Raw genomic sequence first — 72089 nt, forward strand, 5'->3', positions numbered from 1 at the left:
TGGCCTTCCTCCCCTGCAGGATAAATGTTCCCTGATATCCCAGTCCCCAGTGGATTTTCTTTGCTCTCTAGTGGCTTTGGTTTTCTCTCCGGACGGTTGATTCCCGGACCTGCGTGTTGAGCATGTCTGTTTGTCAGCATTCATCATACATTCATCATGCATAATGCATACATGCATAATCATAGCATTTGGATACTCATGTTGCAGCTGTCGCCGGGTATCTGTTGATTGTTACCTCCTGCTATTTGTTGATACAGATCTCTCCAGTAGATTTTCCCCTAGCAGATGTGGGTGTGTCTGATCTCTCCATGTAGAGCCAACCCCTTAAGCAGAAAGTGTCTATCCTTTCCTGCCATTTCCCCACTGAGATACATCCTCGTGGATGACGGTTATTTCCGTTCCCTCCCTACACGGGATGGGTTCTCCCTATTGAGTTCTTTCCTCATTAGGATGAGTCTTGTTTCAGTCTGCCTTTTTGGATCGATCCTAAATTGGCTACCCGTTGACTGTCTCTTGTGCTTCCCTGGGGCATAAATGAATAGTCGCTCACTAACCGGCACTCGTTCATTTCATCCTCAGCGGAATTTGTGGCCTCTACCTACAAACCGGTAGCTGTAAGTCCTATCTTTGTGGTTTTCTACCCACTAGCTGGTAGTTGTAAAATCCCACTTTCATCCCCTTGTTGGAGTTAACCCTTTGTGCTCATCCCGATGATGACTGGTTACTTTTCTGTGGTTTTCTGCCTACAAACCGGTAGATGTAATCCCCTATTTGTGGTATTAATGGTCTTGTCCCCTTTGGATACTTGCCTTGATCAAGCAGTATTGTCCCCATTGGGCCTTCCCTTTCCTTTTGGATATTTGCTCCGAGTTGGCAACTTCATCCTCTTTTGATTGGTCATCTTTGCATACCTAGTCCTGGTACCGATGCCTTTCTTTTCGGTCGTTTATCCATTTAACAACCTATAACCCGGTTATGGATAATCTTCCATGCGAGGTTATTATCTACGTTTTGACGGCTATAGATAATATATCTCATGCACTCTTTGGTCAATCTTTCGATTGTTATCTCCAGCAGAGTAAGATTCGTATTTCTTGTGGAATCTAATGTCCATCCTTTAACAAGACTGCTTTTCTAGCCCTCTTCAGGATGTTGAGTGTTTTGGAACACGAACCAATTCACGCTTTGGCACTCAAGCCATTTTTCCGGTTTTCAGACCGAAGAAGTTTCCGACGATCAGGTCGATGTACTTATGTTTTTTCCGGTATTCAGACCGAAGGAGTTTCCGACGATCAGGTCGATGCACTCATGGCACTCAGGCTAATTTTCCGGTATTCAGACCGAAGGAGTTTCCGACGATCAGGTCGATGCACTCATGGCACTCAGGCCAATTTTCCGGTATTCAGACCGAAGGAGTTTCCGACGATCAGGTCGATGTACTCATGGCACTCAGGCCAATTTTCCGGTGTTCAGACCGAAGTGGCATCCAGGCCAATTTCCGATGTTTCAGATCGACATCAAATCTCTCATATTCCGATGCTCAGTATTCAGACTGACGAGCGGCGCTCGGGCCGTGGTTATCCCTGTGTTACCATTTATTTTGGTATCCAGGTCGACGTTTCTGTTTCGGTATTCAGGCCGATTTCTTTTTTTCGTTCCAGACGGATTCTTTTTTCAAGACTGTTTCTTTGCCGATCCTAGTAGGCGTTGTTAATTATTTCCCCAGCTGAGTTGTTTCTACTTGTGAATTATGCGGGTCGTCCTCAGCAGAGTAACATTTATATCCCAAAGCAGAGCTTATCATATCTGAGGTCTGTATGAGACTTATCCCCAGAGAGTTATCTGGTTTATCTTCCCCAGCGGAGCATTTATTTCCCCAAGCGGAATTGTTGTGGATTGATTGGGCTATCCCCAGCAAGGTACTTTTGTCTGTAGCAAGTGGTTTCCTTACTCCCCAGCGAGTTGCTTTGTCTTCCCCTAGCGGAGTTGTATTGTTGGTTCCCCAGCAGTTGCCTTGTTTTCCCCCAGCGGATTTATCTTGAAGATTTCTCAGCACAGTCGTCCTGTGTCTTCCCCAGCGGAGTTTTCATCATTTTGCATTTTGCATATAGTAATCATTGCATCCTCAAAACTGCGTAGCATTTCCATTCCATATGGAGCATTACGCCATAAAAAATTCAAACATATGCATTCATGTGTTAACCCCATCAGACCGTATCCCCGGCAGAGGCGGATCATTTCTTATTCAACATCAGCACAGCACGTCCGCTACAGTTGCTTCGACAGCATTCAGAATTGATATCCCCACAGAGGTTTATTTCCTCACCCGATGGTGACAGAAAGTTCGTTTCTCCCCAGTGAGACCCCCAGCAAGTGATCAGCCTTGCTTTGACATATCTCAGATGTCGTTCTTGTGATACCAGTAGGTGTCATGTCAGCACCCGCGTGTGTTCATTTTTTGGTGTCGGTAAACACCATTGCTTCGGTGTCGGTAAACATCGAGTCTCACCCAGTCATCGGTAAATGTCTGGTCATTTTTGGTGTCGGTAAACACCATTGCTTCGGTGTCGGTAAACATCGAGTCTCACCCAGTCATCGGTAAATGTCTGGTCATTTTTGGTGTCGGTAAACACCATTGCTTCGGTGTCGGTAAACATCGAGTCTCACCCAGTCATCGATAAATGTCTGGTCATTTTTGGTGTCGGTAAACACCATTGCTTCGGTGTCGGTAAACATCGAGTCTCACCCAGTCATCGGTAAATGTCTGGTCTTGCTTTTGATGTCGGTAAACATCATCTTTCGATGTCGGTAAACATCGAGTCTTTCCCTCAGTCATCGGTAAATGTCTGATAATTCTCCAGCTAGAAATCCCCAGTTGAGTCATCTGTAAATGTCCTATCTGGTTCCCAGTTGTGAATATTTGTTTGTTTCTCCCCAATAAATTTCTCATCCCCAGTCATCGGTAAATGTCTGGTCATTTCTTTTTGATGTCGGTAAACATCATCTTTCGATGTCGGTAAACATCGAGTCTCATCCCAGTCATTGGTAAATGTCTGGTCATTCTTTGTTCTCTTGTTAATAAAATCAAGACCCCCAGAAGTCGTCGGTAAACGTCTCGTCTGGTTCAATCACAAAGTTTTTTTTTTTCCTCTCCAAGCAGAGATGCCATCGGTAAATGGCCCAGTTTTCTTCGATATCGGTAAATATCGAATTCCCAGTTGCAGCAGCCATCGGTAAATGGCCTTGATATCGGTAAATATCAGGTTTGCTTTGAAGCCACCATCGGTAAATGGTCTTGCCTCCTTTTCTACACCAAGTTGTTTCCCAGCAACCATCGGTAAATGGTCTTGCTGAAGTTGATATCGGTAAATATCAAGTTTCCAGTTGTTAACCATCGGTAAATGGTTTTGCTTTTCTGAAATTGTCATGCGTTTGTCATCGGTAAATGACGTGGTTCTTTTGTATTATATCCAGTCGGTGCAAATTTCTACGGTTCTTTGGTATTCAATCCCTGTTTACCCTGAAAGTCTGACAGCCATTGCTATCATCCGTTCGGGTTCCCAGCTGATTGAATAGGGGCAGCTGTAGCACCTCAAATTTGCACCTATCATTGTACATACAATTTCATATTAGGTCATAGCATATCATGGTCCACTGCATAGCATTGCATTGTCCCAGGTGCCTCAAGTGCAAGCCAATCAAGAGAATTAGGTCAAATTGATCAGGAGATCAGTCAACCAAGCAAGCAAGCACAATTCTCAAGGAGCCAAGGCCCTAGGGTTGGTCCAACATGTTCACATGACTTGGGGATCCTTTTGAAGTGTTTAGGTCACAGGTTGGGTGTTCAGAGGTCATCATTCAATGCACAATCAGTCAGAAACCCTAGAAAAGTCAAACTTGGTCAACTGTGGATTTAATCAGTGGTTTTGATGGATGGATCTGGTTTGAGAGAGCTTATTCATGTCCCAATAGGCCTCATATATCATGGCAAGCAATATCATTGAAGAATTTGAAGCCAAACAGAAAATTTCCAAAAATAGAAACTGGACCTGTAATTTCAACTGCCAAAAATGGAAACTTCTTGAGCCTAAACTTACATCTTGATACAAGCTTCAAATGAATTTTTTCCCAACATGAAAGTTGAAGATCTTGTTCTCCCATTTCCAAAAAGTCCAAGAACTCTCAATTCCCATGCATGGTTGGCAAGATATGATCAAATCATTTTCACAAAATCTTAAACTTCAAAAGGCCATATCTCTCAAACCATTTGGCCAAAATTGGTGAGGTTTTTTCCAACAAACCACATTTAACCTCCTCTTTCCAAAAATGTAAATTTCATGCACCAAAACATCACCATGCAAAATGGCCTTTTTGAACTTGCCTTAATTAATTTCAAGTGAGTTGAATTTTGACTTTTCAAAGTAATCATTTTTAAACCATTTGGCCATTTGGAATAGGTCTGAAATGTCACTTGAAATATGTTTGCAAGCCCAAATTCGTGCATAGTACCATACACCCCACCACTCAAACCAAAATTGGACAATTAGCAAAATGGTTCATTTGTGATAATCATGGTTAACACTCACTTAGCAGACTTAAAACAACAAATATATAGTGAATTTTCTGTCATTCTAAACCCTAGCTGCAGCCTCTAATACACAGAAAACTCTCATTCTCTCTCAATCAACATTTTGGCATCTTTGCGATTTCTGCTCAGATCTCCAAAGGACTCAAGCTACCCTTCGCTGTTTCATCATCCATCATCAATATTGAGCTCATTTCAAGCATAAAGCACTAGCTGGAACAACATTTTCGTGTTCTGTTTTTCCAAGTTTCAACAATGGCAAATCACGATTTGGACTATTTCAAGGAGAGCTGAACTTTAAACCTTCCTTCATTCACCTCCTGGACACCTCTTGAACATCTGTTTGAGCTTACAACATCCAAACAACACTGTTTCATTGAGTTCTTCAAATCAAGTGAGTTTTTCGATTTCTTTATTTTTCCAAATCTTGCTATACATCATGTAGGTCTTACTTAGCTGGTTATTTTAAGCTTTGAATCATGTCAAATGGTTGGCTATTTAGGAAGATATGCTGTTTGTAAGTTTGGTGTATGAACTTGTTCTTGTTCGATTTGCCTTGCTTGAAATGATTTAGTGAAAATGAATGCCATGATCTTGATGTATGTTGCTTGCTGACCATGAGTGTATGTTCAATTTGTGTTTCTGGAAAAAATCTGGAATCGAGCTTGTTATTAGAGATGATGAACACTGATGCTACAGTAAAACCCTAAAAACATTTCCCAGATTTTCATTTTCAAATGTGTTTGGCTGTTGTTTGTATCGTGTGTGCATGAGTGTTACTGTTCCGTTAGCATGCTGCCTATCGTTGCTGGCCACGTCCCAAATTGATGCGCTGCGTTTTGTTTAATGAGGCCCCGAATTACCATTGTGCCACTGGTCAACTTGTTGACTTATTAAACCATGTTATTTTGTTCCTTTTATTCCAAATTGATTACTCAACTTACAAAAATCATAACTCGTGCATTTCAAATCCAAATTTCATGAAATTTTTTGCATCATGTCCTGTTTGATCTCTATTATTTTATCATGATTTTTTCTGATTTTTTGGATGGCTGGATTTTTAATGGCATTAGGGTTTGTAGAATGTGACCAAATATTGTACATTTTGCCAAATCTCTTGTGAAATTGTGATGCATTATCCATTTGATCTGAAAATTTTTGTGCTTAATCTACACTCATCCATGTTTATTTTGATGTAAAGATCATGACTTTATCTTATGTGTTTTGAGAGTTGTGAATTTTTGAAGCAGGGTGTGACAACTTGTGTCACACCATTGATATGCAACTTCCTGATTTTTGTATCCATGCCTATTGACCTCCAATTGACCTCAATTTTTGCATGAACCTTCTATTATGTGTCTAGTTAACATGTGAATTTTATTAGAATTAATTGTGCCATTTCCTATTTGTTTAAGATTTTTCTCCCCTGTCTAGTCAAATGTTGACTTTGTGTGATACATGTTGCCATTCCATTTGGGAAATTCTCATACTTTATTGGATGATCATGAATTTTTACATGTGCATACTAGACATCTTAAGCTTTGCCATGGTGTTGATCCCATTCATTTCTCATCTGTTGTCAATGAGTTATGATTTTTTGAAGTTGATACATGTTTGTTTGACTTCTTTGAGCATGATTGAAATTGTTTTGACTTTCTGATTTTAATTGACCACCTTCCCATGATCCAATTGAGCTGAAATTTTATATGCATGTCATGTTATGTATTTTGATTGAGCATGAATTATTTGGTGATTTTTGGAATTGATTATGTTTGGTTTTGAGCTAAGTCTTGCTGTTGACTTCTTTGAGTTCTCCCTTGCCATGCTTTGACTTCTTTTGCTTGTGAATTGATGATGATGCATGATATGAACATGAACCCAATTGAGCTTGCTTCTTAAATGTTTGAACATGATTTTGAATGCTTGCCCTTTGCTGTTTTGACTTTTTCATTCTCTTTTGACCCTAGGTTTGCCCTAGTGGTCCAGTTACTCACTGTTGAGCTTATGTTTTCAGGTTGAACACCAAATGACCATTGAGACCATTTCTTTTTGATTAAGCTTGATTGTTTATCATGAGCTAACCTTTGTTTTGTAGGTGGCTTGACTCATATGGTTTGAGTCTTGTGCTTTGCACATTGGTCCCTCTGTGTTGACTGTTGTTTCCCAATTCCTTTTGCTTTGACTGTTGAACTGTGTACTGATCTGTTTGACTATTTCAGGTACCATTAGTTGCTTAGAACTTGCTTTGCTTTGCTATTTAGCAATTTGCTTTGAGGTAATCCCTTTTTCTTCATGTAGTCTGGAAGACCTGGCCTGTTACTTGGCCAGGCAACTGTCTGAAGTCCTCCTTAAGAGGCAATGTTTGTGTATGTTTAAATCTTGTCCTTGTACATAGTCAAAGACCTCCTAAGTGAAGAGGCAATTGGCAGAACCCAAGGGATAAGCAACCTATCCCCTGCTAGTCTGTGTGTCACTCACATTGCTCACACTACCTGTGTTGATGCATAGTGGGTAAAAGCCCAAGATCCATAGAGTCACTTGTGGATAGAGTTCCCCCATTCTGAACTCCCACACATTCTTGTCAGATGCTCTCCCTGGCCAGGGATAAGAGCAATGAGGCACACCCCTCATCTCCTTTCATCTGCTTCACCTTGGCTCTCAATGTCAAGGTTAAGAGCACCATCACCCATTTCCAGAGGTTTGTTTGTTGAGGTTGATATGACCCCTCGACTAAAACCTAACCCTTGTGTGAGCCCCTTGTGTGTATATAGTGTGTGCTACCTGTGCTTGTATGTTTGTTTGACTTGCTTCCTGTGCAAGTTAGGTTTAGTTTAGACTAATCCTTGTTTGCTTTTGCCCTCGTTGCGATCCTTTCTCTCGCCCTCGTTGCGATCGAGCCTTTTCCTTTCTCTCGCCCTCGTTGCGATCGAGACTTTCCCTTTCTCTTGCCCTAGTTGCAATCGAGACCTTTGTTCCAATAGTTTGGCCGAACTACGGCAACTCTGATTCTCATGTTCAGATGAGATACGTAGGCACGAGATGCGATGTCTTGTCGAGTTTGACTGACAACTAACACTAATTCTTTTCTCTCGCCCTCGCTGCGATTGAGACCTCCCCTTTCTCTTGCCCTAGTTGCAATCGAGACCCTTGCTTCCTGTGCAAGTTAGGTTAGGTGTGGCTTGCTTCCTGTGCAAGTCATGACTAGGATAGGTTGGCCCTTGTGCCAGTTAGCTAGAAACCTTAACTTAGGGACGACTTTGCATGACAACATCTAGGCTCGAGTCGTAGTCTCCCTAGTGTTGTGTCTCCCTCTGTTATCTGGTTAGGCTAGTCCTTTTTCCCTGCGTAGGGGAACTACATCGCCCTGATCTTCACACCAGATGAAGTATGTAGGCAGGAGATTGAGCTGATCTCTCCGGGCGCCTTTTTTTGTTCTTTTCGCCCTTTTTTCTTTTTGTGTGTGTTTGACAGTTATAGGCTTGAGTCCCCGACTCCCTATTAACTTGTTGTGTTGTTGTGTGCTTGGAAGCTGATGTAAGACCATCGAGTGGCATTCAGGTTCCAGTGTGGGTGTGTTTTGGTTCGGATGCTGATGTAAGCCCAGTGATTGGCATTCAGGCTCCACGTTTGCCTTCTTGTGTGTGTTTTGGTTCGGATGCTGATGTAAGTCCAGTGATTGGCATTCGGGCTCCACGTTTGCCTGTGTGTGTCTTGTTTGTTTGTGTGCGTGTCAGCCGAGCTACGAATGCTCTGATTCTTCTCTCGTCCGAGAAGATACGTATGCATAGGATGCGACATCCTAGCGAGCATGTGTCGTTTCCCCAGTCCGAACTACTTCGACTCTGATGTCTATGCCTGATAGACTAAGTAGGCCCAGGATGCGACATCCTGCCGAGTCAGTTTCAGTCAGTTTCTTTTGTCTCTTTCAGCCAGTGTGTGTGAGTTTGAGCAGTGTTTAGCAACCAATATTCTTTCCTTTTGTGCGTGGATCCCGTCGAGTACGACGGATGCGTAGGGGTGCTAATACCTTCCCTTCGCATAACCGACTCCCGAACCCATCCTCTTTGGTCGCGAGACCAGGTTCTTTCCAGGTTTACTCTGAGCGTTTCCTTTCCCTCTTTTGGGATAAATAACGCACGGTGGCGGCTCTGTTGTTTCTTCTTTTCCCGCCGGTTTTTCGCGTAATGCGACACCGTGCCTTGTGAATACCATGTGTGCAACGTGTTTGACTAAGGAACACGTGTTTTGGATCATCAGATCTGCCACCTCAATTAATGAGGGAGATCTGATGGTCCACGTATTTTTGGAGTTTTTGAATTTCATTTTAATTCCTTTTTCTTTAATAATTCATAATAAATTTAATATTGATCCAAAAAATATGGGACTTTCACCAAAAAAATTCTAATATTTTTCTCTTTCATATTCTGAATTAAAATTATTTTTTGGATCATTGTTAATATTTTTTATGAATTAATTGATTTTGCATTTGTTTTTAATTTTTTAAAAATATTTTTAAGTGTCCAAAAATTATGAATTTTTTTACCAAGGTCCTTTGACCTTGTTTGACCTATGATAAATCTCATAGCCATTTATTTGGTGTTTGGATGAGATTTTAGGATTTGGACAAAACATTTTTGATTTTAATGCATTATTTTATTATTCTTAATTGAATAAATATCATTTTAATTGTGTTGACCATTTGTATTGACTTAATTGAGTTTCTTATTTGTTGATGGGCCCTGGTCAAGGTTGATTTGACTTTGTCAAGTTAATATTATTGGATTTAGGGGATTGATGGAATGTACATTCCATCTCCCAAAATGAATGAATAATATTAATTTGGTAAAAGTTCTCCTTTGACCAATTTGTGATCTCATTCATCCCTTTCCCTTTTTATCTAATTCCCCTTCTTCATCCATTCATTTCCATTTGGCCAATGACATCTCAAAGTCCTAATGCTAGTTGATTGAAAGATTAACATGAGTATGGATGAGATTAGGTCACATCTTTTGCATATTTTTTTGTGTGGTATGTTTAATGAGCATAGTTCATAATACTATGTCTCTAACATGCATTAACACCAAAAGTCTATTGCCCGACCTCAAATAGTTGTGACTTCTACATAAGTCCAATTATGATTGCTTAACATAGTGCTAAATTTGTGACATAAAAGGCATAAGCATTCTAGTTAGTGAGATTGTAAGTCTCCCCTCTTGCATGGTATTGTGTGGAAACTTGACCTTCTTTCCTTCCTTTGGAAGATGTTTTAGTTCAAGGATCCATGCTTGTGGCAAGTGGGTTGAGTGTTCTCCAAAGAATGTCTTGAAATCAAAAGCAAAACAAAACTAACTACTAACTTACTAACTATTAACTTTTAACTTCAAGTCTTTACTTTTAATGCAATTTACTTTTAGCACTTTATATCATTTGCCATTATACATATCATTCTAATTGTTTATGTTAATGTAATTTTCCCTTTGTCCATTTGGACCATATTGTGTGATATTATTTTGTTTGTATATACTTTGCTTGATTGTTTGGTCTTTGACCACTAATGTACATAATAACAACAAAAAACCCTAAAAGACTTTTGAGTGGACTGTTGGTTTGATCTTTCCCAATTGGACTTAGAATTTAGGCAACATTCCTTTGCTAATGGACTTGGCCAATGTCAATTTGTTGAAGAACCAAGTACTTGCAAATTTGAAATTCATCTGATACATCTTTGAAGATATCTCCAGTTTATCTATAACATTGATCAATGTTAAGTTGTTATGTTAAACCTGTGACTTGTGAAATTCATCTGCTACATGGGCTATTTTGAAGAAGGTCTTTGAAGTGGATAAGCTTGGATGAGGCCATCTTTATTTGATGCCTTTGCTCTTCAAGATTGATATAATTGTGCATTTGTGTGTTGCTTGATTCTAAAAAGTCCAAGGGAATTGGGTTTCTATTGACATACTTGTCTATTGGATTGCTCCCATTTGGTCAGATCTTTTCACCTATAAACTTTTAAATTCTTGTATATAGGGTAGTCTCTTCATATTCTCCCAATTTCTTTAATTTCAAAAATCTCTCCCTCCATTTTCAAAACCTTCTTTGTGTGAACTACTTTTTTTCTAAACTTTGACCACTTTTGCAAAAGATAGAAACTTTGGCCTTATGCCATTGCATTTTCAAACTTATTTTCTTAAATCAAACATGTAAATGAACTTAACAATACTTGACCTAAACTTTCAAAAAAAGCCAAAAAGAACTAACTCATTCAAATCATTTTTAGGCCTTTGTGCCTTTCAAACTTAAAATTTGATAAAAACCAACACACTCATTTTGAAATTTATAGCACGAACAACGAGGTTTTGATCCCTCATTTATATGTTGGTATGTAGGCACAAGACCGAAGGTCTTGTCAAACACAAAAATATAATTAATGAATTCTTTTCTCATCCCCCCATTCTATTTTTTTGTAAACATCACTTTGTACAAAAATACATATGCCCACAAAAGGGCTCCCTAGGAGTACCTAGGACACTTTGGGTGCTAACACCCTCCCTCTATGTAACCAACCCCCTTACCTGTGATCTATGACTTTTTATTAGTTTTTATTTGAAAACTTCTTACTAATTGGGTTTTGTTCATACTTTTTCCCTTTTCCCTTGGAAATAATAAAAGCGTGGTGGCGACTCTTGTTAATTGATCTCTAGCTTGTCAATAGCTTGATGATCATGAATTTCTCGCTACACAATGTACCACCTGAAAAGGCTCTCTTAACAACATATGGGCCTTCATAATTAGGAGTCCATTTTCCCCTAGAATCTGGGTTAAACGATAAAATCTTCTTGAGCACAAGGTTACCTTCCCTGAATACCCTAGGTCTGACCTTCTTATCAAAATCTTTCTTCATCCTTTGCTGATATAACTGACCATGACACATGGCAGTCGATCTCTTCTCTTCAATTAAATTCAACTGATCAAACCTGGTTTGACATCATTCAGCCTAAGTCAACTTGGCTTCCATGAGCACACACAATGAAGGAATCTCAACCTCTACGGGGAGCACTGCTTCCATACCATAAACAAGAGAGAAAGGGGTTGCCCCTGTGAAGTGTGGATGGATGTACGATACCCATGCAAAGCAAACGGGAGCATCTCATGCCAATCCTTATATGTCACAACCATCTTCTGAATAATCTTCTTGATGTTCTTATTTGCAGCTCCAACAGTCCCATTCATCTTGGGTCTGTAGGGAGAAGAATTATGATGTGCAATTTTGAAGTCTTTACAAAGAGCTTCCACCATATTATTATTAAAGTTTGATCCATTATCAGTAATGATCTTACTTAGCACACCATAACGACATTTAATCTGATTCTTGATAAACCTTACAACAATTTGCTTGGTTACATTCACATACGATGCCGCTTTAACCCATTTTGTGAAGTAGTCTATTTCCACCAAAATGAAACGATGTCCATTCGAAGCTTTGGGCTCAATCATGCCAATCATATCAATTCCCCACATGGATAAGGGCCATGAGGAGGAAATAACATTCAACAGTTTTGGAGGAACATGAATCTTATCTGCATAAATTTGACACTTGTGGCATTTCTTCACAAACTTACAACAATCAGATTCCATTGTCAGCCAATAGTAACATGCTCGCAACATCTTCTTCTCCATGGCATGTCCATTGGAATGAGTACCAAAGGAACCTTCATGAACTTCAGTTATCAACAAGTCTGCTTCGTGTCTATCCACGCATCTGAGCAGAACCATGTCAAAATTTCTCTTATACAACACATCACCGTTCAGGTAGAAGTTGCCGGCTAATCTTCTCAAAGTCTTCTTATCTTTCAAAGATGCCCCGGATGGGTAAATCTGACTTTGGGGAAACATTTGATGTCGTAATACCATGACTTTTCATCTTTGACTTCTTCCACAACAAACACATGAGCTAGCCTATCAAGACGCATCATGGTCAAATTGGGAACCTCATTCCAATATATCACTACTATCATTGATGCCAACATTGTAAGAGCATCTGCCATCCGATTTTTATCTCGAGGGATATGATGAAATTCAACCTTGGTAAAGAAAGTTGAAATCCTCCTCGTATAATCTCTATATGGTATCAAACCGAGTTGATTCGTCTCCCATTCACCTTTGATCTGATTCACAACCAAAGCTGAATCTCCAAAGAAATCTAAAAATTTGATTCTGAGATCAATGGCCTCTTCAAGCCCCATAATGCAAGCTTCGTATTCTTCCATATTGTTTGTACATTTGAAAGTCAATCTAGCTGTAAAGGGAAAATGTGTGCCTTGAGGAGTAATAATCACCGCCCCAATGCCATTACCATACTGGTTAACGGCTCTATCAAATACCATGCCCCAACGGGAACCTGGCTCTGGCCCTTCTTCAAGCAATGGTTCATCACAACCTTTCATTATCAGGTACAAGATCTCTTCATCAGGAAAGTCATACTGTACTGACTGATAATCTTCAATCGGTTGGTGAGCCAAATGGTCAGCCAAGATACTACCTTTGATTGCTTTATGAGATCCGTATTCAATATCATACTCTGATAACAACATCTTCCAACGGGAAATCCTCCCAGTTAAAGCAGGCTTCTCAAATATATACTTGATTGGATCCATTTTGGATATCAACCAAGTGGTATGATTCAACATATACTGACGCAGACGCTTAGCAACCCAAGCCAATGCGCAACAAGTCTTCTCTAGCAAAGAATACCGAGTCTCACAGTCGGTGAACTTCTTACTGAGGTAGTAGATCACAATTTCTTTCTTTCCTGTCTCATCTTGCTGACCAAGAACACAACCCGTACTGTCTTCAAGCACAGTCAAATACATGATCAACGGTCTTTCTTCAACAGGTGGAGTTAAAATCAGAGGCTCAAGCAAATATTCCTTAATATTGTCAAAAGCTTTCTGGCTATCTTCGGTCCAATCACAAGACTGGTCTTTCCAAAGAAGCTTGAATATAGGCGCACATGTGGCAATTGTAGCAGGGTATTTGTTACCTTTAGATTTATTGACTATATCAAAAGTAAATCATACAATTCGAGTCGCCACCGCACCTCTATTTATCCAAAGGAATCTTTAGAAAGCGAACAAAAATCGATAACTTTTATCAAATCAAAAACTAATAAAAATGTCAGAGATCGGGGTAATGGGGTTGGTTATATAATGGAAAGGTTTTAAGCACCCAAAACATCCTAGGTACTCCTAGGGAGCCCTTTTCACAATTGTTGTAAGGTAGGTTGGTATTTGGAAAATTATTTATGCAAACATGATTGGGGAGATGAGAGAAGAATGTACAAATTATTTACAATTTTGTGTTTGAATGGATAAACCCATTACCTACGTACCATCTTAAAAAAGATTAGGATCAAAACCTCGTAGTTCGGGATAAAAATCTCAAAACAAGTTGGTGAATTAATTGGTTCAAAAGCCTTAAGGTCTTTTGTTATCAAAGGGAGAAAACTCGACCTAAAACCACAAATCCACCATGTGAGGAGAGCTTCAACATGCTAGTGAGGGGTTAACCCTATAATAAGCATGGAAGACTTATTGTCCATCATTAAGGACATAGGTGAGTATTATATCAACCTCAAGGATAACTCAAACTTAATAGCTAATGTTTATGAAAAGCTTTGGTAAGAAGTGGCCATTGAAACCACAAAAACAATTGAATGAGTTGTATTTACCAATGAAAAGTCTTTACAAAGTAAGGTCAAAGTTGACTTAGAATTCAATTCAAAATAAGTGTTATGAAAAGAAGTTTGGAAAATCAAAAGCATAATGCTTAGGTTTCTAATTTTGAAAACAAATGTTAATGTTTGCACAAAAGTTTTGGCTTGGGTTAGAGTGGAGGGAAGAAGAAGAATGGCTAAATCCTAAACATACAAAGGTGAAGGAAGAGAAATAAAACCACAATGGAGTTCCCTTCTTGAGATCATAGTGATGATCCAAGTTGTTCCCTTTCCTTTGGAATATAGCAAGCAATAGCAAATAACTCAAGCAATCAAACACATAACAATCAAGCTCCTAGGAAATCTTCCAATGGCTTTTGTATCTCTCACTTTGGATGCTCATGACAATGGTTCTTCTACTTGGTAAGTTTGGGATCCCTAGCACAAGAACACACACATCAAAAAGTTCCATAATGCAAACAAAGAATGGACAAGAATGAGTTTAGAAATTAGGTCCTTTTCAAGTCTTCTTCAAGATTAAGCATTCTAAATGCATGAGGCCTAATTGCTCTTTGACTCCATTTTTGCATAGGTATAGGTCCTAAAGTCTAAGTCCAAGTCCTTTTGTCCATTTTGCATTTGGTTCACACAAATAGAAAAACAACACAAGCATAATAGTATATACACAATAATGTGCTTAAGTGAGCAAAAGGAAAATTGCATTAACATAAACATGAGCTCAAGTGAGCAAAGGGAAAAAGAAAATGAATTAATGAACAAGATATAAAGTTGCATAAAAGTAAATTGGAAGAATTAAATGACTTGAATTAAAAGTTAATGGTCAATAGTTAGTGTTAGTGTGCCATAAGGCAATTTAGCGCTATGTTAAGCAATCGTAAGTGGACTAATGTAGTAGTCACACCTATCTGAGGTCGGTCAATAAAAATATAGGCAACAAACACAAGTTAGAGACCTTGACTAGTAAGCCAAGCTCCTACAACTTGCCATGCCAAAAGAAAAGAAGGATGATCTTGTATTGATTTAGGTTTTTTGCCTGATTAAAGAAGCAACCTATCCTTAATGCAAAGCCATTCACTTGATCTTTGATCAAGATGAATTAGATTTGAATCAAGGAAGGTTAAACCTCCTATGTATCAAGGCTAACCACCAATTTTTAACTCATTGATCAAAAAAGAAAAAGATGAAGAAGAAGATGAATAAGAATGTACATGAATTGAAATTCAAATGAAATAAGCAAAGTACATTGACCAAAGATGAATGAGATCAAGGTCAAACCATAGTAAACAGAAGCAAAATGAAACTTAGAAGTCAAGAAACAAATAAAATATTTTTGGTATTTTTTTGAAAATTAAAATAATACTTGAGTTAAAATAAACAAACAAAGGTCAAACTTCAAATCCATTTCAAATCAATTTTGAAAAGTCCAAATGGATCATCCTAAGTTCAACAAGGTCAAACAAAGTTTGACAAAAAATTTCAGCATTTTTAGAAACCAGAAACTATTTTTAATCAATTAAAAATGAATAAAAAATAACCTAATTGGACTAAAATCTCAAATAAATCTCAAATTAACTAATAAATTGATGAGAATATTTTTCATAGATTCATCATCATTTAAAGAGATTAAGAAAATATTTTTGTATTTTTTGAATATTGGAAACTATTTAAAATGAATTAAAAATAACCAGAATAGAGAAAATTCACAAAAAATATCAAATGACAAAATAAAAAATATTAAAAATCATTTTCAGAAACTAGAATTAAAAAGGGAAATAATGCAATTGGTCCCATATTTTTTGGAATTAAAATGAAAGAGTTATGATTTTTTGAAATAAAAGGAAATTAAGAAAATAAAATAGAAAAATCAGAAAATAGGAAAAAGCATGGCACGTTGGATTCATTTCATTAAATGACTTGGCACATCAAGTGGCTCACAGGCGCGCGCGCGCATTATAGGCTTCGGTCAAACGAGACACACAGTGTATTTAAAAAAGTCATAAGAATGGAGAGCTGAGATTAGATCTGGAGATGCAATCCAATGGTCCATATCACATCTGGAAAAGGGACGGTTTGTACACCACCGTCTTCTCCGGTGAACATGGAGATTCCGACCAAAGTTGCAGGTATGGAAAACTCAACCAAAACAAGCGATCCTTATATCATTGGAAAGCTGGGGTGATGTACATCACCCCTGTACCATTGGTTTTCACTCTAGATCCTCATAGGAAGAGAAATCAGAGATGGAAAATAATGGAGTTAAATCTGAACTTGATGGATTTACAAAATTGAATTCACAATTCAAATGCCTCTTATGAGAGGACTTCAGACAAGCCAATAAACACAAGAAATGAGCTATAATCAGTGAGTTTCGATTGAAAAAAGTTTGAGCATCAACCTTCAAAATGCAGATCTATGGAGCACGATCTCTTCCAACTCTTGAGTGCAGTGTGTTCTTCAGATGGAAATATGGCAAGGCTAAGGAATTAGAGTCCAATAATCAACTAAGGAAGTTGAAAATTGGATCTGAAAAATTCAAGTGAAAGAGCAAAGTTCCTTTAGAGTGAGGTTTGGAATGAGTTCTGCAGCATGTAAGGCGCCTTAAGGTTGATTTCTGATGAAGGTATGCACCTCTATTTATAGCAAGGCATGATGGAAGCAAGGTGAAATCCGTGTGTGCATGAAGTGAGGGCCTCCATGCATGGGCCTGTACAGGCGCATGGAGGGCCCAAATCCAATTTGAAATGCAAGCTTAACATCAGCATAATGTATTTGGACGCGCAGATGTGAATGAATTGGAGTGTACATGAAGTTTTCAAATGGTTTCTAAAAATGCACATGAATCTTTTCCTCTTCGAAAATACCTCTTACCAAAGTGAAACATGGCCTTGTGGGTAATGGTTGGAAAGGTCTTGACATGAGGAACAATTGTTATGTTGAACAAAACTCCATTTGGATTTTTGATGAGAAAGTTATGGGCACTTTAAGTTGGACTTTTTCACATTTCAATGCCTTTGGTCCAAAGTGACCTATAATGTTTTGCATTATCACATGTACTTCTTTTAGGAATATGAAAATTTGTTCAATATAACAACTGAAGTAGACATATTAAAATTTCCAATTCATTTGATCCCACCTCAAAATCATGAAAAATGAATGAGTTATGTCCTTGGGAAGTTGACCTAAAATTAGGGTTTCAGTCAAAATGACCTATAATGTTTTGAAATGGATGATGACCTTCCAAGCTTAAAATAAATTTTTGATGAACATGAAAGTTGTTCATATGGTTCTTAAGAACATTGTTTCTCTAGGAATCATCTTCATTTGACAAACACATTAAAATTAAGGTCTCAGTGTATTTCAAAATAGTCGGATGAATTGACTGATCAACTTCTCAAGTCCAAACTTCAAATCTTGATGAATGAATGATTGAGGACACTCAAATAAGCTCAAATATGCATGAAATAACTTCCCTTGATTATATTTGATCATGGGTTGAGGTTGCTTCATGAGCAAGGCACAGTTGATGCACAGATGAATTAGGGTTTCCTTGGGGAACAATCCTCAAGCCCTTTGATTTGCTCTGATCAAATTGACAAATTGAGATACTTGGGAGGCATATATGATGAATGAGAGCTTTGGGAACCATTGTCATGCTTGCTTTAACCTTCACCTGGCCATATTAATGAGCATAGGGGCGTCCTAGGAGCCTTGGATCTTATGATTGCTCAAGCTACAAAACAAAAGATGTTAGTGACATATTTTTGTGCTTTTGGTTAGTAAACAAAATAAGAAAAGCAATAATATACAATTCAAGCATGCTTGGTGGTCTCAAACCAACTCACACAAGTCCCACCCTAGGTTAGGAGCCAAGATGCTATGATCCTTAAGGCAAATGCAATGTGCAATGAAATGATTCCATGAGGGATATTAGGGTCAAAATTAGGGTCTTACAAATGCCCCTATTTAAGGTCATTCTATCCGGAGATATGAAGGTTAAAATCTTCGTCTCGACGAGGTAGAATGGGCTTAAATAATAACAAAGAGACGAATTTTGGTCCGTAAGAGACCTCATGATGCAAATGTATGTATGCAAAAGGTAATACGCTATGGGGATATATGTCCACAAAGGAAAAAGAAACCAAGAGAAACTAAAAAATCCATATGAGTAATACACTCATGCATGGGACAGAGACTCTGGGGACTTTACTAGGGAATAAAGGGGAATAAAGGGGAATAAAATGCGTGAGCAGGTCACGACTTGAAATTTGCTGAGAGACACGAAGGAATTCCATGAAAATAAATCAATGGAAAGACTCGAGCTGACGCAAAGATGCATGTATTGGGGAATATGCCAATACAGCAAAACTATCCACAAAGGATACTTCGGATAAAAATCCGGACACAAATGGGGAAAACCCACTAAGGGACTCAGACGGGGAGATCCATAAAGGACTTAGCTGAGGAAACAACAAATGAGGTATTACCGGTTACTGGGTAATAAGCTCAAAGAGACATGTGGTCAAATCACCGATATAAGGGTGAGAGAACAACATGCTCGGGGAGAATGAATATCTAAGACCGGTATAAGGGTGAGAGATATCAATCATCCAAACATCTGAGGAAGACCTAAAAAGGCATATTTCGACTCAGGAAAATCTGACTCCACAGGGGACAAAAGTCATAATAGGGAGAAGAAAGTAGGAACACCAGGGATACTGGTTACTGGGCATATAATAGGTGACCAACCAGGCGTGAATTGGGGAATATTTCCAAGACACTCATCATCCGAAAGGAGGGCTGAAAAAAGCAAACTCGATTACAGGATGGACATTCGATTCCATAAGGAAATACAAATCTTACTCAACTGGGGAAGAAAAAGACTTCGATCGAAGAGCGCATGAGATATATTATCTATTACCGTTAGAACATAGATAACATACTCGCATGGAAGATCATCCACAACCGGTTACTGGGTTAATAAAGGATAAATCGACCGAAAATAAAGGACATCGGGATACCGGCTACTGGGTATTTAAAATGATGACCAATCAAAGGGGAGAAACGATCATTACCAACCAAGGGTAAATGAAAGATGACTCGCTAGGGATACATTGGCAAAAGCACTGATCTGGGAGATATATCACCGGCTACTGGGTGGTATACTCAAAAGGGAAGGAATATCGATACTGAATATTGGATAAAGATAACCAACAAAGAGGGGATTACATCTACCGGTTACTGGGTAGAAAACCACAGATAAGAGTAACCGTCATCGGTTAGGATGAACAAAACCAGTTTAACTCTGCAAAGGGGATAAAATGGGGTTTACAACTACCGGTATGAGGGTAGAAAACCACAAAGATATGACTTATAACTACCGGTTACTGGGTAGAAGGCCAAGACATCCGCCGGGGAAAAGATGGATAATTACTGGTTACTGAGCAATCATTCATCTGAACTACGGGGAAGTGCAGGGGAAATAACAAAAGGAGTCAGTCTAGGGACAAACTAGAGAGACACAATGAAACAAGACTCAATCCAATGAGGATATAACTCAGGGGGTAATTCCATCCCAATACATATTTTGGGAGGAGACTGAAATAATAATCATCCACGAGGACATAACTCAGTGGGGAATATGGGAGAAAGGATAAACGCTTTCTGCCTATGGGGGTGACTCTATATGGAGAGATCAGACGAAAACATCTCCTTGGGGATATATATATATATATATATATATATATATATATATATATATATATATATATACCTATATATATATATATATATATATATATATATACATATATATATATATATATATATATATATATATATATATATATATATATATATATATATATATATATATATATATATATATATATATATATATATATATATATATATATATATATATATATATATATATATATATATATATATATATATATATATCACCAAATAGCAAGAGACAACAAACAAAGATATATGGCAAAGAATGCAACATGAATATCTGAATGTTATAATTATGCATGTATATGTGTGGTTTATGTATGATTAATGCTGACAAACAGACATATCTAACACAAACAGGTCCAAGACTCAATGGACAAACATCCGGTACTACATCTCAAAAGAGAAAGCCAGACCCACTGGGGAAACATCCAATCTGATGGGGCAACAGATACCAGGAAACACCAATCTCTGTAGGGGAACAAGGCTAATGCTAAGGATCAGACAGAGTCATTGTCAGGAACAAAAGCTACTGCTAAGCAGGAAGCAAGCAGGATCACCGGGGATCGGGAACTATTGTCGGGAATAAGCAAGGGATCACAATCACCAAAACTGGGGATCTTCCAACAGTACGCAGAGATATGGGTAAGGTCAGCCAGAAAAGAACTCCACTGGGGATCTTCCAACAGGGGGTGATATGGACTTTCTGTGGGGAACAACCACCAAACAGAAGCACATCAAACAACAATCACTTCTAAACAGAAGGAAAAATCTCTGCTACGGAGAAGGAGAACCAGTTACTCTGATGGGGAAGGAATCAACACATCTTCCTCGAAATTCCAACGCCAAACTGAAAACAGGCAAAGCCTAAGCTGGGGGAAGCTAAGCACATATAAGATATGTCGTAGAAACAACTCTACTAGGGAAATTATCAAGGAGAGAGATGATACTCTGTGGGGAATAACCACCAAACAAAAGTTCCAAATATCCAAACACAATTCCTCATAAAGTTGGAGAAACCATCTCTGCCGAGGAGAGAGGAAACAACGTTCCATTGGGCATAGGAAAATAAACACTTTCACCACCCGCTCTGCTAAGGGGAGAACTATCGAAGAAGGAGGAAGCAACAACAATTAGATTCCGGATCAAACAACTCTACTGGAGAATAGTTGTTGAGGACTGAACCAGAAACAACCTGTAGGCTCTTGGCTGGAGATGACCTGCTGGCGATCGTACTGAGGAGTTAAAGATGAAAAAACCCAACTGAGGAATGAATCAGAGGCAAGCCTGCTGGAGATTAATGTAAGCGAATCTACGGGGGATAAGCTACAAACCAACTGCTCATAAGGGAAATCCAGCTCAAACTGCAGGGAATTTCCAATTTGAATGAAGGAAAAACCAAACTTCCTCGAAAAGATAGCATATCAATTTATCGATCTATAGGGGATTTTAGGTCAATCCACATAAGGGATGACAACCGTATGGTTGATAACACAGATGCTAGATCCATCCTCACTGGGGAGCTAGAAGATTAAGACCAAACTCCAGACTCTACGGGGAATCAGATGACTGAGACCAAGTTCCAGATTCTTAGGGGATCTGAGTGGGTGTTATAGATATACTTCTCTAATCAAATCAGGACCAAAGCTCCAGACTCTCTGGGGAATTTGGTGGTTTACAATCTTCTTCTACGCTCACGGAGGAGACAACCTAAAAGATGATGAAGAGGATACAAGATATTCTAGGAATATGAACAAATGTCTTACCCTTTCGGAGATCATACTATCCTTGGGAGAGCACTGAAGACGTCCCAATTATCCTTTTTGTCATTGTGAATGTTCACTTTTGTTTAAAACAATTTATGAATTTTTATTTATTTAAAACAATGATATTTATCAATTAAAACATGCAAACATTTGTTAAACAGGCACAAATAAGAGTGCAAAGAATTGGATAAAGGCTCAAATTTATTTGATGGAATGGTAGTCTGCAAATGGCAAGACTCCATGGATCTTTACAAATTTGAAATTGGTGATATATATTGGAAAAAGGCTACATTGAACATAATGACCATTTCTCCACCAACTCTGAATCCAATGTATTTGAAGCTTCAGTTGACGATGACTGAGCCAGAATCCTTGACAGAAGACAGCTTGTAGAACAAAGTCTTGTCAGGAGGCAGTTACTTGCCAAATCCCTAATTTTGCCTAGGTTGCCCCAGGGTGAAGTACTCAATCTAGCGGGATATATACTCATTTTTTATGTCTCTAACTTTTGCCTGGATCGCCCTTTCGGGTTTTCAATCCACCGAGATGCTCATTTTTGCCTAAACTGTACTTTCGGGTTTTCAACTTAGCGAGCTATTTTGTTTTTATTTTAGGCGAAGTATTTCTTGACTGCATCTGAATTCACAGGACGAGTGAAATCCTCCCCATCCATAGTTGTAAGTATCAAAGCACCGCCTGAAAAGGCTCTCTTAACAACATATGGACCTTCATAGTTTGGAGACCACTTGCCATGGAATCGGGCGCAAAAGACAAGACTTTCTTGAGCACAAGGTCCCCTTCTCGGAACATACGAGGCTTGACCTTCTTATCAAAGGCTTTCTTCATCCTTTGCTGATATAACTCACCATGGCACATGGCAGTCAATCTCTTCTCTTCAATCAGATTCAACTGGTCATAACGAATCTGAACCCATTCATCATCAGTCAACTTGGCTTCCGTCAAGATTCTCATTGATGGGATTTCCACCTCTACTGGGAGCACAACCTCCATTCCATATACAAGGTAGAAAGGGGTTGCCCCTGTTGAAGTGCGGACAGATGTACGATATCCATGCAAAGCATATGGCAGCATCTCATGCCAATCTTTGTACGTAACAACCATCTTCTGGATAATCTTCTTGATATTCTTATTAGCGGCTTCAACAACCCCATTCATCTTGGGTCTATTGGGAGACGAATTATGATATGCTATCTTGAACTCGCTACACAGCTCTTTCATCATCTTGTTGTTCAAGTTAGATCCATTATCTGTAATGATCTTGTCTGGCACACCATAACGGCATATGAGTTGATTCTTGATAAACTTCACAACCACCTGTAGCACCTCAAATTTGCCCTCCTCATTCATGCTTTCATTTTAGGTCATTTAACATTTCATATTGCATTTCAGCAAAGTTCATCTGAATTACCTCTGGTCAACTTTGGTCAACTGAAGGTCAAATGGCTAGGGAATAACTTGAGTTACTCCCAACATGTTCAAATGAGGCCTATTCATCATTCGACATATTACTCTTGAAGGAACAAAATTCCAGCGCACAGGTTACAAATTTGGAAAGATGACTTGAACTGTCATGCTCGCTAGGCGAGCAGAATGGTTCGCCTAGCGAGCCACCAGAGTCTGAACTGTCATGCTCGCTAGGCGAGCAGATTCTTCGCTAGGCGAAGCCTACGCATTTTGAAAAAAAAATATAATAGAAAGGATTTTGGACTTGGACTCTCTCATTTGAGCCCACAAAGCCACGAAAATCAGAGCATAAATTCTGAAAATTTCATTGAGCCAAACCCTATTCTATTCCTGTTACCCTAGAAGAAAAAAGGAGAGAGATTCTAACTAATTCAGAGCAGCCTCCAGAGACTGAAGGGATCACCTCTACCAATTCCATCTCATATCAACCCTAAGACTGTTCTGCAAACCCAACGGTGCAATTCAATTTCATTCGATCTCTCCAATCAGGTTCGCCTTATTCCCATTACTTTACGCTTTTAATTTGAAATTCCTAAAGCATGAAGTATTATGGTTGAATCCGGGAGAGTGGGTATAGTTAGGTTTCACATGTGGGTTTAGATATGCATGAATGTGTAAAATAATGCCTTGAATGTTTGACCACTTAATTTCTGAAACCGTACTGTTATCCATGGAAAATCCAGAACCCGCACGCATTCGCTAGCCGCATCGCTAGGCGGGCCTGCAGCGAAGCTTCGCTAAGCCTTCGCTAGGCGAAGCAGTAGCGATCGCGACAGTAGCTGATTTTTTTCTGTTTGCTCTCCAATCTGTTTCACGCTTTGTTATGACATGCTTTCTATTGCCTCCGGGCACATGTTATTCTAACCTGCTTGTTGAGTTTTTGTGAGGGCTCACATGACTCTTGAAGATATAGCTTGCTTGGTATTCCACTTCATTTGTGGGATACCATCTGGAGATTTATTCCGATTACCTTACTGACCTGTTTTCTTTGATGGTTCCATCTTGAGAGATCACCGGGTTACCTGCTTCTTTAGTTGTTATTACTTCGGATTTTTATCCGTGTGGTAGATCTCTTGATCCCTTTATCTTCCCCGCATTTTACCGCTTTATTAGCTAAAAGACCTCCAAGAAGAGGAACCAGTGCTAAAGACCTCCATGAAGAGGCAGTTGACGGATAAAAGGGATTAGTAGTCAATCCCCCGTTATTCAGTGTGTCATTCTTTATGCTTGCACTACGTGTCGATGCTTCAGAACAAAGGCCCAAGATCTTTTGTCCGATCAGTCAGTGGAGAAGGTTCCACCTTTCTGAATCCCCACTTTTTGTCATGAGCTCACCCTATCCAGGGTTAAGAGCTATGAGGTCTTATCCTCATTACCCTTTTGATCAGCTCACCCTGACGCTCAATGTTAGTGGTTAAGAGCCCGTTTGATTACCTTTTCATGGCTTGTTTGTCGAGGTTGATATGACCCCTCTTGACTAAAGCCCTACCCATGTATGTTGAGCCCCCTCATTGGTGTGTTTACTTTATGCATGTTTGTTTTGTATGGTGTGATCGTCTCCCTATAGGATTGCTAGACTTCGTATGGTCTCTCGTTTGCATGTCAATTAAGGTAGCACGGTTCCTTCGTCTAGGACTTCCTTTTTGCATGAGCATTTCTAAAACACAAACAAACTCATTGATTTTTCTTCCCCTAAGAACACGTTAACTCCTTCTACTACAGGTGAGTAAGTCTCCAAAGGTCGAGCATCCGGTAGATTGCGTAGTAACGTCGTTCATCTAAAAAACACAACCCTTAACCTGTAGGTAGCCGAGCTACGAAGACTCTGATTCTCATATTCAGATGAGATACGTATGCAGTGGATGCGACATCCATGCGAGTCATTTTATTTTGATCCCTCTTTTAGTAAATAGTACATTAGATAAACCCACACCCTTTAGACAAGAACAACAAGAGTGGATCCCGTAGAGTACTAAGGATGCGTAGGGGTGTTAATACCTTCCCTTCGCATAATCGACTCCCGAACCCAAGATTTGGTTGCGAGACCTTGTCTTTTCCTTTCCTTTTTCCAAGATTACTTCGAGCATTTCCTTTCCCTCCTTTGGGATAAATAACGTACGGTGGCGACTCTTCTGTCATTTTCTTTTTTCGTTGGTTGTTTTTTTGCAGGTTGCGACAGCTGGCGACTCTGCTGGGGACCCGGTTTCCCTAAGCGAGTCCCTCCTAGCTTTTGTAGTTTTCTTGTTTGTTGGGTGTTCATTTCTTTTGTACAGTTATTTATTTACCTGCTTTACCTTATTGCATTCATGTACATATGTCTGTTGTATCTGTGGGTTCTGTTGGGTTGTTTGTTTGTTGGGGTGGGATGTTCTATGAGAGATAAGCCCACTACCCAGGCTTGAGCGTACACACAGGTTTTATAGTGGATAGTCATGAGGCTTGCGTGGCATGTTGTTATGTTAAGTCGTTCATGAGACCCACATTCCAGACGAGGCTTCTTTCGGATATATTCTGTCCTACGGGTGTTCCGTAATGACATGATGTTCCTTTAGAAATCGTCGACTCTGGTGACCATTTCCCGAGAACTCAGTCGAGGCCTCTCCTCCGAGACGCGTTTATGTTAGCTCTGGTGGGCGCATTCTCGCTGCTCAATCCGAGGACCCCGAGGCTGGGAACTTGCTATTAGGATTCCTGTTGAGGGGAGTCAGTGGAGGTCTTTTGTCTCGTAATAATGCCAAACCTTCAGTGGTAAACGTATTATTCGACCGAAGGGCAAGAAACTAACAAACTTCTATTCTTAGAACCTACCAGTGAGGGGCGGGCTAAATTCAGGAAACCTTAACCTTTAACCAACCCGGTTTTATGGAGCAGAGCTTTGATCTCGTATTATATTACTCAGTGGGTTTCTCTTCAGACAATGCAACCTGACATTTGTCCAAGCAGATACAACAATCTTGATTTTCATGTCACTACATTGCATCACATCATGTCGCATTCATATCATTTAACACATGTTTATCTATTTCTAGGGGTTTACATCTTCCACTTGATTCCGGCCGGGGTTCTCTAGTTCTCTTAAGATGGATATTGGCAGAAAAAGACACGTCGCCTACAAGTTTCCCGTGGTTTGTTTGGAGCCTATTCAGCAGCTGATGAGGTTAATGGACAGTGGTTCTCTAGAAGGATTCCGGAAGGACGATGGTTTGATTCTAAGTTTCGTTACGGTTCTCTCCAAAGATCAACATGATGCTCTCTTTACATTGTTGCAGTTCTATGACCCTCCATTGAGCTGTTTCACGTTCCCAGATTATATTTTGGTCCCTACTTTGGAGGAGATTGCTAGTTTTCTCAGAGTTCCTATCAAGCCGCAGTTGCTATTCTACAGTTCCGAGTTTCTGCCCGATCTCAGCATGGTTGCTTCAGCCACATATTTGGGGAGATCAGTCCCAAAGTCTAATATGTGTCAGAAGGCAGGAGTCAGTGGTTTTCATCTGAGTTTCTTACTGGAAGAAGCAAAGAAGAAGCTTGAAGGCGGTGACCAGAGGGGTTTCAATGCTGTGTTGGCTCTTTGTGTGTATGGGATTGTCCTGTTCCCTAATGTTGCCAAATTTGTGGACGTAGACGCAATACGCCTCTTCGTGTTGGGTAATCCAGTGCCGACCTTGTTGGGAGATTTATTTCATCCAGTGCATCACAGGAATGAGAATAGAAGGGGAGGATTGGTGAATTGTTGCGCGCCTTTGTTTTATAAGTGGTTCAGTTCCCACCTACCCAAGTCAGGAGCGTCCGTTGATGTCAAGAACTCATTGAGTTGGTCAAAGAGACTGATGGGGATAAGAGCTAAAGATATTTCTTGGTGGTCAGACCGAAGCTTGCTTCGGGAAGATATTATTCATAGTTGTGGGAACTTCCCGAATGTACCATTGGTAGGAAGAAGAGGAAGTATCAACTACAATCCTTCTCTGGCAGTCAGACAGTTTGGATATGCTTTAAGAACTACGCCTTTGGAAAAAGATGTGGAAGAATCTCTATTTTTCCATTCTTCATCTGATTTGACTGTATCCCGTAAGGCAGCTGAGGCTTGGCTCAAGGTGATCAAGAGAGGAAGAACTGTGCTTGGAAAAGGAGATTGTAGAACTTACCCTCAGTATGAAGAGTGGCTTCAAGGAAGAGTCAGAGAGTTTGGTCTGCCGTTTCCTATTGAAGAACCTTTGTATCCAACTACTCTTGATCAGTCAACCGTGGTGATCCGAGAGGAGTATGACAAATTGAAGAATACCATGAAGGAGCTTCAAACTGAAAACTCAGAGTTAAGTGTGAAGCTGCAAGACTATATGCGTCAATTCCATGAGGCGGAATATCAGAAGGGGGAAGCTATCAGATTGCAAGAGGAAGCAGAGAAGAAATTAGTTATGGAGGTGGACTTCTTCAGGAAAACTGACGAAGCCTTGGGATCATCCAGTTCTGAGTTGAGGCAAGTCAAGCAACAGTTAACAGATGCTCATGGTAAGTTAGCTGGTTGGCAAGAGCAATGGGATATATTTTCAGCTTCTAGAAAAATAAAGGAGGAGGAGATGGTGGCCGAATTGACTGGTCAGATGGAGAAGTTGAAGATTTTGCTGAAGGAGAAGAACAATGACCTTCTATGCGCCCGTTCAACCAATGGTTATATCACAGATCAACTCAACAAAGCTCAAGGACAAATTGAGGAACTCAAAGTGTTGGCAGGTTTGAAGAAAGCCAGACTTGAAGAGGTATTCGGAGAAGATGATGAGAATTACTACAGAGAGCACATCAACGAGTTGGATGGAGTTATTCACAAGAGAAATCTGCTTATCCGGCGTTTGACAGAATCTCCGGATCATCCTGACACGGTGGCACTACTGGCTGAAGTGAGGAGCGGTCCTTATGGGTTGTATACAGGAGGCTGATTCCTAATTTTTGTTCCTCTCTTTACTTATTGTATTATAGTGATGATCCACAGGCTTGTTGTGGAGATTTTTTCTTTGATGTATTGTTGGCTAGGGCCTTCCCCTTCTTGAACCTATTTATATGGTGGTTTTCCTTATTGCATCTAGATCTCATAAGTTTATCCACAACTCGGTCTTCTCGCGCTTTCTGTCTGATGTGAGACTGGAATCAAGGGGGTAGAATACCCGTTGGAATTGATAAACATGTCATTGCATTTACATATTCATTTGCATATCTTGCATAACAGGTACCGCTGCGGTGTTCTTATATTATTTGGTGTTCACTAGCAGGATAGCTGACTCAGGCATTCATCAGTACGATACCCGCAAAAACCAGCAAAGAGTAATGGAAAGCTTTCAAGCAGATCTAGCAGAGATGAGGACCAACATGGCCCAATTCATGAGTGAGATGCAAGGGGTAGTGCAAGGGCAAGAGGAACTCCGAGCTTTGGTCCAGAGACAAGAAACTCTGATTCGCCCTGTCGGTCACAATCCGCCGGAAGGGACCCCTGTCGATGACGCCGCTGTTACCAACCCTGTCAACAACCATGCTAATGGTGACGAATTGCGTGGTATTAGAATCAATGGACAACCCATCACTACAGAGGCTGCTAATGCTCGAGCGACACGTACTCCAGTTCACCATCCTTCTCATTTGGTTGACAAGCAAGAAGATATGTTCACCATTACCAGTGATGATGATGAATTTGGAAAGGCGGAAGAGAGAGATAGAAAGGTCGACGCCCTTGCTGAAAAGATTCGCGCCATGGAGTGCTAGAATTCTTTGGGCTTTGATGTTTCTAACATGGGTTTAGTTGATGGGTTAAGGATCCCGTACAAGTTCAAAGCGCCATCTTTCGACAAGTACAATGGCACTTCTTGTCCCCGAACTCATGTACAAGCTTACTATCGGAAGATATCCGCTTATACTGATGATGAAAAGATGTGGATGTACTTTTTCCAAGACAACCTGTTTGGAGCATCTTTCGATTGGTACATGGACTTGAAAAAAGAATCTGTCAGAAGCTGGAGAGAGTTAGGTGAAACTTTTCTGAGGCAGTACAAGCATAACATGGACATGGCTCCGAGCAGAACCCAGTTGCAGAGTTTGTTTCAAAAGACTGGTGAGAGTTTCAAGGAATACGCCCAGAGGTGGCGTGAACTAGCTGCGAGAGTACAACCTCCGATGTTGGAGAGAGAATTGACTGATATGTTCATTGGAACCCTGCAAGGTGTATTCATGGATCGTATGGGAAATTGCCCATTTGGTAGTTTTTCGGATGTCGTGATTTGCGGAGAAAGAACTAAAAGTCTTATCAAAGCGGGAAAAATCCAAGACCCTGGTTCTTCAAGTTCTTCAAGTGCTAAGAAACCATTTTCAGGGGCACCCAGAAGGAGAGAGGGTGAGACAAATGCCATACATAATCAGAGAAATGGAAGCAGAGGACAACAATATCGTCAAGTTGCTGCTGTGACTATTCCAGCAACCCAACCTCAACAACAACAAAGAGGACAACCACAACAACAACAACCACGCCAATTCCAACCAAGACAAAGAATGCCAGATCGTCACTTTGATCCGTTGCCAATGACTTATGCTGAATTACTCCTTGAGCTGCTCAGGTTAAAGTTTGTTGAACTTCGCACTATGGCTCTATTAACGAGGATTCCCGCTGGTTATGATGCTAATGTCCGTTGTGATTTTCATTCTGGTGCGCCGGGGCACCACATCGAGAATTGTCGGGCTTTTCACCATAAAGTCCAAGACTTGATCGATGCCAAGACGATTAACTTCGCTCCTACTCCGAATGTGATGAATAATCCTATGCCTCAGCATGGAGGGCCCATAATAAACAGTGTGGAAGATGGGGAAAATTTGAACTTGGTAGTCGATGTTAATGACGTTCAGACTTCGTTGTTTGTGGTGAAGGAACGTCTGCTTAGAGGGGGAGTATTCCCGGGATGTGACAAGAATTGTTTAGATTGTGGTAATCATGAAAACGGCTGTGTGAAATTGAAAGAAGGTATCCAGGAATTGATGAATGAAGGTTATTTACAGTTTGATCAAGTAGTGAAAGACAGTAAAGAGGTATCGACTGTTACCATTTACTTTACACCGTCAGAAGGACCTGCACGTGCTCCAAGAACTATTAGTGCGCCTGTGACTATTGGTACTCCTGTGACCGTAGCTGCGCCCGTGACCATATCTGCTTCGGCGACTGTTGGTGTTCCCGTGATTGTTAATGCTCCAGTAACTATCAGTACTCCTACCACCATTGCTGCTTCTAGTAGAAGACTTTTTGAGAATAGTAGAGAAATTCCGTGGCAATATGACAATGCTTCTTGCAAAAATAGAAGACCATAGAATCATACCAGATCAGTAAATCATACTCCAGTAACAGTTGGTTCGGCTGTGGATAATGTGGGAGGACCTGGAGGATTTACGAAAAGTGGTCGTTTGTTTGCACCACAAGTTCCGAAGGATAACAATGCCGAGGCTCTTGCTAGAACAAAAGGAAAACAAGTTGTCGTTGAAGAAGAACCAGTGCGAAAGGAAGTGCCCGGGAGTTCTTTTGAGGAGGATGTGGAAGAATTTATGAGAATTATCAAGAAAAGTGATTACAAGATTATGGATCAGTTGAACCAGACACCGTCAAAGATCTCTATTCTCTCTCTGTTGATGTGTTTTGAGGCACATCGTAACGCCCTGTTGAAAATGTTGAATATGGCCTATGTGCCTCAAGAGATTTTTGTTAACCAGCTTGAAAGTGTTATCGCAAATGTTAACACGAGACATGGTTTGGGATTCACGGATCTAGACTTGACACCTGAGGGTCGCAATCACAATAGAGCTCTGCATATCACGATGGAATGCAAAGGCGCCATTTTGTCGCATGTTTTGGTTGATACCGGTTCTTCTTTGAATGTGCTGCCCAAAAAGGCTTTGAGTAAGCTTGATGCCGAAGGGGTTGTTCTCACACCAAGTGATCTTGTTGTCCGTGCTTTTGATGGATCCAAGCGATCGGTTTTTGGCGAAGTCATGTTGCCTGTGAAGATCGGCCCGGAAGTGTTTAATACTGTCTTCTATGTGATGGATATTCAACCAGCATATAGTTGTCTGTTGGGGCGTCCTTGGATACATGGAGCCGAAGCAGTTTCTTCGACTCTCCACCAAAAGCTAAAATATGTGTGGGATGGTCAGGTTGTGACCGTGTGTGGCGAAGAGGACATCTTTGTGAGCCATTTATCCTCCTTCAAATATGTGGAGATGGATGGCGAAATTCATGAAACTCTATGTCAAGCTTTTGAGACTGTCAGTATTGAGAAGGTGGCTTTTGTTGAACAGAAGGAACCAGGTACCTCGATTGCGTCCTATAAACAAGCTCTGGAGGTCATTCATTCAGGTAACAGAGAAGGCTGGGGCAAGATGATTGATGTGCCCGTAAAAGAAGACTTGTTTGGCATTGGTTATCAGCCTTTTCAATCATCAGAGGAGGGTGTCCAGGATCAGAAAGGGCCGTGTACTTTCACTAGTGCTGGATTGATGAATCACGGTGATGTCTTCGCAACAGACAATGAAGACGGTGACAGTGATTGTGATATGGATAGTTGGGTGCGCCCGTGTTCTCCAGGGGAGAAGATCAACAACTGGACTGCTGAAGAAATAGTCAAAGTTACTCTTCAGACAGAGTAATTTTCTTTTGTTTTGCATTTTGCATGAAAACCCTACGCTCTACCCAAGGCGTAGTGGTTCATTGTAGGGCCACATCATGTTTTGAATTTTCAATGATTATCATCAATAAAGGACGTTTTGCAATCAAATTTATGCTCACTGTCTTTCTGTTTTTTTGTTTTCAAAACCATAAAAATGGCAATGATTGTTGTTTCTCTGTGACTTTCTTGAACTCTTTTCTAAAATAAAGCATGAAACATCGTTCGTGCAGAATTGATCTTGCGGATTCCATTAAAAACAGTTCTGTTATGGCTCAGTATGACTTTGATAATCCCATTTACCAAGCCAAAGAGGAGAGTGAAGGAGATTGTGAACTCCCCAAAGAATTGGCCAGACTATTGAAACAGGAGGAAAGGGTCATTCAACCTCATCAGGAAGAGTTAGAAGTCATTAACCTTGGTACTGAGGATGCAAAGAAAGAGATCAAGATAGGGGTTGCTTTAGAGGAAAAGGTCAAGAGAGGGCTGATTGAAATGCTGCAAGAATATATGGATGTATTCGCTTGGTCGTATCAAGATATGCCTGGTTTGGATACAGATATTGTGGTGCACAGGCTACCTCTCAGAGAAGATTATCCTTCGGTAAAGCAGAAGCTTCGCAGAACTAGTCCTGATATGGCTGTCAAGATCAAAGAGGAGGTTTAGAAACAGTTGGATGCAGGTTTTCTAGCAGTTACCAATTATCCCCCTTGGGTGGCCAACATCGTACCCATGCCGAAGAAGGATGGTAAAGTCAAGATGTATGTCGATTACCGAGATTTAAACCGAGCCAGTCCGAAAGATGACTTCCCATTACCTCACATTGATGTATTGGTCGATAACACTGCTCAGTCCTCGGTTTTCTCTTTCATGGATGGATTTTCTAGCTATAATCAGATCAAGATGGCGCCATAAGACATGGAGAAGACGACATTCATTACGCCTTGGGGCATGTTCTGTTATAAGGTAATGCCATTTGGGTTGAAGAATGCCGGTGCTACCTACCAAAGAGCTATGACGACTCTCTTTCATGACATGATGCACAAAGAAATTGAAGTGTACGTGGATGATATGATTCCGAAGCCTTAGACAGAAGAGGAACACTTGGTAAACTTGCAAAAGTTGTTTGAAAGATTAAGAAAGTTTAAGCTGAGGCTAAATCCAAACAAGTGTACGTTTGGAGTGAGATCTGGAAAGCTGTTAGGTTTCATTGTCAGTAAGAAAGGGATTGAGGTTGATCCAGCGAAAGTAAAAGCTATTCAAGAACGGAAACGCAGGTTCGTGGATTTTTAGGGAGGCTGAACTACATTGCGCGGTTCATATCTCACCTAATGGCTACGTGCGAACCGATATTTAAATTGCTAAGAAAAGATCAAGCAATCAAGTGGAACAATGATTGTCAAAAAGCTTTTGATAAGATAAAAGAATATTTGCAGAAACCTCCAATTCTTATACCTCCAGTTCCTGGGAGGCCTCTGATAATGTACATTTCAGTAACAGAAAATTCGATGGGGTGTGTATTGGGACAGCACGACGAGTCTGGTCCAAAAGAGCATGCAATATACTACCTTAGCAAAAAGTTTACCGACTGTGAAACAAGATATTTGCTGCTCGAGAAAACTTGTTGCGCTTTGGCATGGGCTGCTGGCCGACTAGGACAATATATGTTGAACCATACTACCTTGTTGATTTCTAAGATGGACCCAGTAAAGTATATCTTTGAAAAGCCAGCTCTTACCGGACGAGTGGCTCGTTGGCAGATGATTTTGACAGAGTATGATATCCAGTACACGTTGCAAAAGGCCATCAAGGGTAGTATTCTGTCTGATTACCTTGCCGAGCAACCAATTGATGACTATCAACCGATGATGTTTGAATTCCTCGATGAAGATATCATGTACTTAAAGATGAAAGATTGTGAAGAGCCTCTTGTCGAGGAAGGACCGGATCCCGATGACAAGTGGACACTGATGTTTGATGGGGCGGTAAATGTGAATGGAAATGGTGTTAGGGCAGTACTCATTAATCCTAAAGGTGCACACATACCTTTTTCTTCCAGATTAACTTTTGAAGTAACCAACAATGAAGCTGAGTATGAGGCCTGTATCATGGGGATTGAGGATGCCATCGATTTAAGGATCAAAACTATAGACATTTATGGAGATTCTGCTCTAGTGATTAACCAAGTCAATGGAGACTGGAATACTCATCAGCCGTATTTGATTCCTTAAAGAGATTACACCAGAAGGATCCTGACAATCTTCAAGACAGTAAAGTTGTATCATGTACCCCGAGATGAAAATCAAATGGCTGATGCCTTGGCCATATTGTCTTCCATGATTAAAGTTCATTGGCAGAATCATGTGCCACACGTTACTGTGAATCGACTCGAGAGGCATGCGTATGTGTTTGTAGTCGAGTCTGTTGTTGATGAGAAGCCGTGGTTTTATGATATTAAGAATTTCCTCAAAAGCCAAGAGTATCCTGAAGGAGCGTCAAAGAATGACAAGAAGACACTGAGAAGGCTAGCTGGAAACTTTTACTTGAACAAAGATGAATGATGCTATAGAGGCGGCAAACAAGAACATTAAGAAGATTGTGCAAAAGATGGTTATGACGTACAAGGATTGGCATGATATGTTGCCTTTCGCTTTGCATGGATATCGTACCTCCGTGGGGACGCCAACCGGGGCAACTCCGTTTTCACTTGTGTATGGCATGGAGGTAGTCTTGCCAGTAGAAGGTGAAATCCCTTCTTTGAGGGTGATGATGGATGTAAAACTTGACGAGACTGAGTGGGTTCAAGCCAGGTTTGATGAGTTAAATTTAATTGAGGAAAAGCGATTAGTAGCTGTGTTCCATTGACAACTATATCAGAGAAGGATGAAGAAGGCCTTTGATCAGAAAGTGCATCCTCGAAGCTATCACATAGGTGACTTAGTTTTGAAGAGGATCCTTCCTCCCGGTACAGATAACAGGGGCAAGTGGACTCCGAATTATGAAGGTCCATATGTTGTTAAAAAGGTCTTTTCTGGCGGAGCCTTGATGCTTACAACTATGGATGGTGAAGATTTTCCGTCTCCTGTGAATTCAGATGTAGTCAAAAAATACTTCGCATAAACTGACCCGCTGGACAAAGAAAAAAGTCCAGGCAAAAAAGGGCATCCCGGCGAACCAAGAGAAAAAGAAAAGAAAAAGGTTCGGGCAAAAGTTAGGGATAAAAAATAAAAAAAATAAAAAAATAAAATGTACACCCGGTAAGTCAAAAACCTGCAAAGGCGGCTTAGGCAAAAATGGGTATCCCGGTGGATTGAAAACCTGAAAAGGCGGTCTAGGCAAAAGAGGGATTAAAGCGAAGACTACAGTCTGAGTTATCTGTACTTCATCGTGTTTCAGTGTCTACCATCTTGAAGGATATGATCGGTCTAATCACTCTTCTTAGAAAGCAAAGAATTTGGGAGAAAGTGAAGATCTATGAGTCATAACAGAATTGGAAAATAGTGGAATGCCGTGTTCACATTGCCAATAGGATAGTTTATTTTCTCTTTTGGCGCAATTACCTCTTCTTAGGAATTCCTTCCTGATGTATTTGCATGTATAGGCCATTTTCAATCAATAAAAGTCGTTATTCAGTCAAATTGCTCTTTTTTTATTTTTTCTGTTTTGTTTGCAAAAAACGTCCGAATTTTTGATAAACATTGCATCTAAAAACATGAAGGCTAGACAATGACGTGCGGGAAGATAAAACATCTGAAAATCATTTTGAATGTTGAGTACACTTGAGTATATTTTATCCATACGATCCCTTGGGGCATGTATGTCTGGCCGTTTTGCAGGTTACTATCTTTGATTGATGGCTAAAGTATATGAGCCAAAGTTCGTTAGAAGGAAGACCCTGCTGTTTCAACACTGTCCAGTCGTGTCAGAAGTTGGGTCGTCTAAGTCAAGTTCAGAATTTGTTTCCCCGACATGGTCGAGAGGTTGGTGTTTTCCCAACTAGTGGCTCCCCAGTTGAGTTGGTTTCTCTACCATTCCTAGAATGTCCGATCAGTAAGTATCCTCAGCAGAATTGTTGTATGTCCCCACAGAGTTGGAAGATCGAATCAGAAATGGTGTGCTCAGTAAAGTGATCATTTGCTTTCCCAGCAGGAGTTTTCCTCCCTTTGCATCTTGCATGTAGTAATCATCATTTGCATTCACATTCTCAAGCCGCGTAGCATTTCCATTCAGTTTGGAGCATTACGCCATAGAAAACTCAAACATATGCATACATGTATTAAACCAGATTGGCTCGTATCCCCAGCAGAGACAGATCAGTTTTTTTAACATCTGTGTAGCACAGTTGCAGTAGTTGCTCTTGGCAACATCCAGAATCGATAATCCCAGTGAGATTTATTTTGTCACCAGCCCGTGAAAGGAAAGCTTGATTCCCTCCCGATTTAGTCCCCGGCAAGTGTCTGCCTTATTTTTACATATATGTCATCCTTGCGATACCGGTAGGTGTCGTGTTGATCCCCGTAAATGTCCGTGCTTTTCTTTGATGTAGGCGAACATCATCTTTCGATGTCGGTAAACGTCGAATTCCAATTGTTGGCCATCAGTAAATGGCATGTCTCTCATGGTGTCTATAAAAATTGTTATGTCAACACCCACGTGTGTCCTTTCCTTTCTTTGGTGTCGGTAAACATCATTGATTCGATGTCGTAAACATCAACTGCTTGTTAACCATCGGTAAATGGTTTTGTCGTTTAAGATTCCCCAGCAGATTCGCTATCCGTAAATATCGAGTATCTCATTTTCGCCATCGGTAAATGGTTTTCGTTTCACAAGTGTATTTCTTTGTTCGATGTCGGTAAACATCGAGTTCCTTCCCAGTCATCGGTAAATGTCTGGTCTTGTCTCACTTTTAAACATTTTTGTTCGATGTCGGTAAACATCGAGTTCCTTCCCAGTCATCGGTAAATGTCTGGTCTTGTGTCGCTTATGAACATCTTTGTTCGATGTCGGTAAACATCGAGTTCCTTCCCGGGCATCGGTAAATTTCTGGTCTTGTCTCACGTGTAAACATCTTTTTCCTCCCCAGTGAAGCCGCCATCGGTAAATGGCCTCGCTTTCTTTGATATCGGTAAATATCAATTTTGTTTTGAAGCCGCCATCGGTAAATGGCCTCGCTTTCTTTGATCTCGGTAAATATCAAAAAAAAATTGAAGCCGCCATCGGTAAATGGCCTCGCTTTCTTTGATTCATCACCTACAGAGTGCAAATTCTCCGGTTCTTTTGGTATTCAATCCCTATTTACCCTGAAAGTCTGATAGCCGCTGCTTTCATCCGTTCAGGTTCACAGTTGATTGAATAGGGGCAGCTGTAGCACCTCAAATTTGCCCTCCTCATTCATGCATTCATTTTAGGTCATTTAACATTTCATATTGCATTTCAGCAAAGTTCATCTAAATTACCTCTGGTCAACTTTGGTCTACTGAAGGTCAAATGGCTAGGGAATAACTTGAGTTACTCCCAACATGTTCAAATGAGGCCTATTCATCATTCGACATATTACTCTTGAAGGAACAAAGGTCCAGCGCACAGGTTACAAATTTGGAAAGATGACTTGAACTGTTATGCTCACTAGGCGAGCAGAATGGTTCACCTAGCGAGCCACCAGAGTCTGAACTGTCATGCTCGCTAGGTGAGCAGAGTCTTCGCTAGGCGAAGCCTACACATTTTGAAAAAAAAAATATAACAGACAGGCTTTTGGACTTGGACTCTCTCATTTGAGCCCACAAAGCCACGAAAATCAGAGCATAAATTCTGAAAATTTCATTGAGCCAAACCATATTCTATTCCTGTTACCCTAGAAGAAAAAAGGAGAGAGATTCTAACTAATTCAGAGCAGCCTCCAGAGACTGAAGGGATCACCTCTACCAATTCCATTTCATATCAACCCTAAGATTTTTCTGCAAACCCAACGGTGCAATTCAATTTCATTCGATCTCTCCAATCAGGTTCGCCTTATTCCCATTAATTTACGCTTTTAATTTGAAATTCCTAAAGCATGAGGTATTATGGTTGAATCCGGGAGAGTGGGTATAGTTAGGTTTCACATGTGGGTTTAGATATGCATGAATGTGTAAAATAATGCCTTGAATGTTTGACCACTTAATTTCTGAAATCGTACTGTTATCCATGGAAAATCCAGAACCCACAGGCATTCGCTAGTCGCATCGCTAGGCGAGCCTGCAGCGAAGCTTCACTAAGCCTTCGCTAGGCGAAGCAGTAGCGATCGCGACAGTAGCTGATTTTTTTCTGTTTGCTCTCCAATCTGTTTCACGCTTTGTTATGAAATGCTTTCTATTGCCTCCGGGAACATGTTATTCTAACCTGTTTGTTGAGTTTTTGTGAGGGCTCACATGACTCTTGAAGAGATAGCTTGCTTGGTATTCCAATTTATTTGTGGGATACCATCTGGAGATTTATTCCGATTACCTTGCTGACCTGTTTTCTTTGATGGTGCCAGCTTGAGAGATCACCGGGTTTCCTGCTTCTTTAGTTGTTATTACGTCGGATTTTTATCTGTGTGGTAAATCTCTTGATCCCTTTATATTCCTCGCATTTTACCGCTTTCTTAGCCCAAAGACCTCCAAGAAGAGGCACCAGTGCTAAAGACCTCCATGAAGAGGCAGTTGACGGATAAAATGGATTAGTAGTCAATCCCCCGTTATTCAGTGTGTCGTTCTTTATGCTCGCACTACGTGTCGATGCTTCAGAACAAAGGCCCAAGATCTTTTGTCCGGTCAGTCAGTGGAGAGGGTTTCACCTTTCTGAATCCCAACTTTTTGTCATGAGCTCACCCTGTCCAGGGTTAAGAGCTATGAGGTCTTATCCTCATTACCCTTTTGATCGGCTCACCCTGACGCTCAATGTCAGTGGTTAAGAGCCCGTTTGATTACCTTTTCATGGCTTGTTTGTCGAGGTTGATATGACCCATCTTGACTAAAGCCCTACCCATGTATGTTGAGCCCCCTCATTGGTGTGTTTACTTTATGCATGTTTGTTTTGTATGGTGTGATCGTCTCCCCATAGGATTGCTAGACTTCGTATGGTCTCTCGTTTGCATGTCAATTAAGGTAGCACGGTTCCTTCGTCTAGGACTTCCTTTTTGGATGAGCATTTCTAAAACACAAACAAACTCATTGATTTTTCTTCCCCTAAGAACACGTTAACTCCTTCTACTACAGGTGAGTAAGTCTCCAAAGGTCGAGCATCCGGTAGATTGCGTAGTAACGTCGTTCATCTAGAAAACACAACCCTTAACCCGTAGGTAGCCGAGCCACGAAGACTCTGATTCTCATATTCAGATGAGATACGTATGCAGTGGATGCGACATCCATGCGAGTCATTTTCTTTTGATCCCTCTTTTAGTAAATAGTACATTAGATAAACCCACACCCTTTAGACAAGAACAACAAGAGTGGATATCCACCTTGTCTTTTCCTTTCCTTTTTCCAGGATTACTTCGAGCATTTCCTTTCCCTCCTTTGGGATAAATAACGCACGGTGGCGACTCTTCTGTCATTTTCTTTTTTCGCCGGTTATTTTTTCGCAGGTTACGACACCACCTGCCTGGTCACGTTCGCATATGACGCCGCTTCAACCCACTTGGTGAAGTAATCAATAGCTACGAGAATAAACCTGTGATCGTTGGATGCCTTTGGCTCTATCATGCCAATCATGTCAATTCCCCACATGGGAAAGGCCATGGTGATGAAATCACATTCAGAAGTGTCGGGGGAATATGAATCTTATCCGCGTAAATCTGACACTTATGGCATTTCTTCACATATTTGCAGCATTCAGACTCCATTGTCAGCCAATAGTAGCCTGCTCTCAAAGTCTTCTTATCTTTCACAGATCCCCAAGGCGGGTAACTCTGACTCTAAAGAAAACATTTGATGTCATAATACCATGGCTTATCATCTTTTACTTCTTCTACTGCAAATACATGAGCTGGTCTATCCAAGCGTATCACAATAATATTGGGGACTTCATTCTAGAATTTCACCACAATCATGGAAGCAAGTGTAGCAAGTGCATCTGCCATCTGATTCTCATCTCGAGGAATATGATGGAAGTCAACCTCAGTAATGAAAGTTAAAATCCTCCTCGCATAATCTCTGTATGGGATGAGGTCAGGCTGATTCGTCTCCCATTCACCCTTAATCTGATTAATAACAAGGGCCGAATCACCATAAACATCAAGATGCTTGATCCTAAGATCAAGACATTCTTCCAATCCCATAATACAGGCCTCATACTCCGCCATATTATTCGTGCATTTGAAAGTTAGCTTTGCTGTAAAAGGAAAATGTGTGCCCTGAGGAGTAATAATCACTGCCCCAATACCATTTCCATATTGATTTACAGCAGCATCAAACACCATGCTCCATCGGGAACCGGGTTCTGGCCCTTCATCGAGCATAGGCTCGTCGCAATCTTTCATTTTCAAATACAGAATCTCCTCATCTGGGAAGTCATACTGAACAGAATGATAATCCTCAATTGGTTGATGTGCCAAGTGGTCAGCCAAGATACAACCTTTAATAGCTTTCTGAGCTCGATACTCAACATCATACTCAGACAACAGCATCTGCCAACGGCTAATTCTCCCAATTAAAGCAGGCTTCTCAAAGATATACTTGATTGGATCCATTTTGGATATCAACTAAGTCGTATGATTCAACATATACTGGCGTAAGCGCTTAGCAGCCCAAGCCAAAACATAACATGTTTTCTCAAGCATTGAGGATCGAGACTCACAATCAGTGAACTTCTTACTCAGATAGTATATAGCATATTCTTTCTTCCCTGATTCATCCTGATGACCCAATACACAACCCATAGAGTCTTCAAGAATAGTTAGATACATAATCAAGGGTCTCCCTTCCATAGGCGGAGACAGAATCGGAGGCTCGGACAAACACTCTTTAATACTGTCAAAGGCCTTCTGGAAATCCTCGGTCCAATCATGACGCTGATATTTCTGGAGGAGCTTGAATATTGGCGCACATGTGGCAGTCATGTGGGATATAAATCTAGAAATATAATTCAAGCGTCCAAGAAAACCTCGGACTTGCTTCTCCGTTTTGAGCGCAGGCATCTCTTGTATTACTTTGACCTTGGCAGGATCAACTTCAATACCTCTTTCACTGACAATAAAGCCCAATAACTTGCCGGAACGGACTCCAAATGTACACTTGTTCGGATTCAGACGAAGCTTATACTTCCTTAAATGCTGAAAAAGCTTCAACAAGTGCTCAACATGTTCAACTTCCGTTCTCGACTTCGCAATCATATCATCAACATATACCTCGATCTCCTTGTGCATCATATCATGAAACAAGGTAGTCATAGCTCGTTGATACGTGGCTCCGGCGTTCTTCAAACCGAAGGGCATCACTCGATAACAGAATGTTCCCCAAGGTGTGACAAATGTTGTCTTCTCCATATCCTCGGGTTCCATTTTGATCTGATTATGTCCGGAAAATCCGTCCATAAATGAGAAGACATTGAATTTATCTGTATTATCTACCAACATATCAATATGTGGTAGAGGGAAATCATCTTTCGGACTAGCTTTATTCAAGTCTCTATAGTCCACACACATTCATACTTTTCCATCTTTCTTAGGCACAGGCACAATATTGGCCACCCATTGAGGATATGTAGAAGTCACCAGAAACCCCGCATCAATTTTCTTCTGAACTTCTTCTTTGACTTAACTGCCATGTCAGGATGAGTTCTTCTGAGCTTCTGCTTCACAGGCACACACTTAGGCTTAAAAGGCAGGAAATGTTGCACGATATCAGTATCCAGACCAGGCATGTCTTCATATTGTAGAAGCAAGCTTCAATCCAAGAAGTATTTTGATGAAGACAACTTGCATCAATGCAAAAAGAGAAGAGCGTCAAAGTTATCTCAAGCATCAAGTATCCAAAGCCGCATATGCTTTTTTGATCAAGCTTCATTTTCAAGACAACCATTGGCAAGATTGTTGATTCACTTCTTAGGTATATCTAACTCACTCTTAGATTAGTATACAAGTGTTCAACAATTATGATTTGCATTTGCATCTTTTAAAATAACTTTTTGTTAACACCTTGAAATGCAAGACACATTTATTTTTAAGTATTTTTCTGCATTTCAACAGTGTTAACCGGTTAACCATATGGGTTAACCGGTTAACAGCCCCAATTTTCAAATTCTCTGTTAACGTTTGCATGCGTTAACCGGTTAACCCATATGGTTAACCGGTTAACACTGTTCGTTACAGCAAAAATGGCTTTGAAAAATTATATCTTTTCATCAATGTTCATGAGGGAAATGATACCTCTTTGAAAAGGTATTTTTGGCAATATAAATTATTGAATTTTCAAAATGAATTTTCACCTCCAAGAATTTTCATACAAACTTCAAATAAATCACTCTCTCATATTTTTCCTAAAATAATTTTTTGAAAGTGTTCTTAATAAAAAAATTTCATCTCATTCTTTTGTTGAACACTTGCATATTATCTTTTGAGTGACTTATTTATCTAAGGAGAAGATCAATCAAGAGAAGATTGATATCACTACATCTTTGTTAAAATCATTCATAGAATTATTTTCTGTTTGACTTGTGATCCAGGATGTGTTTGAAGAGGATTGTTCTTCATACACTTGTTTGTCTATAGGTTAGATAGTAGGCATCACCGGTTGTGTGAATAGGCTGTACCATTTCTAACTATAGTGAATTCTCTTTCGTGTGAAAGGGGAGTGGATGTACCTTCGGATTGTGAAGGGAACCACTATAATTTCCGGTGTCGTTTACTTTCCGCATTTTAATTTTCCGCACTTAAACAAAAATATCCAAAAACCGGAAACTAGATCGAAGAAATTTTTATCACCTAATTCACCCCCCCCCCCCTCTTAGGCGCATTTACAACTTACATTTGGTATCAGAGCAAGTTATAGGTAACTTGTTCCTAGAAGATCCAGCATGGCTTCCGCAAGCACAAATCCGGTTTTCAAAGACGGTGGAAGTAGCAACAAGCCCCCACTCTTCTCCGGAGAATATTTCGACTTCTGGAAAATCAGAATGAAGGCACATCTCGAGGCCCAAGGGGAAGGTATATGGGAAGCAGTTGAAGAAGGTCCACACAAACCGGTGAATGTGGTGAATGGAGTTGGTACCCCAAAGTTGAAAAACACTTATGACGAAGATGATAAGAAAAGGATTCTGAATGAAAAGAAGGCAATCAACATACTCCAAAGCGCTCTCAGTATGGACGAGTTCTTCCGTATATCTCAATGTAAATCGGCAAAGGAGATTTGGGACACCTTGGTTGAAACACATGAAGGAACCACCGAAGTAAAGAGATCAAGACTAAACACCCTAAGCCAAGAATATGAGATGTTCCGCATGCAGCCCAGTGAATCTATAGTTGCCTTACAAAAGAGATTCGTCCATCTAACAAATCACTTGATCGCTCTGGGTAAAACTTTCACTAATGATGATCTCAACCTGAAAGTTCTAAGATCTTTGACAAGAGAATGGCAACCGAAAGTGACCGCTATTTCGTAAAAGAAGAGTCTCTCAACGATGACATCCGCGTCTCTATTTGGAAAACTTCAAGAACACGAATTGGAACTTGGAAGGCTCGAGAAGCACGAAAGTCAAGAAAAGAAGTCCAAGGGAATTGCCTTGAAGGTTGATTCAAAAAGGGACAAAGATGATGAGACGTCCGAAGATGAGAACTTTATGCTTCTTGTAAAGAAGCTTGGTAAGTTTTTTAATAAAAATAAAAATTCCTCTTATCCTAAAAAGAATAACCATTTCAGGAAAAAGGAAGCATCCACATCAATGCAAGACGTTACGTGTTATGAATGTGGACAGCAAGGCCACATAAAGCCGGACTGCCCAAAACTTGCAAAGAAAGGAGGATTCAAAGGCAAGAAGGAATTCAAAAACAAAAAGGCTTACGTCGCTTGGGACGATAATGAGATCAGTTCATCTTCGGAATCGGAAAGCGATGAATGTGCGAACATGGCTCTTATGGCTTCACATCACTCCGATGAAGAAATCGATGAGGTTAGTAGCAATTTTTCAGTTTATGACAATGACGCACAAGATGTTATAAATGAACTCTTAAAAGAATGCAAGACATTGTATAAAAGTATTTCATCCCAAAAGAAACAAATTTCATCCTTAGAAGAAAAAAATACTGCTTTGGAAAAATATATTGAAAGTGGAAAACAAAAGTTGATGGATGAAAAACAAAGTCTTGCATGTAAGAATTGTGAATCTTTATCTTTTCAAATTGTTCAACTTAAAAGAGTTTTAGAAAGATATGAAAAAGGTCAAATTGGGTTGGAAGAAATTCTTAAACACCAAAGGTATTCTAATGACAAAAGTGGATTAGGATATTCTAAGTTTTCTAAACCAAGCACAAATAAGACCATCTTTGTTAAAGCAAGTGAACAAGTTGCAAAAGAGAAAGTAAACAATTCTAAAATTATGCATCAAAGTCATAAAAAGAAAATGATTTCTAAGAAGAAGAATTATGTTCCTAGATATAGAAGTAATTTTCAACCAACTTGCTTTTATTGTGGAATCAAAGGGCACACACCTAATACTTGTTATGTGCGAAACTTTAGCGTTCCAACAGGGCATTATGTGTGGGTTAAAAAGGGTACTAACTACCAAGGACCCAAAGCAATTTGGGTACCTAACAAAACTTGATTTTGTTTTGTAGGTATGCTTGAAGACAACTTCTAATCAATGGTATCTTGATAGCGGTTGTTCAAAGCATATGACGGGCGACATCGACAAATTTTCACATCTATCTTTAAAGGCCAAAGGATATGTTACATACGGTGATGACACCAAAGGGAAAATCCTTGGAGTAGGAACCATTGGAGCACCTCCTGCTACCATCATCGAAGATGTCCTTTATGTTGATGGCCTAAAGCACAATTTACTAAGTATAAGTCAATTGTGTGACAAAGGGTTCCGAATCAATTTCACAAAAGATGAATGTGTGATAGAACATGAAGTCACCCATGACATCTTGCTAAAAGGTAAAAGGATTAATAATATTTTTATGACGTCTTTTGATAATTCTTCCTTGAAGGTAAAATGCCTAATGACGAACAACAACGAGGCTTGGCTATGGCATAAAAGATTCGCTCATATACACATGGAGCACATGAACAAATTAATAAAGCATGATCTTGTCATTGGTCTTCCAAAGATTAAGTTCATCAAGGATAAGATGTGTGACGCATGCCAAAAGGGAAAGCAAACCAAGACGACTTTCAAATCCAAGAATGTTGTGTCTTCGTCAAGGCCACTTCAACTCTTGCCATGGATCTCTTCGGTCCATCAAGAACAAAAAGTTTCGGAGGTAATGTTTACGGTTTGGTAATTGTTGATGATTCCTCTAGATATACGTGGACTTTATTTCTTGTGCAGAAAAGCGATGCTTTCAAGGCTTTCAAAAGATATGCAAAACAAATTCAGAATGAGAAGTCTCTCTCAATAATCTCCATTAGAAGTGACCACGGGGGAGAATTTCAAAATACATTTTTTGAAGAATTCTGCGAAAAGCACGGAATTTCCCACAACTTCTCCGCACCACGAACACCATAACAAAACGGTGTCGTAGAGAGAAAGAACAGATCCTTGGTGGAACTCGCAAGAACGATGCTCAGCGACTCCAACCTTCCTAAATATTTTTGGGCGGACGCAGTTAGCACAGCATGCTTTGTTAGCAACCGTGTCAACATTCGGCCGATTCTCAAAAAGACTCCGTATGAGCTTTTCAAAGGAAGCAAGCCCAATATATCTTTCTTTCACATCTTTGGGTGCAAATGTTTTGTCCTCAACAATGGAAAGGACAATCTTGGTAAGTTTGATGAGAAATCCGACGAAGGTATCTTCCTTGGCTACTCCCTTTCTAGTAAGGCTTTTAGAATTTTCAATAAAAGAACTCTTACTATTGAAGAATCAACGCATGTATGTTTTGATGAAACTAACCCCTCGAAAGAGGATAACCTTGTTGTTGATGATGATGATGATATAATAGATGTATCACAAAAGGAACTTTCAAATGCTCAATCAATTCCACAAGGAGATGGCTCACCAATCATTGAAGAACATCATGATCTACCGAAAGAATGGAAGACTCATAGAGATCACCCCATTGATAAAGTTATTGGTGATATTAGCCAAGGCGTTGCAACACGACTAAATCTCAAAGATGCTTGTCTCAACATGGCTTTTGTGTCTCAAATAGAACTAACCAAAGTCGATGAAGCCTTAGGCGATGATCAATGGATAGTGGCAATGCAAGAAGAACTCAACCAATTCGAAAGAAATCAAGTTTGGAGTCTTGTACCAAGACCGGACAACAAGCACATCATTGGAACAAGATGGGTCTTCAAGAACAAACTTGATGAGAATGGGATCATAGTTCGTAACAAAGCAAGATTGGTCGCACAAGGATACAACCAACAAGAAGGAATTGATTTTGATGAGACGTTCGCTCCGGTAGCAAGGTTAGAAGCAATTCGATTATTACTTGCTTTTGCTTGTTCTATGAACTTTCAATTGTTTCAGATGGATGTCAAAAGCGCTTTCCTAAATGGCTATATCAATGAAGAAGTCTACGTCAAACAACCTCCGGGTTTTGAAGACTTCAAGAACCCTTCACATGTCTACAAGTTGAAGAAAGCACTATATGGTTTAAAGCAAGCACCGAGAGCGTGGTATGACCGCCTCAGCAACTTTCTTTGTGAAAAGGGTTTTGTAAAAGGAAAGGTTGACAAGACTTTGTTCATAAAGAAAATCAAGGGTAACACCTTATTGGCTCAAGTCTATGTCGACGACATCATCTTCGGTTCAACAAATAAAGATCTTTGCGAAGAATTTTCAACCATGATGCAAGGAGAATTCGAGATGTCCATGATGGGAAAATTGAACTATTTTCTTGGACTACAAATCAAGCAAACCAAGGATGGCATCTTCATCAACCAATCCAAGTATTGCAAGGAATTATTGAAAAGATTTGATATGGATAGTTGCAAAGTGATGTCCACTCCTATGGGATCCGGAACGTACGTCGATCAAGATGAATCCGGAATGTCAATAGATATTACAAAATATCGAGGTATGATTGGTTCATTACTATATTTGACGACAAGCCGTCCTGACATTATGTTTAGTGTATGTTTGTGTGCACGCTTTCAAGCAAACCCGAAGGAATCGCATCTCACCGCCGTGAAGAGGATTATGAAATATCTCAAAGGATCAACGAACGTCGGACTATGGTATCCAAAAGGTAGTACATGTTCCTTGATTGGTTATTCTGATGCTGACTATGCAGGCTGTAAGACCGATAGAAAAAGCACAAGTGGTACCTGTCACATTCTCGGGAATGCACTAGTGTCGTGGGCATGCAAGAAGCAAGCATGTGTCGCACTTAGCACGGCCGAAGCAGAGTACATTGCAGCAGGCAGTTGTTGTGCACAAATTTTATGGCTCAAGCAACAACTTCTGGATTTTGGTATAGACCTCGGCTGCATTCCTCTTCGATGCGATAACACAAGTGCCATCAACATCACAAAGAACCCGGTCATGCATTCAAGGACGAAGCACATAGATATCCGACATCATTTCCTCCGAGATCACGTGCTTAACGGAGATGTAGATGTTACGTTCGTGGATACACATAACCAACTCGCTGACATATTCACAAAACCATTGGCTAAAGAGCAATTCTTCAAAATTCGGCGAGAACTCGGTATTCTCAATGAAGGTGACATCTAACCTTGTCTTCAAATTACTTGTTATGTGGTATAGTTGCTAAAAATGTGTTTACTTTCAATTTTTATGTTATGCATGCTAGCACCTCTTTTTCGTCGTTTTTCCGTTTTTCTCACTTTCGCATGTCCAAATTTTATCCGTTTTTAAAATATTTTTATATCAAAAGTTGCGTCTTGATAAGTGCTAATACTTTGTGCAAAATTTTTGTAAATATCTTTTCACGAATTTTCATAACGGAGGTGCTGTTTTTTTCTATTTTTTGAAAAATTTAGTCCGTTAACCGGTTAACGGTATAGGTTAACCGGTTAACGCCTCCCAACAGCAACTCTGTTTTTCGTTTTTAAAACAGAACGTGTTAATTAAATGTTTTATTTTTTTTGTGGGTTTATGTTCATTGCATGTGCTTTGTTCTTTCACCTACCCCTCATAACTCTCTCCATCCTCATTACTCTCCATAAACCATTCAACTTTCATAACTCTCAAACCCCTTTTCCCAAAATCCATCTCTAAACCCTAGAATCTTCATCTTCTTCATGGCTCCACCAAGAATGGGAAAGGCTCCTGTCTCATCTTCAAGCAGTGAAGAGGAAGAGTTGAAAATGGAAACTGCCAAGAAAAGGAGAATGGACTTCAAGGTCAGGGTTCGACATCTGCTTAAGGGTAAGTATGTGAATCTAAAATCCTTCACTACTTTCTCTTTCCCTGAGTTGTTGAAGTTTCAAGGATTGCATGAGTTCATCACTGACGATGGGAAAATTTACACTGACTTGGTAAAATCCTTTCTGAATCATTTTACCTTAAATCTAAATACTGATGAACAACACATGCTGTATGCAACTGTTAGAAACTGTGAAATTGTTACCGACCTTGGGACGTTGGCTGCGTCTCTTAAGATTCCATATTCAGGTTTTTTCCTACGAAAAGGTGTTAATCATGAGGAAGGAAAGTGGGCTCAGTATGATAAGATGGAGTACTACTACTCTATCTGCAGATTTCCCCGGGAGGTGGTTGTGTCGGGACAGCGCACGTCTCGCATCCTTTGCTATGCTAAAAATCTGTCGGTTGACGATCGCATGCTGCACTATGTTATCTGCCATGTTCTGCTGCCCAAGGATTCCAACCTGTCTCAAATTAATGATTTGGAAATGCAAGTTCTGTTTGCAGTGAAGAACAAGATCCGAGTTAATTGGCTGCCCACTATGTTATATCATCTGCGACAGCAACTCTCTCTCAAGACAAGGCTGCCATACGGTCGCCTTATTTCAAGGATTTTGGAACTCACAGATATGGAAATCGGGCGAGAACCTTTTTTGGCTATGACCACTACCGCAAATGAAATCAACGGCGTTACCATCATGAAAAATACTGGAATTGTTCAAAGCAACGACGGCTCCTACAAATATGATGATGGCTCCTCCTCTTCAAACTTCCCTATTCCGGAAGGTGGCATCTCCAATGAGTTTCTCTATACTACCATGATGAATCACCACCGTGAGACCACCCGTGCTATCAAGAGTCTTCGGAACCTAGTGTTGAGTTCCCGCAACCTTCCCGTAGAAGATGATGAAGGTGCTGACGGTAGTGAAGCGGATGGTGAGGAGGATGAGGCCGGTTCGGAAGAAGAATAAAGCACTATGTTTCTTTCTTGTTTATGTTTTCTGTTATATGTTGTTCTAGTGTTTTTATTGTTGTTAAACTATGTTTATGCTTGTCATGTCTACCAAACACTTAACTTTTAATCCTGTTTATTCTGTCATATGTTGTGATTCAATGCTTTTCTGATAATCACATAATGTCTGTTTACTTGTATGCTTTTCCTTTTACTTAAAGTCTCTTCCTTTTTGCTAATGACAAGGGGGAGAAGACGTGTTTTCTCTAATGATTTTCTATGCAGAATTGTTGTATGCCTATCATTTAGGGGGAGTTCCTAAATTTAGGGGGAGAAATCATCTTAGAGAAACTTATCCTTCTGCATCTATCGCAAAGTGGTTGTCATCATCAAAAAGGGGGAGATCGTAGAAGCAAGCTTCAATCCAAGAAGTATTTTGATGAAGACAACTTGCATCAATGCAAAAAGAGAAGAGCGTCAAAGTTATCTCAAGCATCAAGTATCCAAAGCCGCATATGCTTTTTTGATCAAGCTTCATTTTCAAGACAACCATTGGCAAGATTGTTGATTCACTTCTTAGGTATATCTAACTCACTCTTAGATTAGTATACAAGTGTTCAACAATTATGATTTTCATTTGCATCTTTTAAAATAACTTTTTGTTAACACCTTGAAATGCAAGACACATTTATTTTTAAGTATTTTTCTGCATTTCAACAGTGTTAACCGGTTAACCATATGGGTTAACCGGTTAACAGCCCCAATTTTCAAATTCTCTGTTAACGTTTGCATGCGTTAACCGGTTAACCCATATGGTTAACCGGTTAACACTGTTCGTTACAGCAAAAATGGCTTTGAAAAATTATATCTTTTCATCAATGTTCATGAGGGAAATGATACCTCTTTGAAAAGGTATTTTTGGCAATATAAATTATTGAATTTTCAAAATGAATTTTCACCTCCAAGAATTTTCATACAAACTTCAAATAAATCACTCTCTCATATTTTTCCTAAAATAATTTTTTAAAAGTGTTCTTAATAAAAAAATTTCATCTCATTCTTTTGTTGAACACTTGCATATTATCTTTTGAGTGACTTATTTATCTAAGGAGAAGATCAATCAAGAGAAGATTGATATCACTACATCTTTGTTAAAATCATTCATAGAATTATTTTCTGTTTGACTTGTGATCCAGGATGTGTTTGAAGAGGATTGTTCTTCATACACTTGTTTGTCTATAGGTTAGATAGTAGGCATCACCGGTTGTGTGAATAGGCTGTACCATTTCTAACTATAGTGAATTCTCTTTCGTGTGAAAGGGGAGTGGATGTACCTTCGGATTGTGAAGGGAACCACTATAATTTCCGGTGTCGTTTACTTTCCGCATTTTAATTTTCCGCACTTAAACAAAAATATCCAAAAACCGGAAACTAGATCGAAGAAATTTTTATCACCTAATTCACCCCCCCCCTCTTAGGCGCATTTACAACTTACACATATGACCAGGCAAAGACGTCGACGTATTCTCGTAACAACTCAATCGACCCCTTCTTAACAGATTCTTCCAGGAGTGCCCCAATCTTCACCTCACGAACACAATCTTCAGACCCCAAGTTGATTGTTTCCAGATTCTCAAGATGCGGCTGAATGATCTTTTCTTTGTACTCAAGCAGACGGGTAATCTCATCAGGAATCTCTTCAACATCATCTTCTTCGGCCTCAAATACAGGGAACTCAAAGTTGGGAGATGGTGTTGGATCATTATGTTCAATGGGTTTGATCAACCTGCATAATGATTTTGGATATAAAAGAGATTTTATAATTCAAACAAGGCAAATCATTATGCAGATGACAAGATTGATTTTATTTTATTTTGAGGGTTTTATGTGATCACCAATTTCATGCAAAAAGAAAAAGTGAAAATAATTTGGAAAAACAAACATTTAACATGAATTTATTGAATGAAATATCATTGTATTTATGTGCCAACAATGTGATCACTTCTCCCTTTGGCATGGGAGAAGGGTTTTTAAACAAAAATGAACATTACGTGGACTGATGGACAACTGTTGGAACATCAACAGCGACCCAATTATTGCAGACCCCTCCAGGGATGACAAAGTTGCCGGAATCTTCCTCTGCATCATCTTCCATAATAGCAGCAACTTCCTGGTATTCAACCGTGTGGATGAAACCACCACTCTGAAACAGACCGTGCTCGTTGAAAGTGCCTGAAGAATACCCTATGCCAGCCCGGGATTTATTGTCTTCCAGCTTGATCATTTTTCCTAAACCAGTAGTTGTGCCATGCTCAATGGCCAACTTCGCATCATTGTAGAACGCAAATGAAGAAGTTCCTTTCTTAGAAGGCTCAGCAATAGACAAAGCTTGGAACGGTGTCCCAACTTCATCCTCAACATCAATATAAGAAAAGGAAGACAAATGGCTGACCAAGAGAGCCTTCTCTCCCCCTACTACCACTAACTTTTTGTTCTTGACGAACTTCAACTTTTGGTGTAGGGTGGATGTCACGGCGCCTGCGTCGTGAATCCATGGTCTGCCCAACAAACAACTATATGATGGGTGGATATCCATGACCTAAAAAGTGATCTGGAAATCACTTGGTCCAATCTTGACTGGGAGTTCAACCTCACCAATCACAGTTTTGCGCGATCCATCCAAACCTTTGACGACCACTCCACTCTGCCTCATGGGAGGCCCCTGGTATGAAAGTTTCGCCAGAGTGGATTTTGGCAACATATTCAATGATGATCCAGTGTATACTAGCATATTAGACATGGCATCATCCTTGTAGCTCATGGAGATGTGAAGTTCCAAATTGTGGTCTCTTCCCTCCTCGGGGAGATCAGCATCACAAAAACTCAGGTTGTTACAAGCAGTAATGTTTGCAACAATACTATCAAATTATTCTATTATGACGTCATGATCTACATACGCCACGTCCACCACCTTCTGTAGAGCTTCACGGTGTGGCTCAGAGTTCATCAACCAAGATAGCATAGATATCTTTAAAGGCGTTTGCAGAAGCTGATCTACAATGTCGTATTCACTTCTTTTGATGAGCCTCAACATCTCATCACAGTCCTCTTTCCTCATGCCATTCTGGCCAGCAGGGACAGAAGTTCTAACAGCGGCGACAGGTCTATTAACAGCAAGAGCCGGATTCGGAGAATTGGAAGAATTTCCCACCGGATGGGTAGCACTATCAGTAGTATCAGCATGGGGTTTTGGCGGCACCGAGAAACCACGACCACTACGGGTCAAACCGCTGACATCTGCAATCTTCACAACAGAAGTAGAGGGTAGGGGCACCTCCTTCCCATCTTCCAATGCCAAAGCATTATAACGATAGTGAACAACCTTGTTGGAAGAGTATGGCACAGGGCCAGCTGGCTTAATTATGAGAGTAGGAGAAGCCTTCTGCTTGCTGCCATCGTATCGGACGACAACAGGCTCGGGTATCCTGAATACAGGTGATATCACATTAACTTCATCATCCTCGTCGCGATTCTGAAGTATTTCTATCACACCTTCATCCAGCATTTCTTGGATGTCTTTTCTCACTAGACGAAATCCCCTCTCATTGACAGTGCAAACACGACATCTGTCGTGGTCATGCTCATAGTGACTGTATTCACACAACAGTCTGTGCATCTCGACCAAAGATTTTCGGATATGGCTGACATATCGGACCTTATATTTACCAAGGCAGCCCTGGACCATGTTGACAACAAATTTCCCATGCTCGAGCAATGGGTTCTTCTTCACGTTAGGACTTACGTCCTCGAAAAAAAATATACCGCTTCTCACAAGGTCTTGAACCTTGGTCTTCAACGGGTAGCAGTTCTCCACATCATGTCCGGGAGCACCGGAATGATAAACACAATGAAGCTCAGGCTTATACCACCACTGAGGGTTGGTAGGTATAGCAAGTGGGTCACGTGAGTGATCAGTTTCTTTTCTATTAAAGAAGGATATAGCTCTGCATAGGTCATCGGAATAGGATCAAAAGTGACCCTTTTCCTATCATAGCTTGTACTGGTCTGATTGTTGTTTCGAGGCTGGTAGGCCTGCTGTTGAGGACGGTGTTATTGTTGCTGATACTGTTGATGTTGTTGTTGCTGGTTCTGATTATGATGCTGATATTGCTGGTTTTCTCTGAAAACAGGTGCTATATGAGCAACCTGATGCTGATTACCGGCGGGACGCACGGTCTTCCTCTTTACAGAGGGTCTTCTAGATTTAACATGGGAGGTCACAGCATGTGCCTCACCATCTTTCTTCTTTGCAAACGCCCCATAACGTTTGGCAGAAGAGCCTTCTTCTCTAGTCAGGCGCCCTTCCGTGACTCCCTCTTCTAGATGCATCCCCATATTCACCATCTCGGTGAAGTCAGAAGGAGCGCTGGCAATCATCCGCTCGTAATAAAATGAACTCAAGGTCTTCAGAAAGATCTTGGTCATCTCTTTCTCTTCTAGCGGAGGCACAATTTGTGCAGCTAATTCTCACCACCTCTGGGCATACTCCTCAAAAGCTTCCTTGTCCTTCTGGGACATGGCCCTCAATTGATCCTTATCGGGAACCATATCAACATTATATTTGTATTGCTTGACGAAAGCTTCGCCAAGGTCGTTGAAGGAGAGGATGTTCACGCTGTCTAAACCCATGTACCATCTCAGGGCGGCACTGTAGCACCTCAAATTTGCACCTATCATTGTACATACATTCTCATATTAGGTCATAGCATATCATGGTCCATTTGCATATCATTGCATTGTCCCATTTGCCTCAAGTGCAAGCCAATCAAGAAATTAGGTCAAACTGATCAGGAGATCAGTCAACCAAGCAAGCAAGCACAATTCTCAAGGAGCCAAGGCCCTAGGGTTGGTCCAACATGTTCACATGACTTGGGGATCCATTTGAAGTGTTTTGGTCAAGGATTGGATGTTCAGAAGTCATCAGTCAATGCACAGTCAGTCAGAAACCCTAAAAGTCAACTATTGGTCAACTGTCCATTTAATCAGGGATTTGATGATTGGAATTGGTTTGAGTGGTCTCATTCATGTCCCAATAGGCCTCATATATCATGTCCAACACCATCATAGAAGAATTTGAAGCCAGATCAGAAATTTCCAAAAAGGAAAACTGGACCTGTAATTGAAACCTGCCCAAAATGGAAAGTCTTGATCCTCAAACTTACATCATGATACAAGCTTCAAATGAATTTTTGCCCAACATGAAAGTTGAAGATCTTGTTCTCCCATTTCCAAAAAGTCCAAGAACACTCAATTCCCATGTATGGTTGGCAAGTTATGATCGAATCATTTTCAGAAATTTTTGAACTTCAAAAGGCCATATCTCTCAAACCATTTGGCCAATTTGGGTGGGGTTTTTTCCTACAAGTCAAATTTGATCCCCTCTTTCCAAAAATGTAACCATCATTCACCAAAACTTCACCAATCAAAATGGCCTTTTTGAACTTGCCTTAATTAATTTCAAGTGAGTTGAATTTTGACTTTTTGAAATAACCATTTGTAATCACTTTGGCCATTGGAATATGTTCAGAAATGTTATTTAAAACTTGTTGGAAGCCCATTCCCATGCAGTACATACACCCATGCTAACTTGCTTGAAAATTGGAAAGAAAGTACACTTTTACCAACTCTATCCCACTCTTTCATGGACCATGCTTGGTACTATCAAACAGAGTACTTAGAGATTATTTTCTGCAAGAAGCAACCCTAGAAGCAGCCACAAGATATCATAGAAAAACCTTGGTTATCTCATTCTCTCAAAAATCCATTTTCTTGCATTTTCCAAAAATCTGTCAAAAACCCTCAAAAGACCACGAGCAAACATTGTTGTTTCACCATCTAGGCATCATCTTAAGCTCATTTCAACCACCATTCTTCAACTGTAAGAGCTTTTTGTGGCTTGTTTTTGCAAAGCATCATCAATGGCAGAAGTTGTTTGCATCCAAACCAAGCCATTTCAAGCCAAACCTTCTTCATCATTCATCATTTTAAGACCTTTGGGACATCTGTTTCAGGCCAAAAAAACCAAATAACGACTGTATCAACATTGCTCTTCCAACTTGGTAAAATTTCGACTCTCACCTTTTCCAAAACCATGATACACACTTTGTAGATCACCTTTCCCTGATCACATTGCGCTTTGAATGATTGAAAATGGTTGTTTATTTTGAAAGTTATGTTGGATTGAAGTTTGATGTGTGAATTTGTTTTGGCTCGGTTCATCCTCGTTAGTTCGTATTAGGGTAAATTGATCTTGGAATATTGATGAGCATTAAGAGATGAACACAATGGTATGTGGATTGTTGATTTTGGTTGCAACTTTTTCTTGCTGGAAATCTGGAATTTTGAAATGAAGAACACGGCCAAAACCCTAATTTTCTTCATGCCAAAACCATGTTTGATCTTCCAAACCGTGCCCTGCATGTTTTTCCACGTTTCTGGGCCATGTGGCCAATGGTAGCTCGCCACGCATGTAAACGCGACGCATCGTTTCATTAAAGCTGCCCCATATTTACAAAAATGCCACCGGTCGTGGCACATGACCTATTAAATTCATGTTGTTTTTCATTTTATTCCATTTTTGATCACCAACTTACAAAAATCATTGCGCATCCAATTTTAATCCAAAATTCATGGGATCTTTTGCATCATGTTTATCACAATCTCTAGTTTTTTATCATATTTTTTCCAGATTTTTTTGATGAGTGGATTTTAATTGGTATTAGGGTTTGTGACATGTGCTCATTTTTTGTACACTTTGCCAAAACATTTGTGAAATGGTGATACTTTATCCAATGGCTCCCAAATTTTTTGTGCTCAAACTAGACACACTCATGGTGATTTTGGTGTAGAGTTTGTGAATTTATCATTTCTGGTTTGTGAGATATGACTTTTTGAAGTAAGGTGTGACAATTTGTGTCACACCATTGATGTCCAACTTCATGATTTTCATTACCATACTTCTTGACCTCAAAATGCTTTGAGTTTTTGCAAGAATGTACTCTTGGATGTCTAGTTTACATGTGAATTTTCTTGGAATTATTTATTGCATTTCCTAATTGTTTGAGATTTTCTCCCCTGTTTGGTCTAATGTTGACTTTTTGTGATACATGTTCCCATTTCATTTGTGAAATTCTCATACTTTATTAGATGGACATGAAATTTGACATGTGATTACTAGACATCTTAAGGTTCATCATGGTTTTAGTCCCATTCATTTCTCATACACCATCCCTGATTTACGATTTTTCTAAGTTGATGCATGTTTGGTTGACTTCATTGAGCATGTTCAAAATTGCTTTGACTTTCTGGTTTTCATTGACTGCCTTCCACTTGTCCAAATGAGATGAAATTTGACATGCTTACCATGATGTGGGTTGTGATTGGTCATGATTTATTTGGTGATTTTTGGAAATGTTTAAGATTGCTTTTGATTCAAGTCCTGCTGTTGACTTCTTTGAGCTTCTAAATGCCATGTTTTGACCTAAATTGTTCATGAAATGATGATAGTGATTGATATGAATGTGAACCCAATTGGTATTGATTCTTGATGGTTTGAACATGATTTTGGACACTTGTCATTTGCTGTTTTGACTTTCTCATTCTCTTTTGACCCTAGGCTTGTCCTAGTGGTCCTGTTACTCACCTTTGAGCTCATGTTTTCAGGTTAAGCCACAAATGCTTCAATGAGACCAATACAAATTGATTGAGTGTGCTTGTTTATCATGACTAACATGCTTGTTTTGTAGGTTGCTTGGCTCACATGCCTTGAACTTTGTGCATTGCACATTTATCTGTCTGTGCTGACTGTTAACCTCTGTTTCATTCTGATTTAACTTTGACTTGTATACTAACTGTGCTTGACTGATTTCAGGTACTTTAGTTGCTTTTAGTTTCTTGTGAACTTTGCTTTGCTTTGCTTGATAAGCAATTTGCATTGAGGTATACCTTTCTATCTTCATGTAGTCTGGAAGACCTGGCCTGTTACTTGGCCAGGCAACTGTCTGAAGTCCTCCTTAAGAGGCAATGTTTGTGATTGTTTACTTTGTCCTTGCATAGAGTCAAAGACCTCCTAAGTGAAGAGGCAATTGGCAGAACCCAAGGGATATGCAATCTATCCCCTGCTATTCTGTGTGTCATCTGCTTTGCTCACACCACTGTGTTGATGCATTGCAGATACAAACCCAAGATCTTGTACAATTGTACAGTTGAGTCAGTTTTAAATGTGTAGAAGGGTTCCCACTTTCTGAACCCACACATTCTTGTCTTAAGCTCTCCCAGGCCAGGGATAAGAGCTGTGAAGTCTTATCTTCACTCACCTTTCATCTGCTTCACCTTAGCCCCTCAATGGCAAGGTTAAGAGCACATTCACCCAGTTCCAGAGGTTTGTTTGTCGAGGTTGATACGACCCCTCGACTAAAACCTAACCCTTGTGTGAGCCCTTGTTTGTGTATAGTGTGTGCTACCTGTGCTTGTATGTTTGTTTGACTTGCTTCCTGTGCAAGTTAGGGTTAGTTTAGACTTGCTTCCTGTGCAAGTTAGGTTTTGCTTGGCTTGCTTCCTGTGCAAGTTAAGTGTGTGTGTGGCTTGCTTCTTGTGCGAGTCATGTCTAGGATAGGCTGGCTCCCTGTGCCAGTTAGCTAGAAACCTTAACTTAGGGTTGATTTTGCATGACAACATCTAGGCTCGAGTCGTAGTCTCCCTAGTGTTGTGTCTCCCTCTGTTATCTGGTTAGGCTAGTCCTTTTTCCCTCCGTAGGGGAACTACGTCGCCCTGATCCTCATACCAGATGAGGTACGTAGGCAGGAGATGAGCAGATCTCTCCGGGCACCCGTGTCTTTGTTTTGTCTTGTTGTGTGCTTGGAAGCTGATATAAGTCCATCGAGTGGCATTTGGGTTCCAGTGTGCGTGTGTTTTGGTTCGGATGCTGATGTAAGTCCAGTGATTGGCGTTCAGGCTCCATGTTTGCCTTTGCCAGTGTTTGTTTGTGTGCGTGTTAGCCGAGCTACGAATGCTCTGATTCTCCTTTGTCCGAGGAGATACGTATGCATAGGATGCGACATCCTAGCGAGCATGTGTCGTTTCCCCAGTCCGAACTACTTCGACTCTGATGTCTATGCCTGATAGACTAAGTAGGCCCAGGATACGATGTCCTGCCGAGTCAGTTTCAGTCAGTTTCTTGTGTCTCTTTCAGCCAGTGAGTGTGTGTGTGAGCAGTGTTTTTAGCAACCATTTTCCTTTCTATTGTGCGTGGATCCCGTCGAGTACGACGGATGCGTAGGGGTACTAATACCTTCCCTTCGCATAACCGACTCCCGATCCCATTCTCTTTGGTCGCGAGACCATGTTCTTTCCAGGTTTACTTCGAGCGTTTCCTTTCCCTCTTTTGGGATAAATAACGCACGGTGGCGGCTCTGTTGTTCTTGTTTTCCCGCCGGTTTTTCGCGTGATGCGACAGCTGGCGACTCTGCTGGGGACTAGAAAAGTTGACCTATGCTGGTCCATCTTCCCTAAACGAGTCTCTCCTAGCGCTCTCTAGGTTAGGGTTTTGGTTGCTGTTTGCTGTTATTTATTGCATTCATTTGTTTATTGTTTGTATTTATGTTTGCACTTATGTTTGCATTCATTCACATTCATTATTCACCTGGCTGGTTGTCTGTTTCTCTCTGTTGGGGTGGGAGTTACATGAGGTAAAAGGCCCAATACCCAGGCCATGAGTGAAATCTAGGATACTTAGGAATAGAGTGATTCATGGGAAGCGGGTGGTATTGCGCCACTTAGCGGAACATTGATATCACGAGCAGTTCAGACCCTGGTGGGATATTATCGTTACATACTTCGGGTGTGTATATGATGATGTTCTGCGAAAGGTTATTTATGCTGCGTTTCTCTCGACCTTACCCTGGCCTAGATGACACCCGTGAGTGGGGAGGGGATGATCATTATTACAGGTACAGTTGGTGACTTGTTGGTGACTTGTTGGTGACTTGTGATCCTGTTGGTGACTATTGGTTCAGAAGTTTGGGGTCTCAGATGACTTTGGGTTTCAGATGAATATGTGGTTCCAAGTTCAAGCCGAAGTTTTGATCCTGTGTTCTGAGAGACCCAGCCAACCAGTCGTGTCTGCATCATTTGCATCATAGCATATTTATTTTTCAAAAGAAACGCAATAAAAAAAGATACAAAAAAAAAAGAGAAAAAGGAAAAAAAAAAGAAAAAAAAAACTAATCCCTGCATGCATATCATTTCTCAGGTACATTCTAGAGCTTGTTCACTGATAGAGATGGCAACAGTCCCAGAGTTGAAGCGGAAGACTTGTTCCTACAGCTTTCACCGTGAACCTTTGACGTCTCTGATTGAGTTGAGCAACCTTATGACCAGTGGTAACCAGAAGGGGTTTGTTGACCAGTATGGAGATATTCTGACACTGTTGAAGATGGTAGTCGATCCGGTGCCGTTGCAGACCCTTCTACAGTTCTACGACCCGGAGCTTCATTGTTTCACCTTTCAAGATTATCAGTTGGCGCCTACTCTTGAGGAGTACTCCATTCTGCTGAGTGTCCCGGTCCGGTATCAGGTTCCTTTCTTGGATGTGCCCAAGGAGGTTGATTTCAGAGCTGTTGCCAGAGCTCTCCATTTGGGTATCAAGGAAGTCAGTGATAGTTGGAAGTCCAGTGGGGATGTTGTAGGATTGCCTTTGAAGTTTCTGTTGAGGGTAGCTAGAGAAGAAGCAGAGAAGGGAAGTTGGGAAGCCTTTCATGCTCAGTTGGCCGTCATGATCTATGGGATCGTCCTGTTTCCGAGTATGCCCAATTTTGTTGACTATGCTGCAGTCAGTTTTCATTGGAGGAAATCCAGTTCCTACTCTTTAGCTGACACTTACTATGCTATTCACAGTAGGCATGGTAAGGGTGAGGCTATCAGGTGTTGTCTCCCGCTTTTGCTCAGATGGTTCTTGTCTCTCCTGCCAGTCAGTGGACCTTTTGTGGATGCTCAGAGCACGCATAAGTGGACTCAGAGGGTTATGTCTCTTACTTCCTATGATATCAGATGGCAATCTTACCGGATGGATGTGCGTAACGTCATTATGAGCTGTGGAGGATTCCGTAATGTGCCACTCATAGGGACTAGGGGTTGCATCAATTACAACCCGGTTCTTTCTCTTCGCCAGTTGGGGTTTGTGATGAGAGGGAGACCACTTGAGGCTGAGATAGCTGAAAGTGTGTATTTTGAGAAGCAGAGTGACCCGGATAGATTGGAGCAGATAGGGAGAGCTTGGAAGTCTATTGGTGTGAAGGATGGATCTGTCTTAGGGAAGAAGTTTGCCGTTGCTATGCCCGATTACACTGATTGGGTCAAGGAGAGAGTAGAAACTTTGTTGTTACCCTACGATAGGATGGAGCCGTTGCAGGAGCAACCACCTTTGATCCTTGCTGAGAGTGTGCCTGCGGAGCACTACAAGCAAGCCCTGATGGAGAATCGCCGTTTGAGAGAGAAGGAGCAAGATACCCAGATGGAGTTGTACAAAGCCAAAGCTGATAGGTTGAATTTGGCTCATCAACTCAGAGGAGTGCGAGAAGAAGATGCTAGCAGACTGAGAAGCAAGAAGAGATCCTACGAGGAGGTGGAGAGCATGTTAGATGCAGAACACCGGGAGTGCTTGAGGCTGCAGAGGGTTGAGGCCAGCTATCAGAAGAAGATCAGAGACTTGGAGAAGCAACTCAGAGATAAAGACATCCAGTTGAAGAAAGAAGTAGACTTGAGACAGGCATCAGAGAACCACCTTGGAGGAGAAGTGGTAGAGCTTAGACGACAACTGAAGGAGAAGATCACTCTTTTGCCAGAATGTTCAGAATGTGACCTGTTGATAGACCAGTGTCAGTACTTGAAGACTCTCATTCCGGGAGGCCGTTTGTCTTAGCTTGTATCTTTGATATGTATGTTGAGAATCACCTCCAGGCTTGTTGGATGGGATTTTTGTTGTACTCCGATTGTTTGGATTTTCTTTGTCGACTTTGTTGTATGATCCTGTTACTCATATAGATGAGGTTGTTGGTTTCACCTTGTACTCATCACTCTTGTGTATGTTGTTTCTGTGCTTCTATGTTGTTCTTGCTGCAGGTTGCCATCTTTTGAGGATGACTCAGGCTCTTTGAATGCCTGAGGAATGAACATATCATGTGCATCATACGCATCATTAGCACCATACTCATATCATTTTGCATAACAGGTGTTCTTGGTCGTGACTTCTCACTCTTGGTTCCTGTTCAGGCAGGATAGCTGATCAACGTCCGCACCGCTACTCAACAAGACTGAATCAACAGAGAGGTATGGATCAAGTTCAAGCTGAGTTGGCTGAGATGAAGGCTAACATGGCCCAGTTTATGAATATGATGCAAGGGGTTGCACAAGGTCAAGAAGAACTTCGAGCCATGGTTCAGAGACAAGAGGCTGCAATTCCACCGGTCAACCATGCTCCGCCAGAGGGAGGCCCGGTCAATGATAATAATGTTGCTGCTGCTGTACCCATCAACAACTATGCTACAGGTGATGAGTTGGGGGGAATTCGAATCAACGGTCAACCTATTGCTCCAGATGCCGCTAATGCCAGAGCAGTCCGTGCCCCGCCCGTAATCCTGTTCCGATTGTTGACAGACAAGAGGATATGTTCACTCTGCTCAGTGAAGACGAAGATGTTCTGGGAAGGGTTGATGAGAGGGATCGTAAAGTTGATGCCCTTGCTGAGAAAATTAGAGCTATGGAATGTCAGAATTCTCTCGGTTTTGATGTTACCAATATGGGGTTGGTGGAAGGTTTGAGAATCCCTTACAAGTTCAAAGCACCGTCCTTCGATAAATACAACGGTACTTCTTGCCCTCGCACCCATGTGCAGGCTTATTATCGAAAAATCTCTGCGTATACCGATGATGAAAAGATGTGGATGTATTTTTTCCAAGATAGTCTATCTGGGGCTTCTTTGGACTGGTACATGGAATTGAAGAGAGATTCTATCCGCTGTTGGAGGGATCTGGGTGAGGCCTTCTTGAGGCAATATAAACATAACATGGACATGGCACCGAGCCGGACTCAGCTGCAGAGTCTTTGTCAGAAATCCAATGAGAGCTTCAAGGAGTACGCCCAGAGGTGGCGTGAACTGGCTGCTAGAGTTCAACCCCCTATGCTGGAGAGGGAGTTGACAGATATGTTTATCGGTACTCTTCAAGGTGTGTTTATGGACCGGATGGGGAGCTGCCCATTCGGTAGTTTTTCTGATGTTGTCATTTGTGGAGAGAGGACTGAGAGCTTGATTAAAACTGGGAAGATCCAAGATGCTGGTTCCTCTTCTTCTAAGAAGCCGTTTGCTGGGGCACCTCGTCGAAGAGAGGGTGAAACTAATGCTGTTCAATACCACAGAGATCAGAACAGAAGTCAACGCTGTCAGGTTGCTGCAGTAACCATTCCGGCACCTCAACCTCGTCAACAACAACAACAAAGAGTTCAACAACCGCAACAACAACAACAACAGCAACGTCCGTATCAGCCCAGACAAAGGATGCCTGATCGACGTTTTGATTCGCTACCCATGTCGTACGCCGAACTGCTGCCCGAACTACTCAGGTTGGGGATGGTTGAGTTGCGTACAATGGCTCCGCCTACAGTATTGCCTCCTGGGTACGACGCCAACGTCCGTTGTGACTTTCACTCTGGGGCACCAGGGCATCATACTGAGAAGTGTCGGGCTCTCCAGCACAAGGTCCAAGATTTGATCGATGCCAAAGCAATCAACTTCGCTCCAGTGCCTAACGTCGTAAACAACCCTATGCCTCAGCATGGTGGGCATAGAGTGAACAATATTGAGGGGAAAGAAGCTGAAGATCTGGTTGTTAATGTTGATGATGTTCAGACTTCTCTGTTAGTTGTGAAGGGCCGTCTGCTGAATGGGGGTGTCTACTCGGGCTGTGATGAGGATTGTTTGGGCTGTGCAGAATCTGAGAACGGTTGCGACCAGTTAAAGGCCGGTATCCAGGGTATGATGGATGAGGGTTGTTTGCAATTCAGTAGGGCTGTAAAAGATCGTGGGACAGTGTCAACTATCACCATTTACTTTAAACCGTCTGAAGAACGTGGACAAAGGGTCGTTAGTGCACCTGCAACAAATGGTACCCCAGTTACCATTTCCGTGCCTGTAACCATCAGTGCTCCAACTACTATCGCCGTGTCTGGAAGGAGGGCTGTTGAGAATAGTAGAGCCGTGCCGTGGAAGTATGATAATGCTCACCGCAGTTACAGAAGGGCTGAAAGTCAGACGAGACCAGTGAATCAAACTCCAGTGACAATTGGTTTACCGAATAGAGTTCCTGCAACTGTTGGTCCGGCTGTGGATAATGTAGGGGGTCCAGGAGGTTTTACCAGAAGCGGTCGTCTGTTCGCACCGCAGCCTTTGAGGGACAATAATGCTGAGGCTCTCGCCAAAGCAAAGGGTAAGCAAGCTGTGGTTGAGGAAGAGCCTGTCCAGAAGGAAGCGCCCGAGGGGTCATTTGAGAAGGACGTGGAGGAGTTTATGAAAATAATCAAGAAGAGTGACTACAAGATTGTAGATCAGTTGAATCAAACTCCGTCCAAGATTTCTATACTTTCACTGTTGTTGTGCTCTGAGGCACACCGTAATGCCTTGCTGAAGATGTTGAATCTGGCTTACGTGCCTCAGGAGATTTCTGTCAATCAACTGGAGGGTGTGATGGCCAATGTGAGCACCAGGCATGGTGTAGGATTCACCAACCTGGACTTAACGCCTGAAGGGCGAAACCATAACAAAGCCTTGCACATCACCATGGAGTGCAAGGGGGCAGTGTTGTCTCACGTTTTGGTAGACACCGGGTCGTCGTTGAATGTGTTGCCTAAGCAGATTCTGAAGAAGATTGATGTGGAAGGGTTTGTGCTTACTCCCAATGACCTGATCGTTCGTGCTTTCGACGGCTCCAAACGTTCTGTGTGTGGGGAAGTTACCTTACCTGTGAAGATAGGTCCTGAGGTATTCGATATCATCTTCTATGTTATGGACATCCAGCCCGCCTATAGTTGTTTATTAGGGCGTCCATGGATTCATGCAGCAGGGGCAGTCTCGTCGACTCTCCATCAAAAACTCAAGTATGTCTGGAACGGTCAGATTGTGACTGTGTGCGGTGAAGAAGAGATTCTGGTGAGTCATCTATCCTCGTTCAAATATGTTGAGGTGGATGGCGAGATCCACGAAACCTTATGCCAGGCGTTTGAGACTGTGGCTCTTGAGAAAGTGGCGTACGCTGAGCAGAGGAAGCCAGGTGCTTCAATTACTTCTTACAAGCAGGCTAAGGAGGTTGTTGATTCTGGCAAAGCTGAAGGCTGGGGCAAGATGGTGGATTTGCCTGTCAAAGAAGACAAATTTGGCGTTGGTTACGAGCCTCTCCAAGCAGAGCAGAATGGTCAAGCGGGTCCGAGTACTTTACCAGCGCTGGGCTGATGAATCATGGCGACGTCTCTGCAACCGGTAGTGAAGACTGTGACAGTGATTGTGATTTGGACAACTGGGTTCGCCCGTGTGCACCAGGGGGGTCTATCAACAACTGGACGGCTGAAGAAGTGGTTCAAGTTACTCTTCTGACAGAGTAATTTTCTGTTGTTTTGTCATTTTGCATGAAAATCCTACGATCTGCCCAAGGCGTAGTGATTCATTGTAGGGCCTCATCATGTTTTAATGATTATCATTAATGAAGGACATTTTTTGAAATCAAACTTTGTGATCCCTGTCTTTCTATTTTTTGTTTTCATCCTTTTTCAAAAACAATAAAAATGGCAATGTTTTTGTTTTTTGTGACTTTATTGAACTCTTTTTCTAAAACAAAGCATTAAACATGCAGAAGCGATCTTATGGCATTCACTATGAACAGTTCTGTTATGGCTCAGTATGATTTCGACAATCCCATCTACCAAGCTGAAGAGGAGAGTGAGGAAGACTGTGAACTCCCTGCAGAATTGGTCAGATTGCTGAAGCAGGAGGAAAGGGTCATCCAACCTCATCAGGAGGAGTTGGAGGTTGTTAATTTGGGTACTGAGGACGCCAAAAGAGAAATCAAGATTGGGGCTGCTTTAGAGGACTCTGTCAAGAGGAGGCTGATTGAGATGCTGAGAGAATATGTGGAGATATTCGCCTGGTCATATCAAGATATGCCTGGGTTGGATACAGACATTGTGGTGCATCGATTACCTCTTAGAGAAGGATGTCCTTCGGTCAAGCAGAAGCTTCGTAGAACGAGTCCTGACATGGCAACTAAGATCAAGGAAGAGGTTCAGAAGCAGTGGGATGCAGGTTTTTTGGCTGTTACAAGTTATCCCCCATGGGTGGCCAACATCGTTCCTGTGCCGAAGAAGGATGGTAAAGTCAGAATGTGTGTCGATTACCGGGATTTGAATAGAGCGAGTCCGAAAGATGATTTCCCATTACCTCACATTGATGTATTGGTTGATAATACGGCTCAATCCTCGGTATTCTCTTTCATGGATGGTTTCTCTGGATATAATCAGATCAAGATGGCGCCAGAGGACATGGAAAAGACGACATTCATTACACCTTGGGGCACGTTCTGCTATAAGGTGATGCCATTTGGGCTAAAGAATGCTGGTGCTACCTATCAGAGGGCAATGACGACTCTCTTTCATGACATGATGCACAAAGAAATTGAAGTGTACGTAGATGATATGATTGCGAAGTCGCAGACAGAAGAGGAGCACCTGGTTAATTTGCAGAAGCTGTTTGACCGGTTGAGAAAGTTCAAGCTGAGGTTGAATCCGAACAAGTGTACGTTTGGGGTGAGATCAGGGAAGCTTTTAGGCTTCATTGTCAGTGAGAAAGGGATTGAGGTTGATCCAGCGAAAGTCAAAGCTATTCAAGAGATGCCTGAACCGAAAACGGAGAAGCAAGTCCGTGGGTTTTTAGGGAGATTGAACTACATTGCAAGGTTCATATCTCATCTAACTGCCACGTGCGAACCAATTTTCAAACTGCTTAGAAAGATACAAGCAATCAAGTGGAATGATGATTGTCAGAAAGCTTTTGACAAGATAAAGGAGTATTTACAGAAACCTCCAATCCTTATACCTCCAGTTCCAGGGAGACCTCTGATAATGTACCTGTCAGTGACTGAGAACTCGATGGGGTGTGTATTGGGACAGCATGACGAGTCTGGTCGAAAAGAGCATGCCATATACTACCTTAGCAAAAAGTTTACCGACTGTGAAACAAGATATTCACTGCTCGAGAAAACTTGCTGTGCTTTGGCCTGGGCTGCTCGCCGACTGAGGCAGTATATGTTGAACCATACTACCTTATTGATTTCTAAGATGGATCCAGTGAAGTACATCTTTGAGAAACCAGCTCTCACCGGACGCGTTGCTCGTTGGCAGATGATTCTAACAGAATATGATATTCAGTACACGTCACAAAAGGCCATCAAAGGTAGTATTCTGTCAGACTACCTCGCCGAGCAACCGATTGAAGATTATCAGCCTATGATGTTTGAATTCCCTGATGAAGACATCATGTATCTTAAGATGAAAGATTGCGAAGAGCCTCTTGTCGAGGAAGGACCGGATCCGGATGACAAATGGACACTGATGTTTGATGGGGCTGTGAATATGAACGGTAACGGTGTTGGGGCAGTATTGATCAATCCTAAAGGTGCTCATATACCTTTTTCTGCCAGATTGACGTTTGACGTCACCAACAACGAAGCTGAGTATGAGGCTTGTATCATGGGGATAGAAGAAGCCATTGATCTGAGGATCAAAACTCTTGATATATTTGGAGATTCCGCTCTAGTGGTCAATCAAGTCAATGGAGATTGGAATACGAATCAGCCGCATTTGATTCCGTATAGAGATTACACCAGAAGAATACTGACGTTCTTCAAGAAGGTGAAGTTGTATCATGTCCCCCGGGATGAGAATCAAATGGCTGATGCCTTGGCTACTTTGTCGTCTATGATCAAAGTTCATTGGTGGAATCATGTGCCACATGTTGCGGTGAATCGACTCGAGAGGCCTGCGTATGTGTTTGCAGCCGAGTCTGTTGTGATTGATGAGAAGCCGTGGTATTATGACATCAAGAACTTCCTCAAGACTCAGGAGTATCCTGAAGGTGCGTCGAAGAATGACAAGAAAACCCTGAGAAGGCTAGCTGGAAGCTTCTATTTGAATCAGGATGATGTGCTGTATAAGAGAAACTTTGACATGGTCTTGCTCAGATGCGTGGACAGACCCGAGGCGGACATGTTAATGCAGGAAGTTCATGAAGGTTCCTTCGGTACTCATGCCGGCGGACATGCAATGGCTAAGAAATTGTTGAGAGCGGGTTATTACTGGATGACTATGGAATCCGATTGTTTCAAGTATGCTCGGAAGTGCCATAAGTGTCAAATCTATGCTGATAAGGTGCATGTACCACCAAGCCCTCTGAATGTCATGAATTCGCCTTGGCCGTTTGCCATGTGGGGCATTGATATGATTGGAAGATTGAGCCTACTGCTTCGAATGGACATCGCTTCATCTTGGTCGCGATTGACTATTTCACCAAATGGGTGGAAGCAGCTTCCTATGCTAACGTTACCAAACAAGTGGTTACCCGGTTCATCAAGAAAGAAATCATATGTCGTTATGGAGTTCCGGAGAGAATCATCACTGACAATGGTTCGAATCTCAACAACAAGATGATGAAAGAGCTTTGTAAAGATTTCAAGATTGAACATCACAATTCTTCTCCTTACAGACCGAAGATGAATGGTGCTGTAGAAGCGGCGAACAAGAATATCAAGAAGATTGTGCAGAAGATGGTCGTTACGTACAAGGATTGGCATGAGATGCTGCCTTTCGCTTTGCATGGGTACCGTACCTCAGTACGTACGTCGACCGGGGCAACCCCTTACTCCCTTGTGTATGGTATGGAAGCTGTCCTACCTGTTGAAGTGGAGATTCCTTCTCTGAGAGTTTTATTGGATGTCAAGCTGGACGAAGCCGAGTGGATTCGAACAAGGTTTAACGAGTTGAGCCTTATCGAAGAGAGACGGCTAGCAGCTGTATGCCATGGACAGTTGTATCAGCGAAGGATGAAGCGAGCCTTTGATCAGAAAGTGCGTCCTCGAAGCTATCAGATCGGTGATCTAGTTTTGAAGAGGATCCTCCCTCCCGGTGCAGATAACAGGGGCAAGTGGACTCCTAATTATGAAGGTCCGTATGTTGTGAAAAAGGTATTCTCCGGTGGAGCCTTGATGCTTACAACTATGGATGGTGAAGATTTTCCGTCTCCTGTTAACTCAGATGTAGTCAAAAAATACTTCGCATAAATTGACCCGCTGGACAAAAAGAAAAAAGAGTCCAGGCAAAAATGGGCATCCCGGCGAACCAAAAAACAGAAAGAAAAGGTTCGGGCAAAAATTAGGGATAAAAATGAAAAGAATTTGTACACCCGGTAAGTCGAAAACCCGCAAGGGCGGCTTAGGCAAAAATGGGTATCCCGGTGGATTGAAAACCCGAAAGGGCGATCCAGCCAAAAGAGGGATTAAAGCGAAGACTACAGTCTGAGTTGTCTGTACTTCATCAAGCTTTGTCGTCTGCCATCTCGAAAGATGTGATCCGTCCAGTCATTCTTCTCAGAAAGCAAGGAGTTGGGAGGAAAACTGATGATCTGTGAGTTATAACAGAATTGGGAAATAGTGGATGCCGTGTTCACATTGCCATTAGGATAGATTTTTCCTTTTGTGCGCAATTACCTCTTTCTAGGAATTGCCTCCCAATGTATTTGCCTCTTCAGGCCCATTTTCAATCAATAAAAGTCGTTATTCAGATAAATGGCTCTCTTGTTTTTATTTTTACTGTTTTGTTTGCAAAAATGTCCGAATTTTTGATAAGCATTGCATATAAGAACATGAAGGCTACACAATAACGTGCAAAAGTGATAAAACATTTGAAAATCATTTTGAATGTTGAGGACACTTGAGCGTATCTTGTCCATGTATCCCCTGGGGGCATTTTGTTGTGCTGTTTTTCAGGTTGGCATCCGTGAGGACGTTTCCTCAGCAGATATTTTCCCCAAGCAAGTTTGGAAGCTATCAGAGCTATGTTCCCCTGCGGAGACGTCTGTGGATAGTGCCTTCTATTCCCCAACAGATTTAAGGATGGCCTATCCCCAGCAGGCCTGTATTTGCCGATTTCCTCCCCGAGTGAGGCAGGTTCATTGAAATTTATCTCCAACATTTATCCTATCTGTGGACTGAAGGATATCCCCAGCGGAGTTTACCTTCCCCCAGCAGCAGTGCTATTTCTCCAACATGAGTGAAAAGTCGTTGCTCTCCCTGCAGAGTTCCCCGCAGAGTTGGAGTACCCGATCAGTTTTGGCTCCCCAGCCGGAGTTTTTCATCCTTTTTGCATCTTGCATGTAGTGATCATTGCATCCTCAAACTGCGTAGCATTCCCATTCAATATGGAGCATTACGCCATAGAAAAATTCAAACATATGCATTCATGTGTTAACCTCACCAGACCGTATCCCCGGCAGAGGCGGATCATTTCATTCAACATCAGCACAGCAAGTCCGCTACAGTTGCTCTTGACAGCATTCAGGATTGAAATCCCCACAAAGGTTTATTACCTCACTCGTTGGTGACAGAAAGTTTGTTTCTCCCAGTGAGACCCCTAGCAAGTGGTCAACCTTGCCTTGACATATCTAAGAAGTCGTTCTTGTGATACCGGTAAGTGTCATACCAACACCCGCATGTGTTTCTTTGTTTGGTGTCGGTAAACACCATTGTTTCGGTGTCTGTAAACATCGGGTATTCTCCCCAGTCGTCAGTAAATGTCTGGTCATCATTTTTGGTGTCGGTAAACACCATTGTTTCGGTGTCTGTAAACATCGGGTATTCTCCCCAGTCATCAGTAAATGTCTGGTCATCATTTTTGGTGTCGGTAAACACCATTGTTTCGGTGTCTGTAAACATCGGGTTTTCTCCCCAGTCATCAGTAAATGTCTGGTCATCATTTTTGGTGTCGGTAAACACCATTGTTTCGGTGTCTGTAAACATCGGGTATTCTCCCCAGTCATCAGTAAATGTCTGGTCATTTCATTTTTGATGTCGGTAAACATCATCTTTCGATGCCGGTAAACATCGAGTCTTTTCTGCAGTCATCGGTAAATGTCTGATAATCCCCAGCTAGAAATCCCCAGTAGAGTCATCGGTAAATGTCCTATCTGGTTTCCAGTTGCAAATATTTGTTTTTTTCCTTAGTAAAGTGTTCCCCGGTCATCGGTAAATGTCTGGTCGTTTGTTTTGATGTCGGTAAACATCATCTTTCGATGTCGGTAAACGTCGAGTCTCATCCCAGTCATCGGTAAATGTCTGGTCATGCTTTGTTTCCTTGTTGATAAAATCAAGATCCCCAGAAGTCGTCGGTAAACGTCTTGTCTGATTACACCACAAAGATTTTGTTCCTCCCCAAGTGGAGACGCCATCGGTAAATGGCCCTGTATGCTTTGATATCGGTAAATATTGAATGCCCAGTTTTATCCGCCATCAGTAAATGGCCCCGTTTTCTTCGATATCGGTAAATAGCGGATCCCCAGTTGCAGTAGCCATCGGTAAATGGTCGAGTTGAAGTTGATATCGGTAAATGCCAAGTTTCTTTGAAGCCACCATCGGTAAATGGTCTTGCTTCCTTTTACATCAGATTTGTTTCCCAACAGCCATCGGTAAATGGCCTTGCCGAAGTTGATATCGGTAAATATCAAGTTTCCAGTTTCTAACCATCGGTAAATGGTTTCGCCTTTCTGAAGTTGTCAATTACAGGCGTCATCGGTAAATGACGTGGTTCTTCCTGTATCATATCCGGCAGAGTGCAAATTTCTACGTTCCTTTGGTATTCAATCCCTGTTTACCTTGAAAGTCTGACAGCCGTCGCTATCATCCGTTCGGGTTCCCAGCTGATTGAATAGGGGCAGCTGTAGCACCTCAAATTTGCACCTATCATTGTACATACATTCTCATATTAGGTCATAGCATATCATGGTCCATTTGCATAGCATTGCATTGTCCCATTTGCCTCAAGTGCAAGCCAATCAAGAAATTAGGTCAAACTGATCAAGAGATCAGTCAACCAAGCAAGCAAGCACAATTCTCAAGGAGCCAAGGCCCTAGGGTTGGTCCAACATGTTCACATGACTTGGGGATCCATTTGAAGTGTTTTGGTCAAGGATTGGATGTTCAGAAGTCATCAGTCAATGCACAGTCAGTCAGAAACCCTAAAAGTCAACTGTTGGTCAACTGTCCATTTAATCAGTGATTTGATGATTGGAATTGGTTTGAGAGGTCTCATTCATGTCCCAATAGGCCTCATATATCATGTCCAACACCATCATGGAAGAATTTGAAGCCAGATCAGAAATTTCCAAAAAGGGAAACTAGACCTGTAATTGAAACCTGCCCAAAATGGAAAGTCTTGATCCTCAAACTTACATCATGATAAAAGCTTCAAATGAATTTTTGCCCAACATGAA

Source organism: Lathyrus oleraceus, chromosome 6, assembly GCF_024323335.1.
Source record: "Lathyrus oleraceus cultivar Zhongwan6 chromosome 6, CAAS_Psat_ZW6_1.0, whole genome shotgun sequence".
In the NCBI taxonomy this organism is placed as follows: domain Eukaryota; kingdom Viridiplantae; phylum Streptophyta; class Magnoliopsida; order Fabales; family Fabaceae; genus Lathyrus; species Lathyrus oleraceus.